The 63002-nt window shown below is 46.3% G+C and overlaps 8 protein-coding genes and 3 pseudogenes across 10 annotated transcripts in view; 5 read left to right on the forward strand and 6 right to left on the reverse strand.

Moving 5' to 3' along the window:
• The window catches only part of LOC112884413 (serine/arginine-rich splicing factor 6-like), an 8122-nt gene extending 4502 nt beyond the window's left edge, over positions 1–3620 (reverse strand). For both annotated transcript variants that reach the window (XR_003227119.1, XM_025949795.1), the window contains exons 1-3: positions 3460–3620; positions 2952–2990; positions 1–1355 (exon numbers count right to left, since the gene is read on the reverse strand). The exon at positions 1–1355 is cut by the window's left edge. Coding sequence is in view for 1 of the 2 variants with exons in the window: in XM_025949795.1 (XP_025805580.1) it covers positions 1–1355 (1355 nt within the window). In the remaining variant the exon portion in view is untranslated. The remainder of the gene's footprint in view (positions 1356–2951; positions 2991–3459) is intronic.
• Positions 3621–3915: 295 nt separating this feature from the next.
• Positions 3916–4681, forward strand: LOC112876343 (pectinesterase inhibitor 8-like). The gene has a single exon (XM_025940434.1). It carries the CDS (start codon positions 3997–3999, stop codon positions 4555–4557), a length of 561 nt encoding a protein of 186 aa, XP_025796219.1. The 5' UTR covers positions 3916–3996; the 3' UTR covers positions 4558–4681.
• Positions 4682–13094: 8413 nt separating this feature from the next.
• LOC112897384 lies at positions 13095–14219 on the forward strand (annotated as a pseudogene).
• A 978-nt stretch (positions 14220–15197) lies between these two features.
• On the reverse strand, positions 15198–16000 carry LOC112897393 (glutathione S-transferase T3-like). The gene is made up of 2 exons (XM_025965685.1): positions 15617–16000; positions 15198–15527 (listed from the first exon to the last, which is right to left on the reverse strand). Exons 1-2 carry the CDS (start codon positions 15998–16000, stop codon positions 15198–15200), a joined length of 714 nt encoding a protein of 237 aa, XP_025821470.1.
• A 4696-nt stretch (positions 16001–20696) lies between these two features.
• On the reverse strand, positions 20697–25239 carry LOC112897404. Its single transcript, XM_025965696.1, has 5 exons — positions 25000–25239; positions 24237–24534; positions 21156–21248; positions 20988–21057; positions 20697–20885 (listed from the first exon to the last, which is right to left on the reverse strand). The coding sequence occupies exons 1-5, from the start codon at positions 25237–25239 to the stop codon at positions 20873–20875; spliced, it is 714 nt and encodes a 237-aa protein (XP_025821481.1). The 3' UTR covers positions 20697–20872.
• A 1926-nt stretch (positions 25240–27165) lies between these two features.
• On the forward strand, positions 27166–28124 carry LOC112893226 (pectinesterase inhibitor 8-like). Its single transcript, XM_025960439.1, has one exon. The coding sequence runs from the start codon at positions 27302–27304 to the stop codon at positions 27866–27868; it is 567 nt and encodes a 188-aa protein (XP_025816224.1). The 5' UTR covers positions 27166–27301; the 3' UTR covers positions 27869–28124.
• Positions 28125–35568: 7444 nt separating this feature from the next.
• On the reverse strand, positions 35569–37479 carry LOC112874405 (atherin-like). 2 transcript variants are annotated; one of them, XM_025937718.1, is made up of 2 exons: positions 36769–37479; positions 35569–35784 (listed from the first exon to the last, which is right to left on the reverse strand). In XM_025937718.1, exons 1-2 carry the CDS (start codon positions 37474–37476, stop codon positions 35770–35772), a joined length of 723 nt encoding a protein of 240 aa, XP_025793503.1. In that variant the 5' UTR covers positions 37477–37479; the 3' UTR covers positions 35569–35769. The 2 variants fall into 2 exon arrangements, with proteins under 2 accessions (XP_025793503.1, XP_025793494.1); XM_025937709.1 differs by having other exon boundaries at positions 35569–35814.
• A 292-nt stretch (positions 37480–37771) lies between these two features.
• LOC112874415 (pectinesterase inhibitor 8-like) lies at positions 37772–38704 on the forward strand. Its single transcript, XM_025937730.1, has 2 exons — positions 37772–37900; positions 38008–38704. Exons 1-2 carry the CDS (start codon positions 37772–37774, stop codon positions 38605–38607), a joined length of 729 nt encoding a protein of 242 aa, XP_025793515.1. The 3' UTR covers positions 38608–38704.
• A 6255-nt stretch (positions 38705–44959) lies between these two features.
• Positions 44960–45715, reverse strand: LOC112897413 (agamous-like MADS-box protein AGL80). The gene has a single exon (XM_025965707.1). The coding sequence runs from the start codon at positions 45713–45715 to the stop codon at positions 44960–44962; it is 756 nt and encodes a 251-aa protein (XP_025821492.1).
• A 714-nt stretch (positions 45716–46429) lies between these two features.
• Positions 46430–47971, reverse strand: LOC112897423 (annotated as a pseudogene).
• A 3790-nt stretch (positions 47972–51761) lies between these two features.
• LOC112897431 lies at positions 51762–57654 on the forward strand (annotated as a pseudogene).
• The last annotated feature ends 5348 nt before the right edge of the window (positions 57655–63002 follow it).

Below are 63002 nucleotides of genomic sequence, written 5' to 3' on the forward strand. Positions count from 1 at the left end.
ACATCAGATGATGACTTGTGCTGTGGTGAAGTAGATACTGAAAATGGAACAGCATGATTGATATTTGATCTTGATCCTTCATGCTCAGTTGGTTGAGCTGATTTTGCACTAGAATGTGCAGAATATGATGGAGAATGTGCTCTGAATCGAGACCTAGATCTTGAATCTGAGGAAGTCCTCTTGGAATGAGATCCCTTAACATTATCATGGTGAGAGTGCCTTGAAGGTTCAGAAGAGGGGGATAATGCACGTGATCTTTCAGATCTGCTTCTCTTGCGTGCTTCCTTATTTGTTTGTGGCATGTTTTCACTGCAGTGGGCATGTCTTCTGCTGTCTCTGGGTGCTGTACTCAACCCAGGCACTCTCATATTCCTATCAGAAAATGGTTTCCTACCATCTTGAACTCTATAATTTGTTTGATCCAAAGGATCAACATGAAATTCTGGCCGCCTCCTTGAGGGAGACCCAAATCTTCTCTGCCTCAGCTGCCATTTCTCCCTGAAGTTCAATCCATCTCTCCTTGCTTTGAAGTTATCATCTATTCCCTGAGGGCAATTACGCGCAATATGGCCGGTAACGCCACAACTGTAACAGGTTGGAGGAGATCTTGATTTATCATGGCTTATGTCAACACGCCTATCCGAGTGCTCTTGCATCTTGTCTGAAGAACGCCTGTGTTCACGAGAATCATAAGAGCTTGCTTTAGTCACATTTTCTGTTTCTTCTTGCCTATCATATCCATGATAAGGCTCATAGCGGTCAAAATCATCACCATCTCCACCAGGGGTACCTTTTCCAGTCTCAGCCCATCTATCATGCTCAATTGCATTTGCATCGCCTTTTCCACCTTCATCCGTCTTCACTTCCCCTGGATCTTCATCAACTGTACCACCTTCATCCCTCTTTACCTCCTCTAGATCACCACCATCATTTTCTCCAGCATCATTGACAACCTCCACAAACTTATCAGATTCCTTTTCTGGCACAGCATCAGGATTATGACCCTGATCGTGATCTGCTGGATGATTCTTCCGAACTACAGAATCCCTGAACCTAATATTGTCCCGAGCATCTCTAAAGTTCCTACCACGAAATGATTCAACAAATCTTGAACTCCTCCTGAAACCCTGAGAAATTCTAGGCTGCTGTTTTGACCAATTGACAGTGATGCGCTCCCCACAAACATATTTCCCATGCAGGGCCTGCAGGGCCCGAGTTGCATCATCATCAGAATCATACACTGCAAACCCGTATCCATCTTTCAGGTTCACAGTGCAACGGCCGAACCTCTGGAAAAGATGTTCCAGATAACTTTGACGCACATCTTGGGAAAGCCGACCAATATGTAATGACATCTATGACAGAAAAATATTCCATGAGAATTGCACTCAGTAATTCAATATGAAACAATTAAAGAGAGCAAGATAATAGAATTGCTAAACTAAATTCTAAACAGCTACTCATGCTGACATGAGTACAACTTTATAGCCATCCAAGGGTACATAACAGAAATGAACTCCAGCGATTGTCACCTACTTCTTTTGCAAAACCAACACTACTAAATTGATCAAACTCCAAATCGTATTACTGAAGTGATGCATGGATCATTATAAGTAAATTAATGGTAATGAGCGCATACTTCACCCACTTACTAGTACCAATGCAATCAGTAAAATTATTTGCTCTCAAAAATCACAATCAGATAGAACAAATAAGCTTCAAGGAAAAGAGCAAGCTAAAAAAACAAAATCTAATAGAGCAGACATCATCAGGTAAATTCAAGTTGATCTTGAGCTGACCCAAGCCTGCATAAATGTATGGTTTTTCAGAACCTGCTATCGTGTAACTCTTACAGGACCGCTTCCAATAAAAAAAATAACATATCCACGCCACTATAAGTATGTACGGCGTACAAATCAACAGTATCACTCAACCAGTATGGAGTATTAGCTTTAACCATAATGAATGGAACTTAAGTTTTCTTAGGGTAGGGAATAATTTTGAATCTAAGCTGTTGAATATCCTAGATGGATGGATAGGATAATCCAGATTTGTTCAAGAGCACCCCTGTGGCCCTGTTTGCAGCCCTACTTTGCAAGGTTAAGTAAAGAGAACTAGAATATTTGTTCAAACTTCCGTATCTGCATAGAGTCATAGACCAGCTACCACCATGTAAACTAGAATCGATCATGTTTTAAGTTTCCAAACACTCTGGTTTCACGAAACAAAAATCAACCAATTCAATACAAATTAGAAAAAGATAAGTTTGTAGTGAGATAAGAGAGAAATATTGAATTCTGATGTGAAATGCGCATTCTACAAACAAGATGCTACCATGATTCCGATATTTGCTAGTACCAATTACACCATTCTGACAGCTATGTATATGTGATTTACCATAGCAGCGATAGCTCTATGACAGCTTGCATCTAGAATTCATTACTGCAATTGCAGGATGCAGCTACTAAGCAAAATTGCAAAGTAGTAATAAAAAACATAGCCAAGAGAGTTGCATCTCAGGATGGCGACCAAAAACCACGTTTGGTTGGCTGTCCTCTCAAGAGATCCAAGAAAAGCAACATGAGAACTCCAAACATTGCATGAAACATCACCCAACATCATCAAACAGTTACAACTAACGTCTTAACCGATCAACCTCACATTATTGCAACCTACAACAGTACAAACTACAAAAAAAAGTACTAAATTTCACACTTTTTATTGAAACCAAACTGTTAAAGGACACCTTCACGGCACGGTACAGCGCAAAACAACAAACACTAATCTACAGGACAATAAAGATAACACAGCAATGCAGCATTACAAATTTCACAAGCATGCAGAAAATGCTGAGAGCAGGCACATCTAAAGAATCAGTTAAGCATTAGAAATGGCAGATGGTATAGAACATATAAATCACATAATAGAACCTCAAGGTGAGAAATAGGTACCTTGTTTGCTGTCACCAAGTGAGTTTGTAAAACTTGAACCTGCAAACAAATCAGGAGTCAAGGTCAAGGTCAAGCTATGAGTTAACTAGAGAAGCCAGTGCAGAGTATGAACCACGATATGCTTGGACCCGAATCGAGAAAAACAACTGGAAGAAAGCCACATGGAAATGGGGTTTATAATCCCATAACGAAAAGAAGGGAAAAGAATATCAGTAGCATACTGCAGCTGGGGCAGCATTCTAACTAGGTTTCGACCAACAATTTACATCGCACAACTAGGAATTAGGCCTCTATCTAGGACTTAACAAAGCAAACACGACCCAAGCTAGAGTACCCATGGGAATGGAACAACCCGCGCGAACACCGTCGGTTCTCGCAGGAAAATTCGAAAGGGAAAAACGAAAAGGCGCACCTTGCACCGCGCTTGGATCAAGATGGTGCGGGCATGAATCTAGGGTAAGTTCTGGACGCGGACCTAGATGGGTAGAAACGAGTGGTGGTTACTCACCCGTCCTCGCGACTCCTCCCCTGGATCGGATTCAGGGGCGCGAGCTCGATCGCATCCGCTTCCGCTGCCGCAGCAGACCTGAAGTCGCTAGTCTTCTCCCCGGAGCGCCGGCAAGCAGCCAGCCGAAGAGGAGTGAGCAGAGAGAGCACGAGGGGGTTGGGTTCTGTGCTGGCGCCTGGGTTGGATCGTCCGTCCGCTTATCATTCTAGCCCAACTAAACCTTCCTGGGCCAGATGCACGGACAAGAAGATGGCCGCCATATTTCGACGAACTCCTTCGGGCCAGCAGGGCGGGAAACCTTCTGGGCCAGAGGCAACTAAACCTTCGGGCCCAAACTAACAGCGCGGGCCCACGGGAGTTCTAGACCATTCTGCTGGTACCAACAGTTTCGACGACCCCGCGTCAGATTTATTTGTCCCGGCTCGTAACAACCGAGCAGAGCAGTCGCCACACACCACCTCACTGGCAGTGAGCTCAATAAAGCCAAGCCACCGAGCTCTAGAATTGCATCAACGCCGGCTAGCTAGTGGTAGATCGATGACGCCTCCCACGGCCCGCGTCCTGGCCGCCGCGGCCCTCGTCGCGGCGCTCGCGCTGAGCGTCGTCCCCGGCTCCGGCGGCACCCCGGAGACGACGTGCGCGGCGGCGGCGGCCCGCGACCGTCGCGTGGACTACGGCTTCTGCGTGTCGCGGCTGAGCCACCACCACGACAGCCCCGACGCGGACACCTGGGGCCTGGCGAAGGTGGCCGCCGACGTGGGCATCGCCACCGCGGGGGACGCGGTCTACGACATCAATGCCCTGCTCGCCGCCAAGCCGGCCGGGGGCGCCGACGCCAGGGCGCGGGCGGCGCTGGAGCAGTGCAAGGCGCAGTACGACGCGGCGGAGATGGCGTTCGCGGAGGCCTACGACGGCATCAACCGGCGCGACTACGCGGCCGGGAAGGCGGAGGCCGCGGAGGCGGCGTCCCTGGCGCGCCGGTGCGGCCGCGCCTTCGCGCGGGCCGGCGCCCCGCCGCCGCCGCAGGTCGCGCGGTGGGCCGACGAGTCCGACAAGATCGCCGTCGTCTGCGCGGCCATCACCGACCTCATCAAGTGACGGGGGTTCTGTTGCATGCGTCCGTTACAATTACAACCCCCGAAGTAACGCGGTCGACATGGCAGTTACCCGAGCGTTGTCGTCGCCGCAAAATTGTAATGGAATAATAAAAAGCGTTTCGTTTCCGGTTACTGCTCATCATTGTCCATCTCCTTGCTTGCTCGCTTGCTTTGATGAACTATGAACTGGTGCGCGAGGGTTTTTTTGTCCGATCCATCTTCCTTCCCGGCCGGTGCTCTGTTTTCGACGCTTCCTTCTAGTTTGCGTCGTTTATCGATGGAGACCGACGGTGGGAAAAATCGACGGCTAGCCTCCGGCGCCCCTTCTCAACGCACGGCGGTGGGGTCCCATGGATCGGGACCGGGTGCAGCCGGAGCAGACCACGTAGTGGTGCGCAGGGGGTACCATGGGGCCGCGGCGCCGCGCTCTCCGGCCACTTGTCACCTTCCATGAGGCTGGCATGTGCCGGTGCCACGTCGAGGCGCGGCCGCACCCCTGCCGGTGCCGGTCCTACACGAAGGCTGCCCGCTGCCAGTCCTTCACGGTTTGCGCCCCGTGAAACATTTGGTGCAAACAGGAAACGGACCACGGTTATAGATACATTTTTTTTTTTGCATGAATCCCATCGGACCCCGTTACTGCCGAGCTAGGTCTCTCATCTCGTTATCTCACATAAGTTCTTGGCGAATCTCTTTTATCCTTCTCACGATACATGTTGTTTAGCTTCAAAGTTGCATTTTTTTCCCGAACATGTAGAAGGCTTGCGCATCTTTCTTTACATTGAAGCACTGTATTACGCAAATGACACAACGAGAGGTTAAAGTTCTAAGGTAGTTAGAGCATCTTCAGCAGGTTACTCATCTCTCACATCCTATATATATTTTCTCTCCATCGCCAATACCACCTTTTATATTTTTGGCAGTGAGTGCTGTAGCAGATTACTGTAGGGTGGAGGGAGCAATCCCCCGCAAGAGTTATGTGTATTTTAGCGATTACTAAATTTTTTTTATTGATGATGGAATTGGTGATCTGCTGGAGCACCTTCCATTGCTAAAGAACAGTTTTTTTTATTAGAAAGAGATATAAGTAATCTGCTGGAGATGCTCCTACTACTAAGATAATTATGCAACTTATGCAACTTAAGTGTATAGCGCCGGCTAGAATTTGATTGTCACATTTACGCTTGATGGCTCACAACAGCAGTGGCAGCCGGATCTCTGCACTTTGAAAAACGTGCACATTTTGCTCCTTTCAGAGCTATCAGACAATCAAATGCGACTGGGGAATCGAAAACTTGAACCACGGCGACTGACTTTGAAGATGCATCCGCCAGGTAGGCAGTGACATGCCATCATGCGGTGTGATATCGCCGAAAGCTGGGTGCTCCTGCCCCATACACTGTAGCACACTGTTTGCGCTACCGTAGCAACTCATAGCTGGTGGAGCTACTTTTTCCGGCTTCATCTCTTTCTTAGGGCCTGTTTAGATGCAGCTCAAATTGCAAAACTATGTAACATTTGAAAGTTGGAATCTAAACGGCCCTGCGGGTGGAAATCTTTTGGCCCAGCCCAATCATTGCGAGGCCTGCGCGGTGGACGGATAGGCCCCTCGCACCCGCGCCCCTCAGCCCCCGGCCGTATCCATTCGCAGCACTCGCAAACCCTAGCTTCGCTCCCCCCGGCTCGCTCTCCCCCGGCCGCCGTTGTGTTCCTCCGCCGCCGCTGTTTTCCGCCGCTGCCGCCGTCCTCTCCGCCGCCGACTCCTCCGTGTTCCAAGTCAGATCCACACCATCCTCAGCCCGCGACGCTCCCCCCGGCTCGCTCTCCCCCGGCCGCCGCTGTGTTCCTCCGCCGCCGCCTCCTCCGTGTTCCAAGTTTGATCCGCACGGTCCTCAGCCCGCGACGCTCCCCCCGGCTCACTCTCCCCCGGCCTCCGCTGTGTTCCTCCGCCGCCGCTGTGTTCCTCCGCCGCCGCCGTCCTCTCCGCCGCCGCCTCCCCCGTGTTCCAAGTTAGATCCACACGGTCCTCATCCCTTAGCACCTAACCTGCGTCCAGATCTGCCGTCCTTGACCCCGTCGGCGGCGATGGAAGGGTACCCCCATGACGTGACCCAACATGACGACATCGACGCCGCCGGTTTCGGTAACTACTCCGGCTACCCCAACGATGACAGCTTCGTCAACCTCTCCTCCGGTGGCGAGACAAGAGACTTCTTGTCGCAGCCGGCGGCGTACTCGCCGATGCTCGGTGTTCCCTCGTCCAGCAACCCCTCTGCTAGCCAGCTGAGGGTGGATTCGCTCGACCTCAACGCCAGCCAGTCCTGGGCAGGCATGGAGGCTTACCAGCGCATCTTGCAGACCGGAGCTGAAGAAGGCGGCAGTGGCAGTATCGACCCGCACCCGCCGCGCGTGCCCTCACGCAGCGGCAGGGGTTCCCTGGGCCTGCGTCCGCCTCGCTCCGGTGGAGTTGGAGGGGCCAGAACCCCCCCCCCCCCCTCGCGGGGACTCCGGGACCGGTGGTGCCGGCCGCGTCCCTCCTCGTCAACGTGGCTCCACATCCGGCGACGCTGGCTCTTCCAGGGGCCGTGGTGCACGTCGCCGCCTCGAACAGGCCGCCCCCGACGACAGTATGCCTCCTCTCCAAGTCCCGGTATGGATCGATTTCCCTCTTTACAGTATGTCATCGAACTGGTCCTCTGAGCTTTTTGTTAATACATCAATGTGAAACTGAGTTAGTGAAACTTAGTTGGCAAAACGATGGGTGCACCTCTAATTTGGCAGCAATTGGACTTGTTTGTTTTACTTGTAGACATCTGTAATGTATTTTCATAGGAGCAACAAGTGTGTTCCTTTGTACTCAGCTCTTTTTAACTTGATTATGGTGGCATAGTTTTCTGCTCTTTCTTCTATGATGTGTCTAGAACCCTTTCTTGTAATTTTGTTACTTCTATTATGTCATGTAAGACTAATGTCGAACAAAATGCAGGAATTTCTTTTCAATGATCACTAGATTTCTATATACAAAAGCTTTCATGTTAAACAATCATGGGTTGTTAGTAAGTGTACCTTGTCAGGTTACTTAGTGAAGTGACACTAATTTGGTTGTTCCTACTTGAGTATTATTTTTGTTGCAGACCCTAGTTGTTTTGTAAAACTTGTGCTCTACCTTTTATAACAAAGAAGTTGTGAATTACTTAGTGAAGTGACACTAATTTGGTTGTTCCTACTTGAGTATTATTTTTGTTGCAGACCCTAGTTGTTTTGTAAAACTTGTGCTCTACCTTTTATAACAAAGAAGTTGTGAATTACTTAGTGAAGTGACACTAATTTGGTTGTTCCTAGTTGAGTATTATTTTTATTGCAGACCCTAGTTGTGAATTACTGCATGTTCTGCGATGATAATAAAGAAAATGTTACTTGGAATTCTGTAACGAGTATAATAATTCTGTTTCTGTGGCACTGAGGTTGTTCAATATTTCAGAACAAGCTTGACAGGGCTCAATGGAGTGATTACACACTCAGGTCTTTTGTCAGCTGTATTGTGACCAGATTGACATGGGGTACTGCAACAGGGGTCAGATGTCCAAGTGGGGTTGGCAAAATCTCACAGAGGAATACTTCAAACGGACAAAGCTGGTTCATGACAACGTAATCTTTGGCAATAAGCTCCGAGCACTGAAAAAGGAATGGAGAGCCATACGTGATCTCCAGATCAAGGAAACCGGATTGGACCGTTCCTCTGATGGTTCTGTCAATGCTTCTGAACAATGGTGGGAAGAGAACAGCAAGGTGCACCATCTTCGTATGTGTACACAACTACTAAATTAGCTTTGTAGGTTTTCTGACAAACTCTATTCATTTGCGTTTATTGCAGGACCAGCAGAAGAAGCTCAAGCATGGCCTTCCTGACTACCTCCCAGAAATGGACAAGATGTTCCAAGGCGTGTGTGTCACAGGGGAAACTTCATATGTTCCTGGCCGCCGCAAAGGGCCACAGACCATTAGCAGTGATGAAGATGAAGATGGCGGCGACACCACTCCACAGAGCACTCCACATAGCAGTGGCAGCAAGAGGAGCTCCAGCAGCCTTAGCACTCGCAGCACCGGCAGCAGCCCAAGCAAGAAGTCCAGGAGCCCAGCAGTGCGTGCAATGCAGTCCAACATGAGGGAGCTCAACGTCATTCTGGAGAACAGGACTGCAGCACAGAACCAGATTTGGGTGGATAGGCAGAAAAGAGAGGAACAACTTGAGGAACAGAAGAGAGCCAGGAGGAAGCGAGTGAGGGAGATGGCTAGGCAGCTGGGGGTAGCCGGAGATAGCCGCCTTTGGGTTGGAGTTCTCAAGTTAGTCCGTTCTGATGAGGACATGGAGTCTTTTGAGGAAGCAGATGAAGAAGGAAGAAAATGCATCCTTGCACACCTATCTGGGGTCGGCAACTAGAACCTCTATTCCATGCATGCACCTGTGTGTGGCTGTGTGGGTGTTGAACCCTGTGATGTTCTTAACTTTATTATATACGCTTGTGTTGTGCTAATTTGTTGTGTTGTGCAACTTTATTGTGGTGTTGCTTGTTGATGAATATTTAAGTTATGTGGGTCCCTGTATGTGCGCTGTGTGCATGTGACAGTAGGTTACATAAGGCAAGGTTTTGCTGCATCATTCCTTTTCTATATGTGGTTATGTACTGATTAGAGATTTTTCTCTTTGTTTCATTTGTGCAGGAAGCTGACGAACCTTCAGCAGTGGTGGATGCTGATGCTGGTAGGAAGCAGCTGTGGGAGAAGGATTTTTTTGGCATGCTGGCAGAGGAGGATCAGGAGGACATTGCATTGATATATGGTATGTACTCTCAGTATGCCCTCCATTTGGACAAGTTCTACAATAGGGCAGAACACAGAGTGTCCAAGATGACTGGGTTGGAATGGGTAGAAGATAAACTAGCCAATGAAACCTCCTGCTACAGCTTGTTTAGAATGAGTAATAATATGTTCTATAGTTTGCATACTCTGTTAGGAAATGAGTATGGCCTGAAGGACACTGCAAAATCGACCTCTATTGAGGCTTTAGGGATGTTCCTCTGGATTGTAGGTGCTCCACAATCAGCTAGGCAAGCTGAGGACAGGTTTGAGAGGTCACTAGACATAGTACACACAATGTTCTGTTGGAGTGTGTGGTTAAGCTTGCGGATGATATCATTAGACCTCGAGACCCAGACTTCAGCACTACGCATCCTAGGGTGCTTAACCCTCGGTTCAACCCTGAATTCAAGGACTGCATAGGAGCTATAGATGGCAGCCACATGCCTTGTGTAGTGCCTGCTGATAAATTTGTACAGCACTTATGTCGCAAGGGCGTGACGACACAGAATGTCATGGCTGTTGTGACTTTGACATGTTCTTTACATTTGTTCTTGCGGGATGGCCGGGATCTGTTCATGATATGAGAGTGTTTGATGATGCCATGACTACGTACGAGGATCAATTTCCTCACCCACCTGAAGTAGAGTCTTAGGTGCTACTACATTTGGCATTTCTAATTGAAGTACTTAACATTTACAAGTAGTTGCTGCTGTAGGGAAGTTCTATCTGGTGGACTCCGGGTACCCCAACCGTCCAGGTTACCTGGCTCCATACAAGGGAACCATGTACCATATTCAAGACTTCCAAAACGTCGCAGAACCATGAGGTAAAAAGGAGACTTTCAATTATACCCATTCATCTCTTAGAAATGTCATTGAAAGGGCATTTGGTGTACTGAAAATGAAGTGGCGCATATTGATGCTAATCCCTAGCTATCCTCCCGGAACGCAAACGAAGATTATTGTTGCTTGTATGGCTTTGCATAATTTCATAAGATTGAGTGGGCTGGACGATAATGACTTTGGGCTGGTAGATCAACATGTGCATTATGTGCCGCCAGATGCCTCTATTGAGCAGACTGAAGCTGTTGATGCCCCAGATTTTGAAGATGTTGCACAGATGAATGCATTTCGTGATTATATTGCTGACCACCTGTACAATAGAGCCTGAGGACTTGTATTTGCATTAGTTTGCTGAGAACTTGTAATAATCTTGCTTGCGGCGGGCCTGAAGGACTTGTACTTTAGATTTATTTGTTCACAAACTATAATAATGCTAGTTCTGTCGGATATTTGTTGATTGTATCAAATGTTTGTGTAGAAGTTGCATGCGGTTTGTACTATAGTCCAGTTTTTATAACTTGTAATATTGTCTGTTCAGAGGATTAGGAAAAAATCTGAGCTTCTGAGTACTGTTGCATTTGATATAAACATGCAAGCAATGTGTGATGCTGCATGGTGGACTTTTTTTGGCACAGAAGGGCATTCTAGTCTTTCTTAGGGCAATTCAAAGAGTTGGAATTTTGTGTTGCAAAGTTGGAATTCATAGATTTTCTAACTCTGTGATGTACTTGCAAGTTGGGTTAGAAAAATTTGAAATCTAAACAAGGCCTTGTTTAGATCACTTCCAACTTTTTACACTCTCTCTCCATCACATCAATTTTGGGACACATGTATGGAGCGGTAAATGTATGTAAAAAAAATAACTAATTGTACAGTTTAATTGTACATCACGAGACGAATCTTTTAAGCCTAGTTAGTCCATGATTAGATAAAATTTGTCAAATACAAACGAAAACGCTACAGTAACAAAAAGTTCCAAAAGTTATAAAAATTTGCGATCTAAACGGGCCTTAGTTCATTTTAGATCTTGATTTGCGTTCCGGCTTCCTGCTGCATTGCAGAATAGTGCAAAACAATACCGCTACAGCATCATTTACTGTAGCATGGAGCTGAAGCTATTTCCAGCGAAACTATACCAAAAGAGCTCGTAACCTCCCACCAGAACTTGAGCAGAGTATGAGCAGTGAAATAGAATGCTGTCGCTTTGTATCGTCCTCTTGGTTGCACAACCAGTAGGTCTTGTGAGCTTGGAGCCCGTATCTCATACGCCATTCCGCAGTCCGTAGGCAACAACAAAAAGAAAGCCAGAGGAAGAATTTCACCTTCAACGGGGTCCAAGTTTTCTTGATCGCCTTGGCGCCTAGGGATGGTGTTGAGCCAATGTGGAAAGCTCAATAAGTAGACTTTGCAGTGTACTAATCATCATGTGTCAGTGTGTCTACCGTCAGATGAATGCATCTTTAGTTTCCGGCTGAAGAAAAACGACTTCCAACTGATCCCCCCAAAGGTGATCGTACTCAACAGGTGCCTCATTGATGTCCCTTGTCCAGCGTTGAGCGCCTGGACCATGGTTCGTCATTTTCAGAATCTCATGGGACAAGGGATACCAGATTGGACACCAAATTCTGTATGCACGCGCCTTCAATCCAACTGTCAGACCAGAAGCGGATGAATGTACCATTGCCAAGTTCAACTACTCGGTACGAGGCATGGAAAAAAAACTCCAACATATCCACATCCTCCTGGCTTATCAAATATGGGCTCCAAGATGACAGGACTCGCTACCTGTTAGGTTCCGTTTGGATCCACAGATTAAACTTTAGGCTTAAAAGTTTAGTTTAACAGGTGATGCAAATATATGGACTAAAAGGTAGACTAAAAAATTACTTCCACCCTAACAAAATTTTAGGCCATTAATTCTCAAGATCCACCTAATTTGCACTAAAATCAACTAGAGGAACCAACAGACGGTGAAAAGATCAGAATAACCTCTCTTTTCCTTCCATCTTGCTCTTGCCCTCATCCACTGCATGCAAGGGTAAAGTGGATATTTCTGTGTTCTATTGTGTCCCCACCTAATTTTATCCTACAATCCAAAAGAGCACCAAACATTCATTGATAATCCAAACGGAGTATGATGGGCTTTATAAAAAGGATGAAACAGATCATTCTATAAATGAGCCCAAATAATGATGCTTAAGAGCATCTCAAGAGTGCCCAAAAAATACAGTCCAAAAATTCTGGTTACGGAGCCTCGCCAAAAATTATTGGAGTAAAAAAAACCTTCTCCAACAGTTCCTAAAAGTACTCCCCATAAAAAATTTAAACTGTAACACATCATCAAAAGATGGGCCCACATCTTTGATTTATCTCATGGAGGTTTAACAAATACGGTATCTTTTTGCCGATATTTCCTCTGACCGCATCGTTCACATATTTATTTATCCTCTGGCCGCATCGTCGCTTATTTTATTCCATCGCCGCCTCCTGGCTTGAACAAGCACGCTATGCAGACTGGGCTCTAGCTCTTGATCCCATAGACGTCGTGACCTCCGGCCGATCCCGTAGATGCCGTGAGCTCCGGCCGATCCCGTAAACGTCGTGAGCAAGTCATCCAAGCAATCAGGGGCACAAGTGCGTGACCAAGGGCAGCGCGTGTGATGAGTCGGCATCCCTCCCTGTTCCAAAGTCTATTGGATAAATCATCATCGTATGATGATGATGAACTCATTCTTTCTGCTGTAGAAATTGTGCAAAATCATTTACAGCCTACACGAAAATATGGTGGTTGTGTCCTCGGCATGCAGTCCTATATCAGGATAGAGAAGGAGGGCACATGAGAATATATCAAGATTATTTGGCGGATGATCCTACGTACGGTCCAACTCTATTCCGACGGAGGTTGTATGTATTTGATTGGTCCAATTAATTTGTGATTTTCATTATAATTTGGATGTCTTATTTTTCTTGGTTGCGTAGGTATAGAATGAGTCCGGATCTATTTTTACGCATAATGCATGCTGTAGAAGCTCATGATGAGTACTTTATGCAGAAGAGAAATGCAGCTAATACAGCTGGATTAACTTGTTTCCAGAAAGTCACTGCATCATTCCAGATGCTAAATTATGGAGTGCCGGCAGATGCTACGGATGAATACGTTCGTATTGCAGAAAGTACTACCATAGAAAGTCTGAGAAGGTTTGTCAATGCAATTATTGAAAATTTTGAAGACAAGTACTTGAGATCACCTAATGAGCACGATACAGCTCGATTGCTTGCACTTGGAGAGAAAAGAGGTTTTCCTGGTATCCTAGGTTCTATTGATTGCATGCATTGGAAATGGAAGAATTGCCCTTCAGCATGGCAAGGTATGTATTCAGGACACGTGCACGAGCCTACAATAATTTTAGAAGCTGTTGCATCCAAGGATCTCTGGATTTGGCACGCTTTTTTTGGTTTACCTGGGTCTCATAATGATATCAATGTTCTTCACCGGTCTCCACTTTTTGCAAAGCTTGTTGAAGGTGAAGCTCCTCAAGTGAACTATAATATAAATGGTCACGATTATACAATGGGACACTATCTTGCTGATGGCATATACCCATCTTGGGCCACATTTGTGAAGACCGTACAACAACCTCAGGGCAATTAAAGGAAATATTTTGTTAAAGCACAGGAAGCAATACGGAAAGATGTGGAAAGAGCTTTTGGAGTCCTTCAATCCCGTTTTGCCATTGTTCATGGTCTTGCTCGGTTTTGGGATAAAGAGACACTAGGAGACATTATGAAAGCTTGTGTCACCATGCATAATATGATTATTGAAGATGAGGGAGAAGTGGATCCTGAGGAACGCTTCGATTATGGTGGAGAAAACGTGACACTTTCCCATGAGCATACTACCGATCTTGAAGAATTTATTCAAATGCACAAAAATATTAGGAACAACGAAACTCACCATTAGCTACAGGAAGACCTAGTGGAGCACCTATGGCAACATCATCCAGATTAATATTAAGTTTTATTTTTTATTATGCACATAATAAATTGCATGTGACCTTCCACTCAGGTTCTACATACATGATCTCTATTTCTTAGGACTTTGGTAGTTGAATGATTAATGCTTATAAGACATTTTACCTAAATAAGATGTTTCAAAGATTATGATGTGTTATTTTTTGCAGCACTATTAGCTTTTTAAAATAGAAATATAATTGCAGTTCATATATATCGACACTAAAGGGAAATTGAATTGGTAAAGTGAAAAGCAACTGAGTCCATATGGGAATTCAAATGAAATAAAATTGTAATTCAATCGAGGATCTACCAAACTAAAAAACAAATATGACATATGGCAATGAGGCATATCGACATCTTCACTTATGCCTTGAAGAGCAACAACTTCAATTGGACTTGTACCAAACCGAAAGGATACTGAAATATTCAACATGTTCTTCCAAGGAGCTCGTCTGAAATTAAGAAAATTAGTAATAAAGAATGCAACATACAAAGGTAAAGCATAATCATAAAGAAGCTATTGTAGGAGAGGCAGGCAGCCATAGGTGTGGTATGTAAACAAAAAATGATGTAAGAAATGAACCTGTCCAGTCGAGCTATTTTAAAACATGACGTGCGATGATCTCATCTTGTAGGCTCTTGTAGTACTGTTGCTGCTAAATAGTCATAGAAGCAATATCCATTGTCATAATTCTCTCTTCATCTAACATTCTCTTGTGCTGTAGTTCATTTTCCTTGTGTTCTAATTCATGTTCCTTTATCTGAAGATTTTTTGCCTCATTTGTAGCCTTTTCTTCTTCAGCTTTAACCCTTCTTTTTTCTAGCTCAAGCCTCTCTCTATCTAGTGCATATGACTGGTTGTATCTTTCTTCTTTCTTATGTTCTTTCTCTGCATCGGACTCTCTTTTTTTTGTCCACAAATGGTCTAAAGCCTCCACACAAGACTCACCTCCACCTCGCGCAAGGCTTCTTTAGCCTTCTTCTTACCCATTGGTCTCTTGCGGTGATCGGTCTCTGGAGGTGCATTACCAGGGACAACATTATGGCTACTATCAACATTGATGGGAGTGGACGTCCTCGGACTTGAATACATATTTGTCTTCTGGCTTTTGTTACCAAGTTGCTTCTGAGATGCCATTTGCTTCCGCTTCTCATGCCACTTTGGTTGATTTTGCAAGATATTCCAGCAGTGCAGGAATTGAAACGACTTGTTCTCCTTGTCTTCAGCCTTGAACAAAGCCAATGTCTGTATAAGCTGTAGAAATTAAGCAAGTTAAATGCAGTTAGTACATCCCTGAATGCATGAATATAAAGAATGGAAGGCCAATAATGAATATAAAATACCTTGTCTTGAAATGTAACCCCACTCTGATTTCTACCATCAATCCAAGTTACACTTCCATAAAATTTGTTGACATTCTGTAGAATACCTTTCCATCGATGGAAAAGTGAACTCTGACTACGATCTGATGTGAATTCCTTATTTGAGTGGTAGTAGTCATAAGCTCTTGTCCAAAATGATCCTTTAGTTTGATTGGTGCCTTGTATTGGATCTGTACTAATATTCAACCGTGCTGAAACAAGCAATTGATCCTCCTGCTCATTAAAGTTTTTTGACCTTTTCTGATTTGGCCTTGCTGATGGAGTACTTCTAATAACAGGCGATTGCTGCTCCTCGGGCGGGCTACTGAAGTCATCCAAAGGCAGGCCATCGTTGCCCTCCACCATGTTTGTCCAGTATCCTTGTCCTTCCATTGTTAATCAAACTAAATATTAAAGCCTGGAAGCCATAATGAAATAGTAAGCAAGAAAACTAACTGCACCATGTAGCTATCTCATGGGATTATCTTCCGGACAAATAGTTGACTACACAGTATAGCTGTGTTACCAATGTAGTGGGGGTGGTTTTATAGCACAATGATGCACCTTAAAGTGCCAAGTGAATTGGCAAGTTATATCAGACGTTTTGGTTAATGTGATAGCATGGCCCACGAGCATGCAGTTCTCATTTTCCATATCTTGTTTTGGCTAATGGTGGAACAAGAAAACAATTTGAGGTAATAGAGAATAAATTGCTTTGATAGAAAGGATAATTGTTTAGTTACGTCAATCGATGGATCTAGGATCAATTTTCCTACTACAACAATACATTGTTTTGCCACTCTATAGAACCTAGGAGATACTACAGATACTCCAATATATCCTCTTCTTGTGCAGTCAGTGAAATATCTATTACAGAAAAATAAAAATATCTAGTAGAGCAAAATAAAATCAATTTAGTCAGTGCATATCCGAGATTAACACCAACAAGGAATACTTGACAGATTTGTTAAAACAATAGAAGTTCATGGGATGCAAATCAAAGCAACACGAAGTTCAGTACATGGGGGACCTGAATCTCAGTACCTGGATGCGAATCGAAGCACGCGAGGCAAATCCAGCAGAGCGTTGCTGAGCGGACGGGAGCCGCTGCTATCAATGGAGTAGATTTGGCGCCAAATGGACGGGAGAGCGTTGCTGGGCAGAGGGGAGCCCCTGCTGTCGATGGAGTGGATCCAACGCCGGACGGACGGGAGCCTGTGCCGTCGATTCTGGAGATCCGCAGCCTGGACGGAGAGACAGAGGGGTGCGGAAAGGGTAGACAGATGGTTGGCGGCACTGGTATCCCAACATGCTTTGGAAGAAGGGATGGAGCTCGGCGGCGGTTGAATTGGCAGGATGATGGGGGAAAAATGGCGCGACTGGGAGGGAAAATGCGCGGGGAGGCATGCGGGAAGTGAGAAATGGTGGGCATCAGCAGTGAATTTCGGGATTGGGAGTGACTGGGCATCGGCGGATATCTAGTTCCGGAGAGCGTTTGTTTGGGGCGAGCCAAAATTTTGGGCAGAGAATTGGGCCACCGTTGGAGCTTCAGTCTTTTACCCAAAAGTTATTATTAGGAGTGCTTTTTGGCACTCTTGGAGATGCCCTAAGAGCATTGGCTTTGGCGATCCACGTGTTTATCAAAATCCTCTATAGTCTATACGCGGTCATGTCGCGTTTGGGTTGCTGTGCGACATGCAGGAAATTTAGGGAAAAGGCCCTTTAGATTTTCAGAAATCAACCCACGGTCTATGAGGCCCTCAACTGAGAAAGTTGGCATCCCAGAGGCAACTAACTAATTTTACCTTTTGCCCTCCAGTGGTCAGGTAATTGCATAGTTTTGTCGATCTTAGCTCTTTTCAGTCCTTGTCCTCAATTTTATGCATACACATCGAGTGGCAAATATCACGTGAATAGAATGTATCTCAAAGGAATAGGTGCTCGTAGCCTAAGAGGAGGAGGGGTGAATTAGACAATTCTAAAATTTGAAACTATGGTTTAAACTAATTAGCATAAAATATAAGCTAAAACATATTATCTAGATGTGCAATTTGGGTTCAACTAGTGTGAAAAACCTCATCCCAAAGAATTTTGCAACCTATAATTAATCCTAGCAAGATACTACACTAAGAATGTAAAGACACACAAGATACAAGTATGAAATAAGCAAGTTTAAAGAAAAAGGTTGAGGGAAGCAAACTCTCGATATGAAGATTATCCCGTGATATCGGTAGCCACAAAGCCACCCCTAGTCCACGTTGTTGAAGCACTCACAAAGAGTATTGTTTTCCGGTCACCAAGTCTCTTCCGCGGACACCCCTTGACTTGCCACAAATGCTCAGCCACTAAGGCTCATGCCAAGTCTCCCGGTCACCTTGATGCCGCTTTCACTATAGAGTTTCCCACTAAGGAGGGGTCTCCTCTTTCCCGCACAAAGCCGTCGTCGCCACTCCACACCAAGCCGGAGGGTTGAAGACTTGCCGACGAGTCATAAAGATTCCAAGGGGGCGGCACACCGAGATACAAGATTTGGTTCACTCAAGAACCAGTACACAAGGCAACTACACCTTGCACTCTCACTCTAACTAGAGCTAGCCTAGCACTCTCACTTACAATGCTTGTGCTAAACCTAAGGATGTGATCAATGTGCTCTTAAATGGCTTGGAGAACTTCTTCTAAGTGTAAGAGGCTTCTCACAAACTCCAGCCACCTCAAATGATCCGGGGTGAGGCCTTATATAGACTAGAGGGCAGCTCATAGCCGTTGCTTGCTTTTACCCAGAAAAGTATAAAACGTCGGTTAAACCGGTCGCCACCGTCGATTTAACCGGTCACACTGACCCCTAGCCGTTGAACTCCAACGTTCACTTCTGCTGACATCATTGTGAAAGTACATTTGGCCCCCCTAAGTAGGTTTTAATGTTGATGACATGCATAATTAAGGAGCTAATGTGTTCATCAAGCTATGGATGGATTAAAATTCAACGAAATGAAATATTTGTGTGAAAAGATGCAAATCTATTGATGGAGCTCAAAAGAAGATCTTTATTTATTTTTTATTTTGAATTTGAGTATAGGAAACATCGGCATGCGAATGGATAGCTTGAAGATGTCAAAATGCTTAATTGAGATGCTAACTACCCAAGAGAGATACAAAATCACATACTTGTGCGCTTAATTTTCTCACTAACTCAGTGTGTGCCGGAAATTCCGACCCCTGCTGGAAGTTGCTTGATAGTTCTAACAGGGGGTCCTCGGCCGACTGTTTTTAATAGGGTTGGAAGTTCCGACAATTACTTAACCAGCCCACTAACGACTAGTTTTTGGGGCTCGGGTATTTATACCCCCTCAGCCTCTCCTTCATTGGTGGCTGACCTAACACGAAGAACACACCTTTTTGAGCTTCCAAAACACTTCCCGATCCCTAGAAGAGCTAATCCTTAAGTTGATTTGAGCTAGGGCTTGGGTGAGAGCAAGATTGAGGTGTGAGGCTTGAGTATTTGAGTGAGAAGGCAGCCACGTTCATCTCAAGAGCACTTGAATCATCTTCATCCATCAATTCGCGTTTGTTACTCTTGAAGCTTGCTTCTAGACGGTTAGGCGTCGCACGGTTGAGCGTTCTCTGTGTGTGCGCGCCCCGGTAAGTTTGTATTACCCATCCTTTATGGATTTCATAGTAAGTGACTCAATCCTCCTTTATGGTTGATTAAGTGAGGTAAAGGGTTAGTGGAAGATCTAGCTCTTTGTGAGCTCCTCAACGGAGATGTAGCTTTTTTAGTGGGAGTAAACTTCGTGAACAAATCTTCTATATCTTGCAATTTCATTTATTTAGTTCTTATTGACCTAGAATTTATTTTGTGCCGATCTACGTACTCAAGTTGTTGTGCTTGCAAAGATCACTTTGCAGAAATCTTCTATTATCATTGCGCAACTTTTGATTAGCCAAGTTCTACAGTTTCAAGTTTAATTTTGAATTTCATATAAGAACTTTCCTTTTGTCGAAACTTCCGATCCAGTGTCGGAATTTCTGACCCATTGGAACTTCGTACACAAGGTTGGAAGTTCCAACAGGTTTAACCGCTGCGAAGATTTTTTTCAAGTATTTTTAGATACGCCTATTCATATTGCACCGACGCACCGTCAGTTCAACCGGTGCTGAAGATCTTGTTCCTCGAATGCTTCTGTATGCTTCTATATCTTGAAGAATCTCTTGGGCACATGAAGTACCAATGCACCGACGCCTTCTTCTTGAGCGTCGGTTCAACCGGTCTTGAAGGCACTTTTACGCAAAACCTTTTGGAGCTTCTGTGCATAACACTAGACCAACTGAGAATTGCACCGACGCCTACTATCCAGTTCAACCGGTGCTACTGACTTCTTCTTCACTTGATCATTGTTGCAATTACCAATGCACCGCTCAGTTCATATTTGATGCCGTCGGTTCAACCGGTTGCCTATTTTCAGATGACACTTGTCCAAATTGTTGGTGCAGTCATTTGGACCATCTTGTATGTGATTGGACTCCATCTATGGAACTAGAAATCCTATAAACTAGAGCTCACAAACTCGTTAGTCCCATTGACTATGTTGTCACACAATCACCAAAATCACAACTAGTCTAATGAGGCCATATTTCTTACAGTATCCTAATCCTAATCATTTTTTCACAATGTTCCGCGCCTTTAAAGGCTGCAATTTATCTTTTCCTTTTAAGACATGGAGCCATATTCCAGTTATTGTTATGTAAGAAGCAAAGTAATCTCTTCTGCTGGGTTCTGGAACAATACCACTAGAGCTCACTGATAAAATGCTGCCCGCTGAGTCACTCAAATTGTTAACCAAATCAAGATATGAAGCATGCTTAACATGTGAAATCTCTAGCAAGGATACCATACTAGTTTAGAGTATTTTTTTCATTTGTCAGCTCAATTTAATTTTGCTCATATTTTCCTTCTGCTTGATACAGATCCACTGTTGTTTCACATAGCAAATGCTTCAGCCCCCTTTACCTGTTTGGAAATTCATGGGCTGTTAGATGGGCTACTATGGATCAGTATTCAGTATGCCCTCCAAAATGCCGTGTGGCCACATACGCTACAAGATAAGATTAAGAACAGACAGATTATCTAGTCATATTCCCACACTGCAAAAAAACTGGTCAAGGATTGAGTGTTTCTCTGATCATGAACTCATGAAAGATTCAGCATGTTCTTGGTTCTATACCCAAAAATGTCCAAGATCATTCAAAATTCCTTCAGAGTAACATTGTAGAGACAAGAGTCAATGAAACGTCAGTCCACCATCCCGCTTGTGAATTTTCTGAAAGATATCATGAGCAAGACAAGCATTACTACCTCCTGCCCCGTCCTTTCTTCGATTGTTGTTGCTCTGCCTGTTCCTTCCCTGAAACTTCATTGATATCAGCTGCATGATCCAAAGAACAGGAACCCAAATTAGTGAAACAATTAAATTCAGTGCTTGATTTAGTGATTGTAAACCCTGGAGAAAACAAAGCTTAATACCATCAGGCCCACGAGTCATGTGAGCAAAAAGATGTTGTTGAGCTTCTCCATCTTCTTTGCATGCTGAGCTTGATCTGTCTTGAACTTCAAGCACTGTGGGCGATAAACTTTGGTCAGCAAAGCAGGAATGTTTAATTTCAATCAAACTTCATACAACATGCAGCGTGCCAGAGTTAACACAATAGCAAGCGATTAATGGACTTTCAAGCAACAACTACAAGTAATAAATTACACAACTACAGGTCTGGGTTTTGATATCATTAGGTACTTTTCTCAGCTTAGAATACCAATACTTGCTCCTGTAATAAACAAGCAAGATGTAATACTACCATGGCAAGCTCAAGGTTCTGGCTTTCATTAAGAACTGCATCTGCAGTACAGTTGCAAATACAAACCAACATAAAAGACAACCTAAATGATAACAACAGTACTGGTCCATTAAAATATGTGCTTTTGATGCAACATACTGGACCATGCGCAAGAGAAGAGATAACCGGAAGGATTATATCTTTGAAAAGAAAAAAACAACAACAACAACGACAACAATACAGTTCGCTTTTAGCTGGATGGTGGAACCCTTACACTCGGTGTCTTAAACACGACAAGGTGACCCAAGGCGAGCTTGGCACGCCTGGACGCCTAGGCAGCGCTTAGGCAACAATGCGTTACTGTTCCCCAAGGCGAGCTAGGTACGTCCGGATGCATAGGCGACGCCTTTAAAGCACTGCTTACACTAACAGCTTATCCATCAGAAAACTTCAACACAAGAGATCAAGGCCACAACAAACTAACACCGCTTGTGGCTTGACAATTTATCTGAGCCAGAGATCACAAGGATAAGCAACTAAATATGACCCAGTAAAACCTTCAAAGATGACTTTATTATTTGCAAGTATTGATGCAATAGGTGCCACATTCTGAAGGTTCTGCAAGTGAAGTGCTTTCTTGAAATTACATGATTTGTATATATTAGCCCAATACATTCTAAACGCAGTACCTTTCATTTCAACATCAACTTAAAAAGTAGATATTCTAGCTGAAGAAGGTTTCTAATGAATTGAAATACCTAGCGGATTAAAGAATTAACCTGAAAGTAGTTCTAGTTCCTTACAGAACTGTAACAATCAATCATAGGACATTTATTGTAGAAAGGCAATGTCCAGGCATGCATTGGCACAATTTGCTTATACTGGGAGCAATCAGCTTGACGGCCATATAGCATATGGTGACATTTTATTGCAGTGCAAAATTGTGCAAATACAGAAGAGGGAAGCTCCAGAATAGTGAAGCAATTGGCGTGGAAATTACACAGCAACACCTAAAACCACTGCAAGAGCCATTATTCCACACCAAAAGACCTTATGAAACAAAAGATGATTGCTAGTTGCTACAATGGAAGTCAAACTTTCCAGGGAGCATGATATATAACACTTGATCAGCCCAATACCGCTGCAATTTGCGCAATTGCACGGCCGCACTAGCCAATGGCATCTAGAACACGCCATCTACCACCCGTCCATGTACCAAACCAACAGCACGATACCTCTCGGTCATCGGTGACCTTGAGCACGAGCTACCCCTCGCAGTGCCAGTATTTCATCACATAGCGGGTCTGCAGAGACACGCGCACAAACAAGTTAGGTGAGATCAGACACACAGAACGAAGCTGGAGGGTATTCAGGGGAGAGGAGAGCGGATCGGGGGTCGCGGCGGTGTACGGCGCTGGGGTCGGTGCGACTGCACGGACCGCTCCACGAACTCGTCCCACGAATCCACGTACACCATCACCGCGGCGGTGAGGGACGAAGGCAGCGCCGTTGCAATGTGCAGGTGGCGTGGTCGGATCTGGGTGGTGCTCCACTGTTCCTACAGTAACTAGTGTACTAGTTCATCCAACTAGCAGAGTCACCATCCAACTAGATAGATACTACAGTAACTTAATACGAGATCAGAATAGATACAGCTATCAATGCCAATGTGGCAACCAAGAGCAAGCTAGAGTGTGAAATATCATTACTGAAATATCAAAACCAGCGTTGAATCTAGGTTGAACTTATGCATATGTGCAGACACACAGATTAATAGTTGGGTTAGCAGGTTCATTATAAAAAAAAGCTACTGAATTCCAAGCCAAAAGTTTGAAAAATATAGCACAAACTCATTCCGATTACTGCCGTGGCATCAGTACTCTCTGACCAATTATATTCACAAACAAAAAATGAGTTGCTGCAGAGATCAATTATACAGTGAGGAGCAAAAACACACTCTAACAATCTAACAAATGAAATCTTGCATGCCAAGGTTCAGAATCAATAAGCACATACTCTAGCAAGTAGGGAAAAAAGTCTACAGTGACTAGAGGAAGGTAGAAGTTCAATTATGCGGGTAGCAGGCAATTCAAGATCTCTAAGTGGATAAGTCAGGGTTGACTATATCTGAAACATGAGACCCAGAGCACAATGGTATATATAAAATAACAGTTGTTTGAAACAAAGTGCTACTATTATGTTTGGCCTAATATGGTCAACCAGGCCATCCTGATCAAAGAAAACTTAGAAAATTCCTCTGGTTATCTGACACAACTGCATCGTCTCCGCTACCTGAGAAGAATCTCCTAGGTTCTCCCTATTAGTTTCCTTTCAGTATGGCCCAGATTTAACTTATTCAGAACAAAGGTGGGATAACTAGGAATCTAGAATCCATCACTCGGGAGCTCTTCTGCAGTTCATCAAAGGCATCCTCTTATCTTAATTGGATTAGTACATTATCATTAAGAGCCGTCACCGGTACTAGTGCAGCAACAAAGTAATCATGCGTACCAAGTAAAACAGAAACGTTTTCACTAGAGGGGATCAAAGCGCAAGGGCATGGAGGAAACGAGTAGACAGATGCATCATAGCGCAAGGATGAACAGAGTTGGCAGCGCAAAGGCATCCAACAGCTGCGTGCACTCAGCCCAAACATCTCCGCATCTCCCCCAAAGAAATCAGACATGGATCAAGAAGCTCCAGAAACCCTGGAAGGCAAGTGGCTAGAACACGGGATATGAGAGGGAAAAGAAGAGAGAGGCGAGGAGCTTACACAGCCGCCGGAAGGGAGTGCGGCGTGCCGAGTCGCCAGCCGCCGCTGCCTGCTCGGCGTGCTCGCTCGTCTCCACGGACGGTTCCTCTCTTCTCCTCGTGCGGATGGGACAGAGACGTCGCGTGGGGGTACCGGGGGATTTTGGGTCGGCAATCGAGACCCCTAGGCCTCTATTTCCGGGGTACACGGCCCGCCACGGCCACCGGAGCGGAGAGAAGCCAACCAGGAAGCACACAAGTTGGCAAGGAGTGTGCCATCTACGACTCGATGGGTCGCCATATTTGGCTTTGTAATCCGGCTGAAGGCGTTTGTACCCAGACTAATGCTGTTCTTAGTGTGTTTTTCTACCCCTAAAAAGAAAAGCAGCCGCATGCAGAAGACAGCGCCATCGCCCAATCACACAGGCAGCGCAGCGCGCAGGACAGGCCAGAATCACATGCAGATACGCTTTATTTTCTGTTTTGCCTTTTGAGTCGTCAGTGTTAATGATCCATTAGTTTTACTAAAGATTCGTGATCTACTATGTTCAAAATGTTAAACGATATAGCCAACAGTTCCAAATACTATATTCGACATTTCTTCAATCTTAACCCGACAATTTAGATAAACTAGATCAACATTTTTGTGTGGAAATGTTGAAGTAATTATCCAAGAATATTGAATTAGTATATTAAAATGCTGAATTTCTAAAATAAAAATTAAATAAATAACATATTGGATCTCAGTTCGTTACATATATATTCACTGCATTTCTCACACAAACTTGCTCATCAAGCGATTCGCCGTTGAGGGACACAGACGGCACGAGTAGATCGGCGACTGGTGGAGCCACCGTGCCAGCATGTTTACCAGCGGCCGGGTGTGGTCGTCGGCGGCAATAGCACAACACCCCTCCGTATGCTCCCTGCACATCCTCATGCACGTCGTACTCAATCTGGCCGTCGAGTGTCGAGGACCACACCAGCCACGTCTGGGTAATGTCACCGGCGGCGAGCTTCTCCATGGTGGCTCCTCACAAGAAAGACAAGGTAAACGGATCTGCACCAAATGGACTTTGATGTTGCGGTAGCTTACGTGATATGTTGCAGCAGCCATATATGATGTTACATGTTTTATGACAAGTTTAATTTAGACTGGATTATGATGTCGCAACAGTAAATAGAAATGTTTGCAGTGGATGATCCTTAATGTTGCATGGTTTTTATTCGAGAAGTTTCATTGGTTGATTTTTGATGTTTCATGGTTGATTATGACATGTTGCGATAGTTGGTTTTTGAAGTTCCGGTTACAGAAGTTGCGCATGGTGTTTCTAAGATTGGGTGTTGCATGCAACATGATATTTATGTTGCGGTGGGTTTTTTCTATATTCCAGAATGAGTCTACATTTTAGATGTTGCGAGTATTATTATTATTTGTTACAGATGCTATTTTTCAATGTCACGGATGCAGCTTTATCATGTTGCGATCATGACGATGTGAGGTTCACTAGCAGGGACCATCGTCCGATGCTAGCCCCGGACGTTAGACATCCGGCTAGAAAATTCACTCCGTGCCATCCCGATCGATCCTCTCACTCTATTTGACGGGCACTGGTCCGGTTCTCCAAAAACAGGCGCACTTACATCCGTGGAATTTATAAACTAAGCAGCTATTAGAGTAAGGAGGAGGATATAGAAGCAGTTGTCTAGAAATATTCCAGCTTGATAGAGAAAAAGATGAGATAACTTATACCCTTCAGAATCCAGAACATCCGAATCGAACACGAGATAAAACGTAATTCCGTAGAAATATAGGGTCAAGGAGTACATCGACTCTTACAGAAGTCGACAAAGAAGGAAGAATGAGGAGCAAGCGCACTTGAGAAGGCTTGAAAAACAGTTGTTATCTAACGATGCAAGAATGGCGGATGAAGTGAAAAGACAAGTTGTCATAGCAATGAGCCTGCAGCAACAATCACAGCCAGCACCAGTGCCTAATATCAATGAAGCTAGTGTCTCAGCGAAGAAGTAGCTGCGGTTCTACGGATCTCCCTATCGACAACGCAATCCCTGCAGTTGAAACCGCCTAGCAGCGCTATCTTGTGGATGGAATCACTCAACGAACACCTTGTGAGCTGAAATTCAATATAAGGGCTTAATCAACACGGTTGCCTACGCTACCACTACGCCAACCTAACCACGCGAGATCTACCATGGACAACCGATTCCGGCTGGATACGTTAGAGTAGGTGTGGAGGAGGTGTGCGAGGGTTATGAGACGCTCGAGCTCGACATTTCTGAAGGAGGCGGAGAGACAACACTAGCAGAGGCCATTTATGGTTGGATCTTATGGGAGATGCACCACATCATCCTCAAGCTTGTTGATCAGGCATTAAGACCAGCATCTCCCGGCAACATGAGTCCACCGTCTCCGCCAGCTACACCACAATATTCTCCATCACCATCATCTCTTGGGCAGCCGTTGTCTCCTACTTCACCTCCTCCTAGGCAGCCGGTCTCCCCCTTCACCTCATCCACCACTGGCAAAGAAGTAAAAGCAACCTCCAAAGAAGTCCAAAGAAGCAATCATCAGTTAAAGAACCGATGAAGAAGAAGCAGCAGAAGAAGAAAGCTAAGAATGCAAAATTCAGAGTGAGATCGAGGTTAAAGAGCACTTCAAACCGTTCTACATTAATTGAATGATAAATAGAGTTCTTACATTTGGTCATTGTGCTAAGGTAAAAGAGGACTATCAAAAGAGAATTGATGGAATAAATGAATGCCAAAATAATAATTGAAAGCTCAATAGCTGGGACATAAATGAAATGCCATCGTGATAAGAATGGATTGGTTTGGTGGACACTTCAATAAAGAAGAATTGGCTTGGCTATGAATCCAACTATGACGAAGGAGTGGCGCGCCGTAGTCTATATAAGGCAACACAGACCTCGTCAGTCCCCCACACCTCAATCTTGTCCTGTCCTGTCGTCCCATCCCAGCAAAAGCAAAGCCACCGCGAGCTTATCACTCCCTTGACGACACACACACAGAGCACCAGAATCAATTGATCGATCGACGACGCCGACGATGGTGAGGCCGACGCCGCCGACCGACCGCCTCCTCGTCGCCGGCTTGCTGGCCGCCGCGGCGGTCGCGCTCGGCTGCCTCGCCGGCGGCGCCGGGGCGACGGTGGTGACGACGTGCCGGGCGGCGGCCGACAGCGACGCGCGGGTGGACTATGGCTTCTGCGTGGCGGAGCTGGGCAACCACCGCGAGAGCCCCGACGCCGACACCTGGGGCCTCGCCAAGGTGGCCGCGCTGACGGGCGTCAACAACGCCGACGACGCCGTCTACGACGCCAAGGCGCTGCTCGCCAGGCCCGGCGCGACGGACGGGCCGGCGCGCGCGGCGCTGGAGCGGTGCGCGAAGCTGTACGACTCCATGGGGTTCACGTTCGCGGAGGCGGAGGACGAGATCAACAACCGCCGCTACGCCGCCGGGAAGGGGAAGGTGGCGGAGGCGGCGTCCCTCGCGCACCAGTGCGACGACGCCCTCGCCAAGGCCGGCGCCGTGCCCTCGCCGCTGGCGACGCACAGCTCTTACTCCATGAAGATTGCCACCGTCTGCACGGCCATCACCAACCTCATCAAGTGAATAGCGCAGGCGTGGCTTTGCTACTGTAGTGTATAAATTAAAGAACGTGTGGTCGATCGAGTTGACAGCAAACATAAAAAAATGTTGTACGTGTTGGAAAACTTGAGACAATAAAAGAGTGTGGTTTTTGCTGGAGCAAGTAATGAAGTACTGACAAGTGAGAGGCCTCAGATCTTGCATGCATGACTTGCGTGATCGAGTTCTGATGAAGTTCGACTAGTATGTATGTTGTTCCCTAGTTTCCGAAAGGTTTCAACTTTCAAGTTCTCCATTTGGTCTTCGGGGCATGCGTGACTAGTAATAAAAAAACTCCAAATGATTCACCTAGTACTCAGCTTCAGTTCGAGACCATCTCCAACATATTACTCATCCCTCTCTCTAATACTGAAAATTGATATTTTTGATGATTTGAGGTGCTCTAGCAGATTATTAATCTAATCCCCAATACCTAAAAGATTTTAGTAATCACCAAAACACACCTCCCTCCACCTAAATGAAGGGTGATTGGATTTTAGCAGTCTGCTGCAGCAACCATTGAAAAATACAAAATAGTTATTGGTAATGGAGCGAGAGTGTATTTTGAAATGAGGTATGAGTTGCTCTGACCTTCTCGTTACTACGTAAAACTGCTTTTACCATTTTATAGAAACGTCTTTTTTCACTTTTCTGGGTTTGCACTATTTAAATGCACCCAACTAATATCATACACACGCCGTAGCTCTGAAATGATTGATGGACAAGACGGTCATTCTACTAAGATTGTGGCCAGGGGAGGGGGCAGGGTTTAAAGCAAGGCTTGCTCAGGGTTCATAAATTTCACAGGAAACAATTCCATTTTCTTCGAGCCTTAAGTATGCTTGATCTATTTGTTTTTATAAGATTATGGCACAAGAATTAAGGAAAAACAAGAAAATAATCCAAGGAAATGACCGTGCAAAAGCTTATATCTCAAAACAAGATGACAGGGATATTCTCTATTTTTGGAAAGGAGCTAGTATTGCCCTTTCTTGTAGAATTTGCACCACCATCAAGAATCCAGAACAGGACTTTTCTAAAAAAAAGAACGTGACTAGCGCAATCATTGGATTTCCATAGGGTACACAAATATAGGATGGCCTAGGTACAAACTTGATCCTAATGTGCGCGATAGGTTCGACGCCCAAATTGAGGGCACAGATTTGGTTGCCTACGAATGAATTTGGCTTCCATTTGGTCGCCAACCCTATAGTTGGGTTTGGTTGCAACTAGCTGCTTCATCTTTGCTTCCAGATCAATTAATCTTTGGAGGAGATGGAGTATGCGAACTGCAAAGGATCGGAGTTGTACATGAAAAAAAATGAAGTTCAGTAACTCTTCTGTAACCTTGAAGTAAATTGCCAGCAAAATCCAAAGAGCATCAACAATTGATGATGCCGGTGCTACATACATGCATTTAGAAGCTCCTTTTGCGCAATAAAAGAACGGTTCACGGTAAAAACTGCCGGATTCATGGAAAGAAATCAGACCGCACTACGCAAACCCCCTCATCAGTTACGTTCGAGTTTTTCTTCGTCGTTCATTGAACCTTTTCCTTAAATTCTATAAAAAATAACCTCCGATCCCTTTCAGGGTGATCTCCTTTTTTTATATTAAGAGGGAGTGAGTGACACCATATATATATAATAATAATGCAGTAGCTTTTTCAGCAGTGCAACGCAAAGACTGTTGCCATCTCTCCCATGGAGTTAAACAATTAATTGTGTGCGTGTGCGCTAATATAATAACCGATGCACTAGCTAATAATTAGCAGTCGGCACACTAATGCTACAGAGGAAACGAAATTCTTGCGAACGTACTGTCTGCGCACGTTGAATCATCTGGAGAGTTGCTTGGAATGCCTGCCAAGACCGGTGCGTGTGGCCTTCTTGCCGGTGGCCACCGGTGGCGTCGCTTTGCACAAAGCTGTGGGCCGGGCGCCGGGGCGCCTGAGCGCTACGGCGCTCATGGTCAAGCGCAAAAGGCCCGGCCGGGGGCCGGCCGTTCCTTATCGGCGACGACGCGGCAGCGGCAGCTGTCACGTCTGGGTCCGGCTGCGTGCATGCGTTCCCGGCCGGCGGTTCCCCTCGTAATATCGTCTTCCTCACCAGCGAAAGGTGAGACGGACAGGATGTGCTAGCTATCCCTTTTCGGCTCGATGGGGAAAAGGAATGGTGTGTGCGCTCATTATTCTTTTGCGATAACGCGAAGATGGAGATGCTGCCGGCCGCCGCTCCTCCCTTGCATTGCCCCGGCCCTTTAATTAGGTGCGGATCGCTGTCGCTTCAAGCAAAAGGCATGTGGCCTAGCAGGCTATATAGCCTGTAATCCTTCTAGCGCGCACCACACAAAAAGCAGCAACGCCGGCCATGTCGTGCTTTTGCTTGCATTTCCACGGGTAATGTGCAGGTAGGCATGTCTCTGTAACAGCCGTCTACACTACTGAAGTAGCCAAGTTTAAGATCACTGCTGTTGGGAGAAATTAATATAATCGGCAAGCTTTACAGCTACCTCGACGACGTGAAGGCTGATCGTCGGAGGCCTTTAGACCGATCGAGCAAAACCGCGCATGCCCGTGATGAAGCTCCGCGCGCGGCAGCTAGCACGCTCCGTCGTCCGACACACAATCGACGATCTCGGGCTTTGCTAGCTACTCGATCGATCGTTATAAAACGGAAAAGTTATCTTGCATGATGCGAGTTTCTCTGTCGCAGCAGTGTCACGCGCAAACTCACGACGCGCCAATGCCTGTACGTAACCCTTGAGTCGTGATCGAGCCACGGAGGCATCGGCAGCTTCACCTGCTTGCCTGCTTCTTGGAATATCGTATCATCAACTCCATCATGGAAGGGACGACACTTTGTTTTTCCTTTCTTAAAACAAGAAATCAATGCAGAAACAAGAAATCGGACGATACTGTATCATGCTATGCCATCATCGCCGGTTCCGGACTTGCATTGCACTCGCTGTTCTAACTGTGTTTGGGCCGTCTGGGCTCCAAAGCTAATTAACCGATCCGCCTTCTGTTTTACATGAATACGAAAAACCGGATTAGCTAGAAACTGGAATTGTGAGTTTCTTCTAAAATTTCACGGATTCCCTATTATTCACAATTCTATATGTAAATTATGATGGGAAATAATTTTACAAATTATTGCATCCCATGTGAGGAATATTAGTTATTTTCCCATAATTTTTGGAAAGTATTTTGGCACCATAAAAATTCAAATAAATTTTCAAAGTACCCTAATTTGGTGAATTTTAATTTTAAAACTGTAAAGGTGCATGTGTGGTTTTTAAGCAGAATGTGTTCATCACTATTTGTTCTGTCACTATAAAACATTTCATTAACTTTGGTGGTGATTTAGAGGTTGTTTAACCCGACTTAACTAACATAAGTGGTGGAGATGTCAAATAAGGAATGATAGTTAGAACTTGATGTTGTATAAGGAAGGAAAAAAATTTTCAGGGCCGTTGATGGATCCAAGTTATCTTCCTATGTCAACTACGGAATTTTCTCTAATTTATCTCAACCACCTATTTCCACACACGGTGCTGCAAAAATGGGAATTTATGACTTTCCCGCTAATCTTGCGAAACTCCTGCGTGCGTGCGTGCCTGCCTCTTATCTTTCAAAATTCCTTGATTTCTTCCTGCAAAGAGAAATCATATGAATTTTATAGAATTTTTTTGGGTGATACTCTTGCTAAATAATTTTATGGAAGATTAAGGGAGGAACTTTTTTGAAAAAAATAAATGATGAAAAAAGTTTGTGAAAAAATTATGGGCCAAAAATAAAGTTTAGTAAGTACCTCCTTTGGATATTTATCCATAACTTTTTTGTTATAATTTTTCTCAACATGGTTACCCATTTTTGGATTGAAAAGGACATGGAGCTTAGTGTGGACCATGAGTGACTAAAAAGTAAAATAGAAAAAAATGAATATGTTGACTAAATCCATGGTGCATGCGTGTGCCAAATTAGCATGGTCCATAGTTTTGTCATATTTGGTGGATGATCCATGATGAAAACTAACACATATTATTTTTCTTTTCGGGGCCATTTCTTCACGATGGTTTCAAATATTGGATTTTCTGCATTCATCTGACTTTTTACACATGCTCTAAGTCTAAAATAGGTACTCACTGAGTCATTGTTTCACTCTTAACATGCTCCTTCACCTCTTGCTTGTTTTCTCTAACACCAATCCCAGTTGCTGCCACCATGCTTGTCCCAGAGGGCGTCTATTCATCGCATTATGCGAGATTGGACGAAGCAGTCGCAGAAGGCTTCTTCCTCTGCCCGGCCGTCCTCCACCCTAGCCCCTTGTCCTCCACACCGCCGCCTTTCCACCTCCGCCTTCTCCTCGCCACCGCCGCCGTGCACCCCCTCGGTTGTCTGGCCCCACCCGGCTGGCGGCGCTCCCGTGCCGTCTCGCCTCCGCCGCCGGCCGAACCGCCACCACTGCCGGGTTGCCGCCGCCGCCGACCTCCACCTGTAGGGCCGGTGGCCATTGGAGCGCCGAAATCCTAAGCTTCGCCGTCTCGACCACCACCCCGGTTGTTGGCAACCTCGCCGGCGGCCGCTCCACCCCCTCCCCTAGCTCGCCAGCAGCCGCTCCTATCGGTGTTTAACCGGCTGCCCACCGAGAGATATACCCAAGGTGGTAAGTTTTGGGTGAGGAGACGCCGAGATCAGGAACTCGAAGGTACAAGGAACACAGAACTTAGACAGGTTCGGGCCGCAAGATGCGTAACACCCTACGTCCTGTATGGTGGTTTGTATTGCCTTTTGTGTAGAATGACCTAATGATCTTCTGTTTTGAGAGGGGTCCCTGACCTCCCTTATATATCCGAGAGGCCAGGGTTACAAAGATACTAACCAATGCCAGCTAAGAAATCGTACCAGAACATATCTCGAGTTGATTTCCTCTGTATCGGTTAGCCTTATCTCTTATTTAAACGGAATAAATAAGAGATAAACAAGATGAATAAGAGATAAGACGGACTTAATCTCTTAGACCTCTTTAAACTACGTTATGTGCCCAGCCCGGTGGCCTCGGGTCTGACAAGCCCCCGAGCTCTTCGTAGCTGAGTACTGCAGGCTTATCGAGTACTTTCGAAGCAGTCTTCGACTTCTTCTGAAGCTTCGTCTTGAAGTCCTTCTTCGAGTACTTGCTTGGCTGCATCGAAGCTATGAGGTGCTCATGCCCTGAATTTTTTGTTATGGTGTGCGATTTAAAAATCGCACTCCATATGGAGTAGCCCTCGAGCCTTAGGTTGATTCGGAGAATCAGGCTGAGGGTCCCATTTGTCTGTAATCCTCCTTATTCATCAAAGAAATTTGAAAAATAAGTAGTCGATGCCACGTATCCCGCAGCCCCGAGCCTTGAATCCAAATCCCTCAAAATTGGAGATAAGGATCCAAAAATCGTGGCATGGGTGTTACTCTGAAATCCCGAGAAAAACTCTTCGTCTTCTGCATAGTGAAATTAAGCCTCCCGCTGGTTTATTTAACCGCGCGGTGACTTAAGGTTTCTTCTGCACTCTCAGTCTGCATATGAGTCGTCTTCGAGTAGTTTTACGGCGTCCAGCCCCGAGCTGACGAGTCAGGAGAGCCAAAGGAGCCACGTCGAGTAGTGCGCATCACCCAGCCCCCAAGCCTGTGAACTAGCAGAACTGTGATGGCACGCCGTGTTGCCTGGAGGGTTGTTGCTGAAGCTTGATCTGAAAAAAGACAATGCACACATTATGTAGCATAATGTGAAGATACCGAGTAGTACTCAGTAATAATGTGAAGACACTAAAATTTATTCGGTGTAAAAATTTCGCGTCTTGCTCTTGCTAGGCCATGTAATTTCCCCGGGCAGTTAGCCTGTTACGATTAAGAACCTGATCCCTGATGGCCGTAGACCATAGCGTAGGGAGCTTAGCCGCATGCACGCGTAGGAGCATAGGCTTACAGAAGAGTCGAGGTTTCACGGATTAAGGCGTGTGCTACCCGAGTACTTTAGCAACCGTTAAGAGAAGACAAAGAAGTCGTCATGCGACAAAAAGGATGCGCGGTGCGCATAAAGTAGTCGGCGATGTGTAGCTCTGGAGGGTTTCGTACCCATCGAGAGACATACACGCATAAGTAGTCGGCGAGAGCGTGTGTGACAACACGCAAAGATCTATACTTCCATAGGGTGTAGTCCCATGAAGCCTCCAGCACTAAGAACACAATCTTGTGGCGTAGCCTCCGTAGTCAGTGTCCTAAGGCCGTGGCAAAGCTGCCAGCACTTGGTGCATTAAGTCTGTGGCAGAGCCTCCAGTACTTGGTGCACCAAAGCTGTGGCTGTCGGTCTAGCATCCCAGGAGTAGTCGATCAGGGCGTAGCCCCCAAGGGTTTCCTGCCCATCGAGAGGCGTATCCGAAAAGGTAGCCGATCCTGTGAAGAACAAGTCGGAAAAGGTATAAATCACATAGCTTGATTCGTGGACAAATATCGACGAAGCCGTGGAGCTCGTTGATGGAGCTACGACGGTTTGTTGATGAAGCTCGATTAGTCAGAGTCGATTCCGACTAGTTTTCAAGTCGAGACGAGTAGTTGAAGTAGTCGGCGGCGGGCTGCCGATCGTCCTCGCGAAGTCGAAGTAGTCGAACCCGTCGCTGCTGCGTGCGGATATTGCGGCACAAGCCGAAGTTGAACCGGGTCGTCGAGGTCGACGGCCGCGGTGCATCGACGTTGCAGCGCGAGGTGAAGTCGAGCCGAATAGTCGAGGTCGGCGACAATGCGTCTGATGAGGCAAACCGGTTGGCACTCGCTCCTAACCAGCTCCAGTTGCGGCGGAATTCCATCGCAGAGTCACGACGCGGTGCTGGGTCAGTTTGCTATCCAACTTCCTCGCTGCCACCAACAGCCTCGTGCCATCCTTTTCTGTGAGAGCTCCCCAGCAAGCTCCGCACGGATGAGAATACCATGCAAAGATCACGTTAGCAAAGGTAGATCAGTATAATAATCCTTGCTAGTAACAGCCACGGATTGTATCCAATGTAGGAAAAATAGAAAAGGAATCTTCCCTGTTCAATACGTGTAGTATGTGCCCGGTGATCCATCTGTCATCTGCTGTTGCTGAGTCACTAGTTGTGCCTCCTGGCGCTCTGCGACGGTTTGTTGATGAAGCTCGACTAGTCGGTGTTGATTCCGATTGGTGAACTGGAAAGATGCCATCGAGCTCGCCGGTGGATCTTCGACGCGCTCCCCTACCTAGCGCGCCAGCTGTCGGTGTTTAACCGGCTGCCCACCGAGAGATATACCCAAGGTGGTAAGTTTTGGGTGAGGAGACGCCGAGATTAGGAACTCGAAGGTACAAGAAACACAGAACTTAGACAGGTTCGGGCCGCAAGATGCGTAACACCCTACGTCCTGTATGGTGGTTTGTATTGCCTTTTGTATAGAATGACCTAATGATCTTCTGTTTTGAGAGAGGTCCCTGACCTCCCTTATATATCCGAGAGGCCAGTGTTACAAAGATACTAACCAATGCCAGCTAAGGAATCGTACTAGAACATATCTCGAGTTGATTCCCCCTGTATCGGTTAGCTTTATCTCTTATTTAAACGGAATAAATAAGAGATAAACAAGATGAATAAGAGATAAGACGGACTTAATATCTTAGACCTCTTTAAACTACGTTATGTGCCCAGCCCGGTGGCCCCGGGTCTGACAGCTCTCCCCTCCTCTGGCTCGGGGAGAAAGATGAACATGGCCGGAGGTAGCTTCTGTGATGGCTCGCACGCTAGTAGCGCGCACGATAAATAGATTCCCCGTTCACCTAGGTCACAACCTTATACGTCCCGTTCTTCCTCCTCCATAGGCAGCCTCACCGTGCCATCATCTCCGCTCATTCAGGTTGAAGCTGAGGAGCCAAACGGATGCCAATATCTAGCTGCTTATTAGTGCCATGTAAAAAAAACTCAAGGCCTAGAATTCGAATTATAACAAAATAAATTGAATTTGAAAGGTTTAGCCTTGAGTATAAAATGACAAGTTCTCTAGTTGAAAGTTGAAGGAGTACAAAACTCCAGTTCGAAATTTTTGGTTTTCTTAGTTCAAAGAGTTTTCTTGAATTTACTTGATAGTTGTTGGCTTGTTAGGATTATGTTGTGTTTTGGGATCATAGGGACATCTTGTAAAATAGTTGATTCCTTAGTGACAAAACTAACATTTTGATGTTCTTAACCTTGAAAAGTGATTTTCACTTAGATCTTGTTCGGATCACCTAGGACTAAAGGTTAGTATGAACCAAATATAGATGCCTAAAAGGTAAGTGACCAAGATCCTGTTCAGATGGACTAAAATAGGAGGACTAAAGTTTAGTCCAATGTTTAATAATAGACTAAACATGGACTAATTTGAACTAATCAAGGCTAATGAATTCTAACTAGCTAATACTACTAATAAACTATAATCAATGCAATTAGATTAGCAACTAGTTCATATTTAGTCCTAATTAGTCCTTGCCAAATTCAAGGACTAAAAGGATCAGTACCAAAAAAATTAGTACATACCTTATTTGGATCTCATGACTAAAAGTTAGATAAGAGTCACAGAAAATTTATTTTATGCATCTTTTTTGCATGTTAGCGAAGAGATAAGGTGGAGGGGTACTTTGGTCATTTATCAAATGGATGGTTACTTTCACTTCAAGTTAAGAGAGTTTTGAGAACTAATGGAAGTTTAGTTGAGAGGAACTAATTCTTAGACTACCTTTTAGCCCTCTCTTTGGATCACCTACTCTACTATGTGTTTGGTTGGTGGGTTCAGGAGGGCTAGGACGGGTTCAACCCCCGATGAATTCATATTTGGATTGAGATTTAAAAGAGTTGGAATCGATACGTACGAGAATATACCCTCTGGATGCGGGTTGGTTTGATTTCTCCAAAATGAAGGGATCAAACGAACCCACTTCAACCCCCGTCGAGTGCCGTTTCCTCCGTCTGAAGCCTGTGCGAGCGAGCTGGTGGGTGGCTCCACCAGGAGCAGCGGTGCGGGCGTGGGCTGGCAGGAGCGCAGCACGGCGCGGGCGTGGCGTCCGGAGCAGGGCCGGCGGATGGCACGCGGCGCGAGCTGGGCCGGCGGGAGGGCAGCGTGGCGGCACGAGCACGGCTGGCGGGAGCGCGGCGCTGCGGCTAGAGCGGAGCCGGCGGACGGCGCGCGGCGCGGCCACACGAGCTAGGCCGGCGGAGCGCGGCGCGGCGGCCGGACTGGGGCCGGCGGACGGCGCGCAGCGCGGCGGTGCGAGCGGGGCCGGCGGGAGCACGGCGCCACGGCCGGAGCGGGGCCAGCGGATGGCGCGGTGGCGCGAGCTGTGCTGGCGGGAACGCGGCATGGCGGACAGAGCAGGACCGGCGGACGGCGCGGGCAGGGCTGGCGGACGGCACGACAGCCGGAGCAGGGCAGACGGATGGCGCAGCTGGAGCGCGGCACAGCGGCCGGAGCGGGGCCGGCGGATGGCGTTACAGTGGAAGCGTCGGGCTCTCCGAGTGGCTGTGATGGGCATGTGCGCCCGAGGAAGAAGAATGCATAGTGGAAGACAAGTGGGTCCCATCGATTGTAGGTGGATCCCCCATCTAATAGAATTAACGGTGTCAAATTACCATCCGTCCCACCTCACCTCGTACTTTATACCAAACAAAATACTAAGATGAACCCGTCTCACTCAACCAAACACAAGATAGGTTCAACCCAACCAAAAAATAGGGATAAACCCAACCTAACCCACTTAGTTCCCGAACCAAGCACATGCCTAATCTGTTCATGGATTCAAAGGGGCCCTTATCTTTCCCGCGAGTGTCTGTTTTGCTTTACGCATATGCCATTTAACTTTTCTTTCCACATAATATATGCCAATTGCAGAAACATTCCAGCTTGTATCGGTTAGAACTTTTGAGCTGTCCCGGACTCAAGCTTCGGAGAAGACAATGAGGCGCCAAGAAGAGGACCCTAAAGAAGTTAATGCCATGATAAATGGGGTGTCCAAAACGTTCACCATGAATCGCATTACGTTCGCATTCCTGAGCATCATGCGGTCTCTCAATAAGAACTGACGCCGCCCACCTCTGCACATTGCCACCACCAGGCTCTGCAATTCATCAAGGATCAACGAAGCTGCGCACTGTCCAGAAGCCACCAGCAGAGCATGACGAGTCCGTCGAAGAGACTCCTCGCCACAGCCGTGGCTCTCGCCACCCTCCTCGCCGCCGACGCGACCGTGGAGACGACGTGCAAGGCGGCGGCCGGCGCCGACACGCGCGTTGACTACGGCTTCTGCGTGTCAGAGCTGAGCAAGCACCGCGACAGCCCCGGCGCGGACGCCTGGGGCCTTGCCAAGGTGGCGGCCAACCTCGGCGTCAACAACGCCGGCGGCGCAGTCCGCGACGCGGATGCGGTCCTGTCCAGCCCGCCGGGCGCCGGCGCCGACGCGAAGAAAAGGGCGGCTCTGGGGCAGTGCCGCAGGCTCTACTTCGACATGGAGCTCGAGTTCGCCGGGGCGTACGACGAGATCAACGCACGGGACTACGCGGCGGGCGAGGAGATGGCCGCGGAGGCCGTGGCGCTGGCGCGCCGGTGCGACGACGTCTTCGCCGAGGCCGGGGTCCCGTCGCCGCTCGCGCGGCGCGGCGAGTACGCCGGGAAGATCGGGGCCGTGTGCATGGCCATCACCGACCTCATCAAGTGATGCGTTCAGAGTTCACGTGCTCGCTTCTTTCATCTTGTACCCAATTATTGAGGCGTCATTTCTTCGAATAAGAGTGCAAGCTAGTCACCTGTTTCTTCCATCAACCTGCGACATTGTGAGAATGTCGGAGGCTAGCTTGCGACAACAGTCGGCAGTCGTCAAACTGATCAACGAGGGTATCTCCAACCCTTTAGAGTCGATGGTTTCCGTAGTACTAATTATACCATTCTACCGTTATATAGGAATTTTAGTTTATATGGCACCGTAATAAATGAAAGAGAAAGAAACTAGATTATGCAAGATCCAGTATCAACACGTAAACCAATACACTAACACTACAAGTTGTGTATTGAGAGTGAGGTGATGTCTTCATAATAAATGGAGAAAAAATATGATAGATGGAGAAAAGAGGGTGAGTTTAATAGAAATCGACACTGCGACATCGTAGGCTGTAGAGTATAGTTTCTAAAGGTAGTATTTTGATGACATGACAATATAGGCATTACTCATAGATACTACAGGCGGTATTGTCCTAAAGCTTATCAAAGATGAAAATATAGTTACCAATATTGGGAACTTGTTAGTTGTTATTGCATGAAACTGCTCCTCATCTTTTTTTCATAATAACTCTACCATATCAGCAATTTACTGATATGGCATGATATTTTAATACAATATTTTTTATAATATTTTTATAATATTCTTATAACATTGTTATAATATTTTTATAACAATTATATTTTTACAGCATTTTTACGCAGTAGTCACGCGGCTCCCTCGTCTTGCCGTTGGTACTTGGCAGAGTGGGCCACCAGAAGCCTGTGTGAGTGACCATGAGGACCGCCAGGGTGCTCTGGTTCGTGCGCCGAGCTTGTAGACTCGCGTGGACTGATGGACTCTTGGGTCCACGTGTGCACGGAGGGGAAAGGGGGGTCATCAAGGGGGTCCTATATACATTCCGTGCGATCTGAAGCTGTTGAATCGCACAGCCCAGTGAGCGGCCCAACAAAGGCAACAGCAGCCCAGAGCCGAACAGCAGCTAAGCCCAATGGGCGGCCCAACAAAGGCAACAGCAGCCCAGAGCCGAACAGCAGCTAAGCCCAATGGGCGGCCCAACAAAGGCAACAGCAGCCCAGAGCCGAACAGCAGCTAAGACGGCCCAGAGCTGAACATGTTAAGCGAAAAGCAGCAGCAGCACATGGGCGAGAGCCATGTAAACTTTTCATTTTTCAAAAAAAAAGAAAAAATGTTGGATTAGCATATTCAACATTCCAAAATAATAGATTCAAAATTCTTCAGATCTAGTTTAATCATCACAGAAAAGCTAGTTTAACATTTTACATGGTAATATTGAAATAATATAACTAAAATGTTGAACTAGTATATCCATAGTGTTGAACTCATACCATCAAAATGTTGATATAAAAAAATTAAAAACTAGATTAACGATTTTGGGAAAAAAAGATTAATATTATGTGCGAATTATTGAAATAATAAGTTAGAAATGTTGAAAAAATATATTTAAAATGTTGAAATGATACATACAGTTTGTTGACTTTTTTCTAAAAAAATGACGGGAAAATATATCAAAATGGATCTTATTTTGTTGCACTAATTATAAGCATCACTCAAGTTCAAACGGAATTTAAAATGGGTACATGGTTTGAAAGTAAAGTGTATTTGAATGTCCGGTCATACGAAAATTAACCACTAGCAAGTCTGGTGCAGCCACGTGTCGTCCTTTGCTCTGCTCCTGCTTTTGGGCCACGAAGCGCTGCAATGCCGGCTGTCCCGCTCGTTAGCCCGTTCTATCCATCTTCCGGAAGATGGATAGGATTGGCGGGTCATCAAGTCCACAAAAGGCCACAAGTTATCCACCACAAGTCCATTATGACAATTTGATCTGTAAAAGAAAAATAGTGGCCCAGCAAAGATCCAACGGTCTTTTTGCCTGACCCATTTTAAACTCACTACATTATTATTGCCAGGCCAGTTTTGTTTTCGGCCTAGACATTTTAAGCTCGGGCCCAACAATTTTAGGACCAAACGTATACGTTCACAGCCTATGTGTGGTCCAAGCCCTATTTTAATAGCCCATAAAACTCAAAGCATAAATCCAAACAGCCCATATGCCCCAAAGCGTATTAAAAAGATTCCAAAATCAAAATGTTCTCATTCATGTCCATATAGCTCAAAGCATATTAAAAAGATTCCAAAAATGAAAATGTTCACATTCATGTCCAAATCACAGTAAAAAAGAGACCACACAATATCTCTTCTCGTCACTTCTTTTGTCACTTATCTTTTCCAAGTTGACCTGCACACATCCATCAGGAAGTGCAGCTAATTTTCTCGCGTCAGCACTTCAACATGCCAAGGTAGTCCTTTTTTTGTTGTTTTCGATTCACTGTCTCATCATTCCAGCTAGAGGAAAGCTTTAGGTTAGCCTCTTGTCAAGGTAGCTAATATTACATAAATATTAGTTAGAGTCTTGCAAAAGTTTCAAAATTTACACATTAGAGTAATTTTGTGAATATGAATACCAAAACTCATAGTTTCAAATAAATTTAAATTTGTTTGTTTCTCTTTTGTTTCAAAAATCCTCTCTCTTTTCTCTCTCTCTCTCTCCCCCTCTTTACCTCCTAGCCGAGCAGCCCACTTAGCCTTTTGGCCCAACCCAGTTTTTCCCTCTCCCTCTCCCCTTTCTTTTCTCACCCGCGCGGCCCAACCCGCTCGTCTCACGCCGGCCCAGCCACCCCCCTTCCCTGGCTTGCCCCGTTCCCCTCTCTCCCTCCCTGCGCTCACTGCCATGCGGGCCTCGCCAGTCGGAACCATCCCCTACCCCGAGCCCGACTCGGGCTTGACCCGAGTCCGATCGAGGGTCGCGGCGCCGCGCAGTCCAGGGCACGCATGCCGAGGACCCTGGGCCCTCGCTCCTATAAAAGGCGCCGCCTCGTGCCCTTTGACCCCCACCAAAAGCCGCAGCCGTCGCCTTTGCCCTCGCAAGCCCTAGCCCGATCTCACCGCCGCCGCTCGAGCTCTCTGCCGCATCGAGGCCCCGCCGTTCCGCCGCTCCAACCTCGCTGTAAGCCGCCGTCAGAGCTTCGCCTTAAGGTGAGCGAGGTAGTCCCCTCGCTTTCTCGCCCTCTCGTGTCGGCAATCGTTCGTCGGAGCGCTGCCGGGCTGCCTCGTTGTGGCGCGCCACCTTTCCGGCCCCGCGCGCCCGCATCTATCCTACCAATGCATTCCCCGTCGCACCCTTTCTCTCCCAGCCTGTTCCCAAACCGAACCAAGCCTTAGAGCATCGAAATCGGTGAACTTCGACGAGCTGTGCTGCCGCTCGCCGTCGCATGACTTGCTGCCGGTGCCCAGCGCCACCACATCGAGCCGCCCAGCCCCTACCGCCGTCGGATCTTGATCCGACGGATCAGATCCGATCTACCCCGGATCAATGAGAACTCATACCGGTCAACGCTAGGTCGATTTATAAAATAGCCCCTCAGATTTCTCGAGATCAACCCACAGTCCGCCCTAATTCAAAAGTAATTAGATCTAAGTCTTTTTTCTTCTATTTTAACCCCTGAACTTTTTAAAATATAACCCGCCGTCCAAATCTCTCTATTTTCAAATCTAAACCCTTATTTTTAGGTTTGTTTATGTTTTAGCTCTCGGTTTCTTCGGTGAGAGACCTTTCAGATTCAAGTCTTTTACAAATAAGCCTCTGGAACCTAGTCATAACTTCTTCATTTTAACTCCGTTTTCATCGATTCTTGCGCTCACTCAATCATTGCGGTGTGTACAGTAGCTTTATAATCTTATTTTGTTAGTTTACATTATTTGGTGTACTGATTCTTACTTTTTGTACTTGTTTGCTTATATAAACTTGTGTGGTGCAGTAAACGGTGTACAGTTTGAGGATCCGCAAGACCAAAAGACTTTGAAGATGCTCCTGAGCAGCAGGAGTGCTTTGAGGAAGGCAAGTGGTTCTTGATCATATTTCGGTCCTAATAATTTTTAATATACACACTTTTACTTTATATGCATGCATGTGTTTGTAACATGATGGATCCCAAACTAAGAACATGCCTAGTTTCAATTGTACTTTCTTGATTAAACCTGGGTTGTTTTACTTTATGTTGTAGCTATGCTAGTCGCTCATCTACTTAGATTATGGTTGGTTAACTTGAAAACAATGCTACACTTATTTTACTTCATATTATAGAATACTTTATGATGATAATTATATGACCATTACTTTAATTGGAACATGAAGAACCACCTACGAAAACAGTGCAACCATAATACTACATGGCTCTAGTCTTGCCTAATTAATTAGAAATTTTAGCTTATGATAATCTTACGGAAAGGGCAAGAGAGGTTGCATCATCGGGGTATAGCTCGGTTCTCTTGAGGTTATGATATGATTCTGGTTAAGGTGTCTTCCTCATTAGGGAGAGTTATGACCGTTTTGACTTGAAATCTTAGTGGATTGTTATAAGTTAGAGAATTTTTGAAAAGGCCTCGTAATGAATTCCTGCCACTCACATCAGAAGTGTTTAAGGGTCTTGCAAAGCCAGGCATCAAGGGAAATATGATTTGTGGGTAAAGTGTACAACCTCTGTAGAGTGAAAACTAATATATCAGTCATGCTCATGGTTAAGAGCGGTTTGGACCCTCACATGATAATTGAAATTGAAGATGATTTAAATTGATGATCTTTGTTTATATTGTTGGTACTTATCTCTTTTACTTAAGGATTTATGATATGTACTTACACTTATTTAATGCTTGCTAAATAAAATTTGACCAACTAAAAGTGCTTATTGCAGTCAAACCATGTCAGCTATTTCTTAAAATTGGCCTTGCATGTCATATAATTTACTCCACTTACGGAGTGACAACCATAAGTGTACTCACGCTTGCTTTATTAAAACCAATACTGCTCAGAACAAAATAATTATCCGGAGATCTCTAAATATTTTAAGGAGTTCTATGCGTATGTCTTCCAGTCATCTGCCTGTGAAGATGAAGTTCCGTTGCTAGTTAAAAACGTTCATTTGTTTGTTTAAGGTTAAAGACTTTCGGTTTTGGTCATGTAATAAAATAAAGTACACTTGTATCTTGTATCATGTGTGTATGAATTTCATCCTGACGTATATACATTTGGTTTCTTCTTAAAACCAGACGTGACATTTTGGTGTAGACATTTTAAGCTCGGGCCCAACAATTTTAGGACCAAACGTACACGTTCACAGCCTATGTGTGGTCCAAGCCTATTTTAATAGCCCATAAAACTCAAAGCATAAATCCAAACAGCCCATATGCGCCAAAGCGTATTAAAAAGATTCCAAAATCAAAATGTTCTCATTCATGTCCATATAGCCCAAAGCATATTAAAAAGATTCCAAAAATGAAAATGTTCACATTCATGTCCAAATCACAGTAAAAAGAGACGACACAATATCTCTTCTCGTCACTTATCTTTTCCAAGTTGACCTGCACACATCCATCAGGAAGTGCAGCTAGTTTTCTCGCATCGGCACTTCAACATGCCAAGGTAGTCCTTTTTTTTTGTTGTTTTCGATTCATTGTCTCATCATTCCAGCTAGAGGAAAGCTTTAGGTTAGCCTATTGTCAATATAGCTAATACTACATAAATATTAGTTAGAGTCTTGCAAGAGTTTCAAAATTTACACATTAGTGTAATTTTGTGAATATGAATACCAAAACTCACAGTTGGATCTCAGATAAGTCCAATTGTCACCATTTGGCATCTATGCAAATCTCTCATGTGAAAAATATATTGTGAAAAACCACATATGTGTTTGAGTAGTAGTAGGTAAAATAAAAGGCATCAAGGAAAACCTGCGAATACTCAGATAGACATGGTACATTCTAATCAAGGTCAAAGTACCTTGGTGTATATCCTGACGATTTCCCCACGTCACTTCACTTCCCTAAACTGAGCTGCAAACAGCACATTCCCACTAGGAATTGCAGCTAAAGCTCTACACTTCCAGACAGTACCACCAGACAGAACAGCTAAAGTCAGCCGGATGAGTGAGAAATAGAAACAACGTTGTAGAGACCTGATCAGCTAGTCCATACAACTGTCAGAAACAACATTAATTATATCTATATATATTGAGATTATATCTAAAAAACTTAAAATATATATTCAAATCATTTTTGTTCGAACACCATAGCAGAGAGCAGCCACGAATGTAATTATGATTTAAAAAACACGACAAGTATGCTGCAAATTAAATCTGCAATACTTAGGAACCTGCTTGACACGACACGAGACACGGGAAATTTGGCCGGCATTCATGTATGCGATGCGAAGCCTCCTTTACATGGAAGGGAAAGATTGACCAGCATCCGGCCCCGCAAACCCGAAACCCATACCGCTAAACTGCAGCGGCATGTCGCCCCCGGCGCTGGTGCCGCCGGCGCCGATGAAGCCGCTGTAGGCCGGCGCCCGAGTGTCCCCAACGGCCATCATCCAGCCCTGCGGGTGCGGCGCCTGCGGCATCATAATGTCCCTGCGGCCGGCGCCGGCCCCGGTGCTGCAAGGCGCCAGCGGCGGCTGCGGCGGCGCCGTCGCCGCCGGAAGGTCGTGTCCCTCCCCCTGTAGGCGCGCGATGGCGTCCATGACGGCCTGGATGCGTTGCTCCACCATCAAGCCGAGGGTGACGACCTGCTCCACGGAGAGGCCCACGAGGCCCGGGCGCCGGCCGGCGATGGCGTCGTGCAGGAGGAGCTGCCTCTCGCGCTCCCGGTTCTCGAGCTGCGCCTTGTGCAGCTGGTCCCTGGACTTGTCGTTCTGCTGCCTGAGCAAGCCCTCCATGTCCAGCTTCTTCTTGCACTGGTCCAGATCCGGCACGGCCTTGAAGCGGGCGGCGATGCGCTCCGCCTCGCCGGGGGCGTCCGGCCACACCTCCGGCTGCGCCTCGCCCTCGACGTAGACCGCGACGAAGACGTCGACGCCGCACAGCGTGGCCAGCTCGCTCGCCTTCTTCATCAGGCCCTTGCGGCGCTTCTTGAAGGTCGCGCGGCGGGTGGAGTCGTTGGCGATCCACTGCAGGGCCACCTTCTTGCGAGCCATGGATGGAACAACGCCGACGAATCGAAAGGAAAATGGTTGGGGTGGTGCGACGTGGATGGAAAGAAGGAGATGCGGTGGGTGGGGGTTTTATAGCAAGGGATCGGATCACCGTATGGAAGGAAAGGTCGAAAGGAGGATACAGGTTGGAGCCATTTCAGCGATAATGGAAACAAATTATGTGTGACGATTTGGAAGATCGCAGGAATTAGTGCGTCCATGCTGGTGTAACCAGAATGAAGGGCGAGCAAGCGTGATCATGTTCCTGCCCATTGCTGAGCTGGTGAATAGGCTGGCAAACGCGATAACCTTTTAAGGCGTATTTGAATTTGAATTTGAATTATTCAGCAAAATAACCTTGGGCGGAGATGATGTTCCTTTTGGTTCAGATAAGCTGCCCTAAACTCGTCAAAATATTGAAGGAGCATTCGTCCTGGAAACAAAAAGGAGCTCATCCAGACATCTACTGCAATCTGTGCGATCTTGAATATCATCAATGACCAGAATTTCAGTTTGCTATGCTGAATAAAATGTTAAAGAGACAATTCAGAGCGGGGCATAAGCTAACATCACAGTTCCACCGGCTGCAGTAAAATCACATCTTGAAACTAGTACAGAAATGCAGGGCATAATGCTGGTGCCATAAGACAACAGTACCCCAACCATATAGCTCCAGTCTCAACAAAAAGGAACCATAACTACCATTGGCAAGAGGCGCTAGTACACCGACTGGTAACAGCGGCAAAAATCATCACATGTGCACCGGCAGGAGGATGCAGCACAAAACAGCAGTAACCAGGTAACGATGATCTTGGCTTTGGTAGAGGCCCTGGGAAAAGCCAACAGCTTCTTAGTAGCCCTGATCTGACGTATCTTCGGGAATGTTTATTTTCAGTTCTTCTAAAGCTGGCGCCCAGCTCAGTAGCAACCCTAGAAAAGTAACCTCACGGTCCAAACCCCTGAAATCATTGAGGGTAATAGTCACAAGGTTATCCAGTTTAGGTGCTCGAATCTCCGTCTCATCCTGATCCCAGATTCCCGGCCTTGCGTGTAAATGCTTCAGGGCGAGGATAACTCTGTACAGTTTTGAAGAAAATGATAAATCATAAATACAACCAGGAAAAGATGGATATGCTGCATTTGCACCCAACTTGAGGTGCAACAGAAAATAATACAATGTGTATGCAGACTTACAAATATCTCAAGTTCACTTAAGAGAGGAACATTCTGAAATAATGAACAAGCAGCCAAAACCTCGGTCCACTTCCACAAGCATCTCTCCATATAAACTATCTCAAGATGATCAAATACACCAGGCACTTTTGTCAGCATGCACCCTTTGGATAAATACAGCAACCAGAATAAAACCAATGACTATGATAAGTTCCGACACAGTTTATTGAGATGATAAAAATAATGACTAAGCCAGTAGTACGTTACCGTCAAGAAAACTAAGTGTTGTGAAACGAGTCAGGCTGCCAAAAGTTTGCTTGAGATAGCTTTTTCTGTCACCCTGGACTGGAACAGATTGGTGGCCTTCGGTGTCGTCGAGTGTAAGATACATATGGAGAAGATTAGGGGCATCAACGCGGATATCTTCAAAGTTCCCTTCAATCTCTAATATTTGCAGTGTCTGAGATTGAATGTTGAGGCAGTTGATGCCCTCAAAGTATCTCAGACGCACCGCATCTAATAGGGGGCAGGAGGAGATCAGATTACTGATGTCACTATCTGTCGAGGCGAAAACTTTCAGTTTTAGGACTCTCAGCAACTTGAAACCTTCAAACTCCTTTGGCAAGCTAATGCTGCAGTTTTTTAGGTACAGAAAGTACAGATGACTGATAGAGAAGAGGCTTGATGGAATCTTATACTGTGGGCCAGATGTCAGCTTGATTGTAATAGCTCCTGGTCCTTTTGTTGAAAGCATGTACATCCACCCTGCGAACACATCATGGTAGCTCTGTGCCCCATGAATCGCAAATGTATCTAGAGTCCCCTTGTGGAGTGATAGTGCCAAATCAAGCAATGTAAAAAACTTGGATCGTCCACTTATATAAAAGGCTTCAGAGGAATCACTTGTAGTTGTAGGACACTAGCCTATAAATTCCTCCAAGCGCTTGATAGGGCACTAGCCCTAACAGCCATATCTGTACTCTGGTTGGAGAGAATTTTGGCCTTTATCTCCTGAGGTAGGCTGCTAATTGTGTATGGACTCAAATCAACTGTATGTTTCACCTTGGCCTTTTTCGCGTGAGCCATGGCCACAGAATGAAGATTTAAGTGTCCTGGCATTACCAGCAAATAACAAGCTTAAACGATGCATAGTCTACACCTCAATTATTTGTATCAATATGAAACTTTACTAGAAAATCTAATTTAGACACATGCGCCTCAGAAACTTATCTCAAAAATGAAACATAACAACCAGGTTGTGATAGCAATGTAGTTCCAACCTTTCTTTCAAAACATAATAACAATGCCTATACCCCTCCAGTGTTAGTGGCTTTTCAAATGAACTTGCCAATCCACTGTTTCTCTATGACATGAACCATTGAACCGTGCTGCAGTAGCTTTTGCTCATTTCTGGAGAAGTGGAGATACAGTGAGCGTTTTTAAAAACTATATATTATTATTGGAGGACACCGATTAACCAAGAAATGTACACAAAACAATTAGCTACAGATGGTTGATGGCAATCATACTGCACTGAACAAGACAAGCAGAAACACCAGCAGCAAACTTTTGTCCAGCTGGATAGATTAAAAAGGTAGTATGCTTTCCTCAGTCCTCACAACCGTTAACTGAATTGTGCAATGATTCATCACTGAAAGGAATATGAGGTCGGTATACTCATAATCTTGCGGATATAGCAGTAGGATGGGAATGGGAATATGGGATGCACTAACTAGGATTAGAGTGGGCAACTGCGCATAACTAGCCCTATGCGCCTATTTGCCAACAGAAGCTAGTCTAATCCCAATTCCCAACAAGAAATCGCACAAATCGCCAGCAAGCTGAACAAGAAGCCGCACAAAACGGTAGCAGGACCTAATTAAAGAGTTCGTGAGGGTGGCCGGATTCCGCCCCTCTACAACTTTTGAATCCGAGTACAACGTTCCATCAACAAGATGGATGGTCTTCAGTTTGCACCAGTGGGGAGTTTGGGGGCGGGGAGGAGAAATCGACGGACGACGGGTGTTACCCATACCTAGGGTTTGGAGAGTTGGGGAAGCGAGGTGCTGCGCCACAATGCCGCCGCCGGCACCCACTCGAGGCACTGAGTCCGGAGATGTTATTTATAGCACGTGTGAATAGCCGCCGTATCCATATCCTCGGGAGATAACAAAGTTCCAGAATAAAATAAAAGACTAGGGATAACAATATTCCGAAATATTTTTATTTTATTCCAAAATATTTTTATTTTATTCTGAAATATTTTATTTTGTTCTGGAATATTGTTATCTCTAGCGGACATATGTGATGATATAGCGGCTAGTCGCACGTGCTATAAATAATATCCCCGACTTCGCTCCCCTTTGGCTGAAATTTGGATATTTGCCATTCTATCCTTGTGGCTTTGTAAATTTGCCAACCCCAAGACTTTGTTCGAAAGAAATTACCATTTACAACCTAGGCAACTTGATTTTCATGGCACGAGTCCCTCCAACCTTGACGGAATATTCGTTATGTGCTCATCAGAATTATTAATTTGTTTGTGGCTGTGGAAATAATATGCTGAGTTGCTGTTTTTTTTATCTTAAAGCCCACATGTTTATTGACCAATCGATTCACTGACGAATTCACGAACCACCAAAGCAGCATTTACAAACTCTGGGAGGTGGTTAGTCCAGAAGATTTGATCAATATTTGAGGGAGGATAGCTTGATACAAGGGTTTCAGTCCTTGAAACCACGTCTTCGATTGGCTCGAGCGAACATGACCGTGGTGAATGAGCTACGGAGTACCTTTTTGCCGGGTAGCAAAATTGGGAAGGAGTATCTGATAAGAACATTCGGTAAGCTGGACGGGAACGAAATTTTGAAATCATACCCAGTAATGCATTGGAGGATGATCCATTTGGTCGGGCGTTTTGGAAAGGAGTGGTATTTATTCTGTTTGATCATCCTGTTGAGCTCTGAATAAGAAACTGCAGGCCCTTCAGATGGTGATTCTTGTCGGAACTTGGAAGACTCTGTGGAAATAAATGAAAAATTCCACCCAAGTTGGTATCTTCTGGTGGAGGGCCATACACAATTTTCTGCCGGTGAAATAGGAGCTAAATTGTGAACCAAAGTCACTGGATTAAATAATCATGCATGATGTCAATTAAGCTCTTGTGTCGCCCAGCCTAACTAGTAGAATCCTCCGAGCTACTAGCTCGTGGTGTTCAACAGTTGAAGGCCGACCTCACCAGGTGCGCGATCCTCCGGGAGAAGAAGTCCGGATGCTACGTACATGCTGGTCTGGACTTGGCTCGGACTGGAGTCAAAGTCCAGGTATATGATGGCGTCTCTGTAGCCTCCTGCTACACAGACTCTGGGCGCTGTCCACGTGTACTCCATCCTCCGGTTATCCAGCACCGCACCGCACGCTCAATGTACTAGCACAATCGAGATGGTTTGGTTGGGTTGGTTACGGTGATGCCTGTCGATTCTGGTTTAATCTCTATTCTAGACTACTACATTTGCTTGTGTCTTCAGATATTTATTTATTTTGGTGACCATGTAAATTTATTTTTCAGTTCGCATCTACAGGTGCAAGTTATGATGAGCCGATTCTCACCTCCAAACTCATGAGGATTAGCAACATAGTACTTTAGATGTTAGTTACCGACATTCTCCATGACGGAAATCGGTAACGTGGGTGCAAGTAACGGCAGGAAACCTGGGAAGACTGGAGTTCTGACGCGTGATTTGAATCGCTACAACGAGGATTCTGTGATTCAGTTGGATGGCATGCCATGCAATGCAACATCTCTGCCGCGATTTCTACGGCGGATCCGACGGTGCGCTTGCCGGTGCCGAGCAAGATTTTCGGTGGTGTGGAGCCACCTCTCTGCTTTGACCACCGTGACCTTCGGAGAACAGAGACATCCCTGTATGTCGTCGTCATCGCAACAGCCCCCACTGGAGTAGTACTCCCCAACCCCCGCCGCTCCCCAAAACCCCACCCGCCCCGTCGTCTTCCCTCTCCCTCCCTCCTATATATACCCTCATCCCCTCTCCCCCCACGCTGAACCCCTCATCCGCGCAACCAACCGCCTTTGCCGTCATGTACAACGCCCAATCGCACATCAAGGCCTCCCGCGGCAGCCGCTGGACCGTCCACACCGACGACGACGACGGCGGCGGCGACATGGGCATGGATAGCATGGACATGGGCGGCGGCTTCGGGCGCCTCCCGGCGAGGCGGCGGAAGGTGCGCGCCGACGAGCTCACTGGGGCCGTCCGGGCCACCGCGCTCGGCCCCCCGTGCCCGCTACGCGTCGGATTGCCTCGCTAGGGTTAAGCACGAGCACGGCCTCTACGACGGCATCTAAAACACCTACTCGTACCGCGCCGCCGACCCCATCGACTTCGACGGTGAGCGCTGGCCGTATCACAAAGTTTCGATCTTGCCGGTCAAGCGCAGCCACACGGCTTCCACGTCGGTCGCCTCCGCCGCCGCCGCCGCCAACCCGACGCGCCACGCTTCTCCGGACGCAACGAGGGTGGACCCGGTCGTAGCCGCCGCGCCCGCGGCCCCTGCGGCCGATACGCCGCCCAACGCGGCTCCGGCCGCAGGGACTGCACCCCCGGCTGCCGCCGCCGCCCCTGACTCCGCTCCCAAAATTGTCATCGTGCCGCCGAAAGTGGGGCGATCAGCACTGGCGGCCGCGAGCGCCATGCCCTGGGCGTCCCCGAACCAGCGTTTGGCCGCGCGCCGCTCTACTCTGCTCCGTGGTTCGATGCGTCCGGCCGGTACCGTCTCGTCGACGAAAGGTATGATGTGGACCGGCGGCCTGTCCGGAGGATCTGGGTCCGTTGTCTCAGCTCCAAAGGCGGCGGCTTTGGGGATGTACTGCCGGGACATGACGGCCAAGGCAAGCAAGATGGATCCGGTGATCGGCCGGGACGACGAGATCGACCACATCGTCTGCATTCTCTGCCGGCGGACCAAGAACAGCGCCATGCTCGTCGGCGCTCCCGGGGTCGGCAAGACGGCCATTGCCGAGGGGCTCGCGCAGCGCATTGTGGCGGGGGCTGTCCCTGCTGCGCTCGCTGGGGCGCGGAGGTCGACCTTGGCGCAATGGTTGCCGGGACCAAGTACCGCGGCATGTTCGAGGAGCGCATCAAGAAGGTGATTGAGGAGGCAGAGGCTGCGGACGGCAAGGTTGTGCTGTTCATCGATGAGGTACACATGCTGCTCGGCGCTGGGCAGAGCAAGGGTGGTTCCATGGACGGTGCCAATCTGCTGAAGCCAGCTCTGGCCCGTGGTCGCATCCGCTGTGTGGGCGCCACAACGTTGGACGAACACCGCAAGTATGTTGAGAATGATGCAGCGTTTGAGCGGCGGTTCCAGAAGGTGCACGTCCAAGAACCGAGCTTGCTGGCGACAATTGCCATTCTCCAGGGCCTCAAAGAGAAATATGAAGAGCACCATGGCACCGAAATTCAGGACGCAGCCATAGTAGCAGCTGCCCGGCTTGCCAATCGCTACATCACTGGTGCGTTCAAGTTTTAGCCCTTTGCTTGGCTACTTGCAACTTTGCAATATTTACGTTTCTGTCATGGCTCCACACCAGAGGATGTGGGGAAGCAAATGACTGAACTGACCCAACGAAGTAATTTTATGAACTTGTGGAACTAACAAGTGCTGAATAAATTGTGATGAAATCGTGGAACCACAAAAAGAAAATTTCGCTTGTTAGGGGCCTATCTCGTAAAGCTCGACCTCAGGATTTCAAGCATATTTAGAGCTGGGTGCATGCTGTTTGGGTGAACCATTGTTTATATTTTAGATTAAAAATAGTGAATTAAACTACTTCATTTTAGTCTACAAACTCTGCATCTGATACAGAGTTAGCCCCTTGACAAACAGGGCTATATAAGGATGATACATCAAGACCACTTTGATTTTTCAGTACTGAATCTATTTTGCTTTGGAAATAAGCATGCGCATGAAAATAGGCTTAGTTTAAATGAAATAAATATGTAAATGTATGTTATTAGAGATGATTTAATAGTCCTTTGTTCTCCACATGCAAAGCCACTAAAGAAGTTCTGACTGCTTGTTAGTTACTGTTGAAAGCTGATCTCGAGCTTGTAACTGTACTTAAAGTAGCAATATTGTTTGGATATGATTAAAAATTAACCATATGGTGTTTCTATAGAACTTGGTTCCGATTTCTTTTATATGACTAACTAATTGCTTTCTAAATATAATGTTTAGTGCTAATGCATTGACTGATCCCACATATATGTATGTTAACAATATACCTTATCATTGGAAATGAATATTCTTTTTGAGAATGTGACATTCGTGTGTTAAAATTTCTCTCTGTTGAACTAAAGCCTCCATTGGTCTTCCATTATTTCCAGACTAAGATTATCATATCCTAAATGAGATGTAACATTGAACATGTGAATTCATAGTTGAAATTTATCTGCATTGAATTTTCAAGAATAAGTCATCAGTATCATGAACAACATGTGACTTTGAAGCATCTATAATAGCATTGAGAATAGGTGAAGGTAGTAGCGTGATATGCATTGCTGGTGGCGAGAATTTGACACATCTAAGACAAAGTATGGCTTGCTATTGCCACCAGAGCCATAGCCAGTTGTCTAGCATCTATTGCCACCTTTACACACAATATATTTTTCAAATGATTCTAACTCGGCCAGCAGCATCTACTCTTATTTATGTTTATTGAATTATATGATAGATTTAAAAGAAAATCTACATCCCAGTAGAATAAGGTAAATGTTGGATTCTACTCATCAATCTCATCTCCTCAGAGATTCTACTAATTGGTCCGAGGTGAACTTTGGATTCTACTAATTGGTCCAATCCTGAAATCTTTGATTGGCACTGTAGCAATGGACAAAAAAATTCCTAGTACTGTGTTACTACTTCAGGTCAGGCATCAAATAGTATTTTGAAATTAAAATCGGGTTTATCATTGAAGGAAAACTTATTGTGATTTACATAGAGATAATGGATTCCACAGTGTAATTCTAACAACCTAATGCTAGCCAGTACATATTAGTATAGTACACATGTTGATGGGTTCTCGTATTCTCGAGGGTCGTCAATTTCCTGATAAGGCAATTGATCTTATTGACGAAGCATGTGCCGCTGCAAGGATGCAAACTGATAACATATTGAAAGGAAGCAGCACACAGTATGTCTCCGAAAATGCCACGAAGGAAGCTATTTGTCGGAGGATTTCTCCAGCCGGATGGCGGAGTGCACCCGCCTAATCCTAGCTTAGGATGAGTTTGGGGCTAGTCAAGGAAAGCTCGATCCAGAGGCGTATGAACATGAGTAGTACACACGGGTTTAGAGTGATTTAGGCCGCCGGAGCGTAGAACCCTACGTCCACTATGTGATGTATTGGTTGTAAGTTTGGGGAGGAACTTCTGACCCTGCGTGAGTGTGAGTGTGTGAACTCCTGAGAGTCTGTGTAAACTTATATTCTAACGTGCGCGCTCTCCTTTTTATAGGCTCAAGGGGAGCGCGTACACTGAGCGGGGCCCCGACAGGTGGGCCTGGCGGTATATTAAATAACGTACATATTGGAGCCTTAAATGCCTCAGATCCGGAGATCTTCCTCATCAGCCTCTGTATGTATCCTCTGCTTGGATATGGTCTTGTGCTGTCTTGTTAGTATAGGGTATGCTGCCACTGATATGCGTAGAAGGAGTCGTGCTGTCGATGTAGAGTCAGCTCCCGTTGATAGGCGAAGGGGCTATACTGACCTGCCGTGCTGTAGCCTTTGCGCACTGTAGCATCGCACGTTGTGGCCTTCCTGCAGCAGGTCATAATAACTCTTCGTCCACGCGCGCGGCGCTGTGATGTGACCATACGTCCCTCGCCCACGCACGCGGCGTTGTGATGTGATGCGCTGTCTCGGTAACTGGCGGGCTTACCGTGATGTCACCCATACCCGCCCAACGTGTCAGAGCGCAGCCCATGCCCTATCCTAGATGTGCGCACCCCAACCACCTGCATTTAATGCGGTAGTTCGGCTGGCTTCTCGCAGAAGGCTGGAATCCACTGGACACATGGCGGTGCTGGTTTAGCAGCCGCTTCTACAGGGGCACGTGGCGGCACCGGACCTCCTCCCTGGTGGGATGGGAGGTCCGGCCCCCCCTGGCTGGCCCAGGCGCTCAGGCCCCCTGGGGGTCCGGCTTTCACACGTGGGGGCCTAAGATCATCCCATGGTGGTTCGGGCCCGTGGTAGCTGTTTCTGAGCACTTCGTCCTTACGGGCACGTGGAGGTGCCAGATCCGCTAGTGCGTGGGGGGAGGTCCGGAGACCGTGTCCCCAATTGCCAGGCCCGGACCGTACACCCTGTCACCCTGAAGCTTAGTGCGAGGTTACGGATAACCTCGCAGCCCTCGGGCTGGATACACTAGTAGGAGATACCTTTGTCTGTATGTACCGACACTATTGTTCCCCAAGTCAAGTTGCAGAGGTATGGCATTTGGATCTTGTTTTGGCTTGTACACCAGCGTTAAGCAATTAACAATGGAAATGTGTTACTGTGTCTGTGTTTCTTTTGTATTTGTTTTAATCTGTTGCATATTTTGCTGTTGGAATCCTGCACACCTGCTATGCCTAATCAATCTAGTCTCTTTGACTATTATTCAGGTAGGAGTAAGGTTGACATATGAAACAAGTGAGTGCACAAAAATACAAGGTGGAGAATTGCCCTAGATATTCTGATATTACTAATCTTAAAAACTCCTGTCATTTTATATTTCATGGTCTCCAACTTTCAATTTTAACGTTTTACTTTTACTCTTTCAGCCATAAGATATATACGCTAATGGCTAAGTATTTTTTTCTCTCTTTTCTTGTACAGTAAATTTAGGACTTTGCTTTGCAAAATAAGAATGGTTAGAGGTGATTGTAAAAAACTTACTAAGAGAACTGATGAAAACTGTTGCTTGTACCAAGGTGGATTCACAAGGACTGAGAGCACAGTACTATACTAAATTAACTTTCTCATGATAATTTAACATTTCTTGTGCTTGTGAACGACTGGTCTTGCGCTGAGCATATGTTTTGCACACTATCTATCTATGCCCACCCTTTCCACGTGTCTGCAAAGGGAATCAAATCCTAGGAAGTTATCAGATAGAACCTTTTTTGTAACTAGTATACATTTTTTGTTAGCTGGTTAGTGTACAACAAGGTAGATTTTGATGTCATGTGGGGATATTATCGTGCTCATCCATGATGCTATGTGCTAACTTTGTTACTTTGTAATCTTACTTGAAGGTTGTGAGTCGGTGGACTGGCATTCCTGTGAATACACTTGACCAGGATGAGAAGGAAAAGTTAATGTGCCTTGCAGATAGATTGCGTGAACGAGTTGTAGGCCAGGAAGCAGCAGTCAACTTGGTTGCACAAACAGTGCTAAGGTCAAGGGCTGGGCTGGATCAACCTGGCCAACCAATCGGCTCTTTTCTTTTCTTGGGATCAACTGGTGTTGGGAAGACAGAACTTGCAAAGGCTCTTGCAGAACAGCTGTTTGACAGTGAGAAGATGTTGATCCGGTTTGACATGACTGAATTTGTTGGCAGTCACTCAGTGCTACGTCTCATTGGAGCACCTCCCAGGTTTTATACAATTTTTTTCTCATGCCACTTTTCAGCTACAATTCCTCTTGCATCTTGTTTTTTCTAATCTGTGCAACTTAGTTTATAACAAGGTTAGTTTTTGGATTTCGGTTGATCTATATGCTTTTTTTAGCTTGAAGCTACCATGGACATCAGGATGGAGGACAGCTAACCGAGAAAGTCAGGCAGAGGGCGTACAGTTTCATCCTTTTTGATGAAATTGAGAAGGCCGACCCAGCAGTGTTCAATGTTTTACTCCAGCTCCTTGATGATGGTGTGTTGACCGATGGTAAAGGCAGGACCGTTGATTTTAAGAATACCATCATCATTATGACTTCAAATCTTGGAGCTGAGTACCTAATGGAAGCAATGGATGGTGAAAAATCGATGGAGGCTGCACGGGGCTTTGTGATTGAGCAGGTTTGCAATCCCTAATTGCTCTGGATGTTTAATGATCAAATAATATTAGTTTGTTGGAATGATGACAAATATGTTGTCCTAGCAGGCCCAGAAACATTTCAGACCTGAGTTCCTGAACAGGCTGAGTGAGCTTGTGATATTTGAGCCATTGTCTCAAGATAAACTGAGGGAGGTTGCTAAGGTCCAGATGAAAGGCATCATTGCTCGTGCAGCCGATAAGGGCATCACCCTATCTGCAAGTGATGCTGCGTTGGATGTTGTCTTGTCAGAATCACACAACCCCGTAAGCATGATATCACCTTTCATACTAAAATTCTTTACATGCTCAGGCACAGTTTTCATATCACTTGGAACTAGGTAGCTATGTAGCTATTGACATGTCTATGTTCTTCACAGCTTTATGGTGCAAGGCCCATCAGGAGGTGGTTGCAAAAGAATGTGATGACCAGGCTCTCTGAGATGCTTTTCAGAGGAGAAATCGATGTAGATACTACCGTCATCATCGAGGCTTCCGAAGATCAGAAAGATCTGAAGTATGAAGTGGTGAAGAACACGTCCAAACGCCAGGCTCGTCGTCAGGACAAGATGCCTCTTGTGGAGACTCCCTGCGACTCTCAGAGTGACGATGACGTTGCTCCTACAGCAAAGAAAATGAAGGTGGTAGCCATACCAACATCTCCCGGGAAGTGATCACAAGATCTCAACCTTCTACTTGGGTTAATGAGACGCTGGATCTGCAAAGCAAGCAGTCTTTTGGTGTGCGAACTCGCTAGGCAGGTATAACTGAAGATGGTCGTCTGTATTGGTTAATGTCTACCAGAGGACAGGTCGTGTGCCTTTTGTTGTCTGTTGAACTATGAAGATGTTACCTTGTTTATGCTGCACGACTTTTAAGTTTTTAATGAACTACTAGTGGACCTTGCAAGTCTGTCAGCCGCTTGCAACAGAAATAGCAGTGGATTAGTAGTGTATATATGCGCAATATTATCGTCCGATGTTATTCACATGAAACCACTAGTCAGCTGTATCATCAAATTTGACCACATGTTTTTTATACATAAACTTTTTTAGATACTTCAATGTTCCATATTATATATTTTGTTATGCAATATATATACTTTGTTTATATATTTTAGTATCCAAAAGCCTTTTTTAAAAAAAATGAAAGTCAAAGTTGCTACAATGAACTATTGGTGACAAGCAAATTAAATGAAGGTAGGTTGGTAAGAGTCTGTAAAGGTTTTCATATCAATATATAGTCTTATGGAAATGAGAGAAAAGTACAATGAGCTCTTACAATCTCTCCCACACAACAACACGACTTTTCATGTGCTCCAAGGCTAAAGGGAGAAAAAAAATAACCTATCACATTAGGGCACAAGCCAATAAACAAGATAGTCGGATATGCAAATACTTTCAGTCTAATGTGCCTGCAAGTTTTAGAGTAACGTTATTGGTTAAAATACTAGTATCAAATGAAATCCAATAATTAAAATACACAAGGTAGCTTACAAAAGCATATATATTACTACGTCTTCAGAATCACAAGCAGGTCTTTGTTCTCTAAAATCTTTTCTTCACAACATCGATATTCCTCAACCCGCCTGTTCAGCCACCTGTCAGTGTCATTGGGCTCATAGCTGACCCATCACTTACTCGAGGAAGTTTCTGTTGGCTGGTCCACACGTCAGCGAGACGGGGTTCATCCCACTCCCACGCAACGACGGGTGCCACAAACTATGCTGCATTCTCTGCTCTGCCTTGTGGTGTGGCGCCCGTGCCGTTGCGCGCCGCCGAGGCCGCCGGGGGACCATCTGCAGCTGGATTACGGCCAGCCCCGGGGCCGCCGCCTGCACACCATTGGAGGGCGCACCCTTCGCCCACCTGACATCTTCCGCTTCTGGTCGCGACCGCCAACCGGGTGCGGGTGCCTGCATTTCCCCGGCGCGACCCGTCGCGGTGCGGCTCGGCGCCGGCAACCTGTTCGACGAAACGCTGCTGCGAGGTAACCAACCGTGAAGCCTGGCACTCTGGCTGCTTCTTCGAAAGTTAGGTCAGGGAGCATGCGGCTGTGGAGTGTGGATGATGGCGCTCGAGCAGAAGAAATGGAGGGATGACTGCTTGTGCGAGTCGAGGAGATGGACTGATGGGGTGATGTGCTCCTTGGCCCTGGATGTGGCCGTTAGGGAATGTTCTTCGATGCTTCTCAGATTTGTCAGCAACGCACAGATGGAATCGGTCAACCGGATCGAGTTAGAAATGCACAGAAAGCTGAAGAAACGAAGGTTCTGTGAAGCTGAACAAACAGAAATTCAGAAATTCGGTCATACGCAAACAATGCTACCGAGACAACAAAATTACAAGGTCCAAAGGTTGCATCGGCATTCTCATAAGGTTACGACATCTTTAACCACAAGCAAGCCAATATGAAGCATGCACAACTTCTTTGTGCTAGACAAGAACCACTTGGTCAGTCCTCTCCGTGAACACGCCGCAGAACGATTTCAGTTCATCCTTGCTGATCCTTGTAGCCATCTTCTCCACCATCTACATTCTACATAATTGATGTCATCTCCTTCGACTCCCCGTGTGCTGGGTCAGCAGGACTAACAGGCTGCATAGGATTGGTTGGGCTCGGGGAAGAAGAAGGAATCCGCCGGGTCCGTGCAGCCGTGATGCATACCAGGAGCAGAGGGTGCCACAAGACCGGCGCCAAAGCCAGCATAAGGTGGTGCCGCCGCCGCCGCCGCCGTCTGGGTGAAGAAGCTTGAGACCTCAGCATCGGCGTCCAGATACGCTCCAAGATCCGTCACCGCCGGCAAGACGCCCGGGCTGGGTGAGGGCAGGTCTCCAATTGAACGCAGGAGCTCGTCGATGTCGAAGTTCTCCAGAAAGCCATCCCAGGACGTATCCATGCCAGAGGTGAGGTCCTGGCCCGCAGAAACTGTCGCCGGCGCTGCGTGGAGTTCTGCCCCATTGACGCCATTGCCATCAGCCTGGTCTGCCAGCACCACCGAAGAACAGATGGGATCCGATGACGGCATGAGCATGCCGAGCAGAGTATCATCCTCTGCCACACGGCGCCGGGCCGCGGTCGGAGCTGCTGATTCATCGGCGGACGGATCTGCTTCTGCCCTCTTTCTCTTCTTCCCGTGGCCGCTGAAGCGTATGCGGAAGAGCCTGAGCTGCGACTCGGCCAGGTGGTCCGGGGCGGTGATCGCGTACTCGTGCATCACCCACCCGGTGCTGCCCTTGTCGCCGGCGTGCTGGAAGCTGAGCGCTCTCTTCCGCCACTCCATCACCTCCGCGCCGGCGAGGCCGGGGATGAGCAGCTTCTCGCCGTCGACGCAGGTCCTCTCCCCGTTCCAGAACCCGCCGCCCACGCAGGTGCGCTTCTGCCGCGAGCCCTTGCTGCTCTTCACCTGGCCCAGCGCGAAGAAGAAGGCGTCTTCCCTGCGCCCGTTCCGCTCGAGAAGCTCCCACGGCGGCGCGCTCCGCGGGTCGTCGTCGAGGATGAGGCCGTCCAGCGGGAGGGGCTGGCCCAGGACGCGGGGAAGGAGGTAACACGCGACGACGTCGCCGTCCTCGGGAGCGAAGAGGAAGCCCGGCGGGAGACCGAGCGCGCGCGGCACCTCCATGGCACCGCTCTGCTTCCTCCCGTAGCCGCTGAGGCGGATGTGGTAGAGCCTGAGCGGAGACCGGGCCAGATCCTCCGGGGCGGTGACCGCGTACTCGTGCATCACCCATCCCGTGCTTCCCTTCCTGCCCGCGCCGCCGCAGTGGAAGTTGAGCGCTTTCTTCCGCCACGCGGCCTCCCTGCCGCGGCCGCCGCCGGGGACGCGCAGCTTGTCGCCTTCCGCGCACGTCTTCTGGCCCTCCCACCAGCCGCCGCCCGCGCAGGTCCGCTTCTGCCGCGTGCCCTTCCCGCACATCGCCTGCCCCTCCGCGAAGAAGAAGGCTTCCCCCCCGCGCCCATTCCTCTCGAGGAGCTCCCGCGGCGGCGCGCTCAGCGGATCGTCGTCGAGGATGAGGCCGTCGACCGGGAGCTGCCAGCCCAGGAGGCGAGGAAGGAGGTAGTGCTCCACCGCCACCTCGTCCTCGGGGGCGAAGAGGAGGCCCGGCGGGAGTCCCGCCACACACGCCGCCGCCATCGCACCGAGCTCAGCTGCCTCCGTCGCACCGTGCGCCGGCTAGGGCACGCGATTTGCTTAGCTAGGGCGAGAGATTTGCTAGGATTCACGCGTGCAGGAGGTCGCGCGCGGGGCGGCGGTTCTTTATATTGAGGCGTGAGGGAGGAGGCGAGTCCGACTGGGCGCACGCGGATTTAATTTCTTTCTGTGATCAAATCGGGAAGTCCAGCTGGAAATTGTGGGAGGGTTTAGTTGCTGTAATAATGAAACAAGCAGTCGGATTCGCTGAATCGCAGTTGGCAGTCGGATTGACTGCTGTTCCTAATAAATAGCAAAACTAGTAGAAATTTTTTTTAACACAAAACTAGTAGAAAACAATTGCGCGATATAAGAGATAAAAGTGAAATGCAGGATTGAGATGCTTATGATAATTTCACCAATCTTATTAAGATCCACCAAAATAGAATGAGTACATAGATGTTTATAATAGTAGGGGCATGCGTAGTTCGTAGTGAGATGTAGGATTGTATTAGAGTCTATTTAGATTACAATATACACGCTTAGGATCCACCTGTTTAGGATACTGTTGGACTAAACTAAAATTTCTGGTAGAAACTTATGTGCTTTAAAAATAATAAAGATAAGATTAACATTGGATCCATAATTGTTGCTCCTCCTGTGCTACCTCGCACTCCCTTTGATTTTATTTATAACTTATTATATGGCTATTCGTTTGGTTTGATAAACCTTTGACCATAAAGGCACTATTGTTGTGGAGAAGCGTGGGTGCCAGTACTTCTCAACACGTGGATGGCAGCGGCAGCGATAAGTGGAGGGAGGGAACATCAGTTTAGAAACTCATAATTTATTTGAAAAAATAGCATATGATAAAGGAATGAACTGTGGAGATCAAGCCGTGGCATGATCCAATACTACTAGAATCCACAAGTTTCCTTGCAACTTAAAGTTCCTAGAAAAAAGGCAAATAACTCTAGGAAATTTGTTTTCCTAGAAAAATTAGTAGGGACGACCCGTAGGGATAAATTTGATAGAAAAGAAATTTTGCCCTACTGTTTTATTGGAAAACCGTAGGGAACCATTCTTTCCCTAGGATTCTGAATGGTAGGGAGCGTTGCCCACGTGGAAGGCCTATCCTGCATTAAAAATTGCTTTCCTTCCTTATCATTCTTTTTCTTAGTTTTAGTGATAATAACTTTTCCACCATATATTACATTTTATGTATTTATTACTTTCACTGTTATATACATAAACATTGCAATCAGATAAAGAATCAAATGAATTTTATTGGATTGAAAACCTTACATCAAGATTTATTACAAATGATTATTCTACATCTTTATTTACTAACTATGCAAGAACTGCAAAAAGAAAATATTATGTCTCTCTATCTTCTCCATCCTCTACATCGATCCACAAAGCACCACAACAACACAAGTCACCATGGTTGCAGCTTGCAAGCTTCCATTGACAGCATCACTGACGAAGTGTACTGAATAATACATCATGGCAAGAAAAAAAAATGCAAAGATAGAACTAAAACAATAAATCAGTTTCTCATCTCACAAGTGTACTGAACAATAGCAGATCTAGATACTAGTACCACTAATCGAGCGCTACTTGCCTTCAGATTTCAGATCTGAGCAAAAGCAAACAATAGATCTGAGCAAAAGAAAACAATAAAGTTGTTTTAGCAAGAAGCAAATCTAACGGAAGAGACACAAGAAAGAAAAGGTCTCGCATACTCTCTATTAGAGATAAAGCTTGAGCATGAAGTTATAATTGAGTTCTATCTATCTGTAATAAACTTTTGCTGCAGCTGTTGTAGATAATCTGGATGTCTAGAATCCTTGTATGTATGAAATAGGATCGGCAAAGGTTGTTATGTAA

This window comes from Panicum hallii, chromosome 1 (genome assembly GCF_002211085.1).
Source record: "Panicum hallii strain FIL2 chromosome 1, PHallii_v3.1, whole genome shotgun sequence".
Taxonomy (NCBI): Eukaryota; Viridiplantae; Streptophyta; class Magnoliopsida; order Poales; family Poaceae; genus Panicum; species Panicum hallii.

Excerpts from the sequence above, each read along its gene's own strand:
- LOC112876343 (XM_025940434.1), top strand. The coding sequence starts at position 3,997 with ATGACGCCTCCCACGGCCCGCGTCCTGGCCGCCGCGGCCCTCGTCGCG.
- LOC112897393 (XM_025965685.1), bottom strand. The coding sequence starts at position 16,000 with ATGGTGGAGGGCAACGATGGCCTGCCTTTGGATGACTTCAGTAGCCCG. Across the intron at positions 15,528-15,616 it reads GGGTTACATTTCAAGACAAG|CTTATACAGACATTGGCTTT; the intron begins GTATTTTATATT and ends TAATTTCTACAG.
- LOC112897404 (XM_025965696.1), bottom strand. The coding sequence starts at position 25,239 with ATGGAGAAGCTCGCCGCCGGTGACATTACCCAGACGTGGCTGGTGTGG. Across the intron at positions 24,535-24,999 it reads GCGAATCGCTTGATGAGCAA|CCGGATTACAAAGCCAAATA; the intron begins GTTTGTGTGAGA and ends AAACGCCTTCAG. Across the intron at positions 21,249-24,236 it reads CACTCCCTTCCGGCGGCTGT|TGCTTGAAGTTCAAGACAGA; the intron begins GTAAGCTCCTCG and ends TATCGCCCACAG.
- LOC112893226 (XM_025960439.1), top strand. The coding sequence starts at position 27,302 with ATGGTGAGGCCGACGCCGCCGACCGACCGCCTCCTCGTCGCCGGCTTG.
- LOC112874405 (XM_025937709.1), bottom strand. The coding sequence starts at position 37,476 with ATGGGACCCACTTGTCTTCCACTATGCATTCTTCTTCCTCGGGCGCAC. Across the intron at positions 35,815-36,768 it reads CATCCAGAGGGTATATTCTC|CTAGATATTGGCATCCGTTT; the intron begins GTACGTATCGAT and ends ACTAATAAGCAG.
- LOC112874415 (XM_025937730.1), top strand. The coding sequence starts at position 37,772 with ATGCCAATTGCAGAAACATTCCAGCTTGTATCGGTTAGAACTTTTGAG. Across the intron at positions 37,901-38,007 it reads TTAATGCCATGATAAATGGG|GCTCTGCAATTCATCAAGGA; the intron begins GTGTCCAAAACG and ends TGCCACCACCAG.
- LOC112897413 (XM_025965707.1), bottom strand. The coding sequence starts at position 45,715 with ATGGCTCGCAAGAAGGTGGCCCTGCAGTGGATCGCCAACGACTCCACC.